We start from the raw sequence: 72,089 nt of genomic DNA on the forward strand, positions 1-72,089 counted from the left end.
CTGGTAATTTGGTTTTGTCTGCCCAGTTGAGCAAATGAAATTTTCTAGGTCAGCAATTTTATTCATAGCACCCTAGGCCAGATTCTTCAGTGCGTATAATTTGGCAGGAGTGTCCTTGAAATTATACTCATACATACAAACTAAGAACCTTCCCTGACGCCTCTAACATTTCTTTGCTATGTTTCAGGAGAACTCTGCCTTTGAGGGAGATGACAATACAGCCAGAAAAAAAAAGTGAGCACAAAGTAAAACTTGAATACAGACTAATTTGGGTGTTTTTATAAAGTCTTGCAGACTTCTCTCCACAAACCATTAAGTCTTAATTGCCACACTAATGTTATTTTATATTGTAAGTGCAGCTCCCGACTCCTGATATTATGGCACCCAGCAGAATTAAAACAGGCACTTAGCTTTACCACCTTCTCTGCTGTAACCTTTTCATTTCATGATTATTATTCTGTCAGCGCATGCTTGTTCATTGTTACTTAAAGGTGCCATCCCTTCCACCAGGACGACATGCTGCCTTGTAAATTAGGGCCATAACTAACCAGGTTCAGTGCTGAAGCAAGCGCCTTTCTTCTGGCAAGCTGTGAATTAAGAGCTTCTTTCCTCCCAGTGGAAGGAGCCTGCCTTCCTTCCTTCCTTGGGAAATGCTGAGGTGGATTTAAAAGGTTCTTTTCTGTCCTGTGATAATCTCCTGTAATCTGAAGACTAGGACCAAACTGAGCATTAGGGCTGGATTGCAAATCCACTCTTAGCCTGTTTTTATTATTTATTTCAAAGCTTCTTTAAATACAGTACCTTCCTTTTCCCTCCTGTAAAGGACATTAAGAAGATGCCTTTCCAACTAGGACTCAAATTTAATTAATTGCTGTTTGTTAATCCCAGTTTTGGTAATTGCATTCCTCCTTCAGGAATTTGACAACCCTGTTAGAAATTGTACAGTGTTGGGTTACAAACTGCATCTATGTTGGCCTCACAGCTCATTTTCTTCCTCTGACAGTATATGGAATAAATGCTATGCAGTTCAGGAAACTTCATTATTTCCATTTTAATTCACCATTAAAGCTCTTAGATTTATATTTTCTAAATAAATCACTGAATGAATTTGATTGGTTTGTTTTTGTTGTGGTTTCATTCATGAATTGATTCTGACCTATACCAATGTTAGCAAATCTTAGTCACATTTGCACATTTTATTACGGTATTTGTGATTATAGTGCTAATTTCAGCTGTTACACTCCCACTGTAGCTATTTGTGGTAGATCAAATGTTATTACTTCTAGTCCCTTGCCAGATGAGAATAACTTTTTCTATGGCCAAGTAATGAAGAAGACATGAACAGCAAATAAGGAATGGAGAGTACTTGTACTCATGTGGGAGTACTGTATGCTAATACAGGCAGTGGTAGAAGGACCATTCCCCATGCAGACATATGAATGAAACATAAGTGACATCAATATTTATGAGTTGAAGATAACATGGGAGAGACAAGGCCCACTGGAACCAAACACATTTTGAGTATGGCTGGGTTCATTGCCTCATCAGCTGCCTTGTACGAGGTAAAAAAATAACGGGGAGCAAAACTGTCAAGGGAACCTTTTACCAGTGCAAGAAAAGATTCTCCCCCAGCTGTTTTGGAAAGGAATGCTAAACAAAACTTGCTGGGAGTCCTGAGGATGACAGAAAAAGAAACAGAAATTTGTACCTGTAGAACTGCTATCATTTATATGGGTCTCTAGAACTGGATAGGTTATATTGGGGGTTATGAGGCAGGTTAAGGCCAGAAGAATGCAGATCCACCTCTGTTCAGCATATTTGAGGTTGAATCTTTGTGCAGAAAGCATACGTGAATATTTCTGTGCAGATTTATTTCATATTTAGCTCTAATTGCCCCACTCCAGGTTGTGCTTGGGTTATAAATTAAAAGTAAATCCAATCTTGAAAGACTGGAGATTTAACCTGCTGGATTTAGGACAATATTTGGCCTAATGTACAGGATTTAATTCTATCCCCACCACAAGCAGCACAGATAATGGGAACATACCACACTGCACTCTATATTTATCTGGATTAGGTTATACAGATAAAAAAAATAAATATATACAGTAATTAGCTCTTATTAAACAGAGCAGATTCTCAAAAACATCCAGGAGAGGACGAGGCCTCTGAAGGGTATGAGATCCTCACTAAAATGAGATCCAGGTCACCTGTCCTAAAGATTAATTCTGAAGCTCTTCACCAGGTGTAATCCATATTAATGCCAGATACAATTTAAACATAGTGGCATTAACAGTAAGTCTAACATACCTGACACAGTAATACCTTTTAGCTGTTTGAAAACTGGGTCATCAGTTTGATATTCCTAAAGTCTATCTCTTGCTGGAACAATGACAAACCAACGAGTCTGTTTAGTGAGAGTATTTGTGGTAAATTTGTTTGGTTTGTGGTTGTTCTGAAGAAATCATCTGGAAATGGCCACCCCCCAACCTGGTAATCAGGAGTGAAAAGGTAGCAAGGTCCTCAGTATTGCACTGTGTTCAGGACAACATTGAGGGATGACAGACGCCTCTTAGGAAATTCAGATCCTTGGTTTGTGAGTGATGAAGGATCTCAGTTCATCTGGCTGCCTTGTTACACTGAATAATTCAAACTGTAATTGTAGTCATCAGTCACTGTATTAAACAGCGAAGTTACAGCAGGGTAACTGAAAAAGGACTATGGCCGGAATAGTGCATTAGCCATACTCAATCTGCCCGTTCTCCTGTGGTGTGCGGTTACTTCATAGTACCAGCTCGGCTGAGATGTATGGGATATATAAAAAAATACTCTCTTGCCTAAAATTAAATGATAAATCAGTGAAGAAATGGAATAGAGGAGGTATGACACTTGGGGCAGGGGGAAGTAGAGAGATCTGGAAGGCCAATCTAGGGATGTACAGTGCTTCTCTCTCATATAAACTCAAGCTATCACAGGCTGATCTAGGTGGCAGAAACATGGTCAGAAATACAGTCCTCAAGGAGGGACAAGTTCCTCAACATCATTTAATATCATGCTTTGTGGAGGAAGTCCAACCCCGGTAACTCTGACCCTCAGATTCTGCATAGCCAAGGCCAGCAGCAGCACAGTGGGCATCCAGCAGCATGAAGACAACTGTAGCACAGAAGTTGCAGCCAAAACTGTATTGCTCTCATCTGTATTCACCACTTTTAAGCAATGCTAACCATTAGCCAGCACTCAGTGTATTATGGGCAGTTATATTTCAATCATTTGAGTCTATGTAGTCATTTTGGATGTGTTTGTGTAGCAACCCAACCGTATGGCAAGCTGAGCTCTCTGGCAGCTGTTAAAAGTGTTTGTACTAATGGCCCCAGGACTGTTTGCATTTTCATGTACCTACTGAGCTTTGTGCTGGTCTCACAATCCAACTTTAAAGGCCCATGATACCACTGGGGTTTCTTTAGTAGAAAGCTTATGGCTTCTATTAAACAGGAAGACAGATACCATCTTCTACTGACCTTAAATATAGGGACATTCGTTTCTTAGGATCAAATCTGTGTTTCCTGTCTCATCTCCAAATAATACTACACAACCTGGTACTGTGCAATGACCTTTTGGAAGTTAGGATCTTTTTTCTATACATATTTTGTATTATATTCATATCCAGAGGGGTATTTGGATGGAAGAGAGAATATCTGGCCTTTCGTTTCTCAAAACCATGTGAGAAAGGCACTTTTTGAGGTGATGCTGGGTTTCTTTGCATTATGGCACAGAGTTTCATATCTGATAATGTTGCTACTGGTTTTAATGTTGTTGCTGTACATATTGCTCCATGTTTAATGACAGAGACACACAGAAGGGGCCTTCTTGCAAATTAGTAATGTTCTCATCATCTCTGTAAATACTCACTTGTCCATTTCCAAGCTCCTCGGGCAACCCAGCCTCAGATGGCAAGGACTGTCTTTTTTTGTTGTCAGGCTCAGAGGCAGAAACTCCAAAACCAGATTCATTCAGAGCTTGTTCTTGTCACAGTTGTGGTTCTAAATTGTGTTTTAATTTTTGGGGTGTGAATTTGGAAAGAAAACCTGTGCTTATAGAGAGTAAGGTAAGGGCCTCCAGGCCGTCAGGCTTTGGGACAGAGCTCTCTGAAGTTTTCCTGAAGGTACTTTCTCTGAGGTAACTAGTGTTTAATTCTGTTGCAGGGCACTAGGATAGAAACGATTCATTGAAGCGGCCAGATCTATCAGGTTCCTACATTGCCATGTCTCCCGTCCATGCTCTGACTTGTACAGCAATACGATCCTGGGGATCCTGCTTTGCCAGGTCCAGCCTTTGTGTGTGATACCAGTTCCACCACTGACCAGCACACAGCACTGCTGTAAGAACACTTGGATCACGTCAGCCTGACGCGTGCCATTTTTTCTGTCTATGCTACATCAGATTTATGAGCCTAATTATTTCTCGTCTCTGAGTCATGCTCACAGGAAGGAGGATTTACATGTTCTCTCCCTGGATTTCTGTTTAAGCCTCATTACCACAGGGTAAAAAGCAGACATTTCACTGTGTGGAGCCCTGCCGATGCCTTCTCAGATCCTACATTTCATACGATGTACAAATAACGTCGGCAAAGAGGACCAACTTCCCTGAAATAAGAGAGTCTCTTTTTGTCCTGTGCAGACACCTGTCTTGTGATTTGACTCATAAATAGTACAGGTGGTAATTAACTGCTCAGTATTAAAATATTCCTGCATTGTTCAATGCAGGAGAGAGGATAGGAGTATTAATGCTTTTAAAATAAATTAGTGCCATAGAAGGAACCTGAAAAGTGTCACAAAAGACACCCATTCAGTTTCTCATTGTGTGAAAAATGGTATGGGCAAACATTGCTGAGCAACTTGAACAATAAGTTGATGCCCGCAGGTGACTAACAGAGCATTTACCTCTCCTACTTCCAAACTAAGATTTATGGATTTTTAAAGTCAAGATTTACTTTCGCCTTGTACAGGCCATCGGTTTTCAATGTTTCTGTTTCCCACCAGTTTCTCTAGCCTTGTTTCCAGGCTTCTCATATGAGTCAGTATAACACTGCCTTCTCCCAAAAAATGAAACCAACTAACTTTTAAACTAAATCACAACATTGTTGGCATATTTAAGAGCACAAGAGGGGCAGCAAATGCAGTAGCTCCCTATAGTTGCTTGCCTCCCTGAAAAACATAAGCCCTCATTGACAGGAGACTTATCTGAAGCATCTGGTGGGAAAATCAGGCAAATAAATGCCTAATATAGCAATTCAAAATTTGCTGTGGTCATATGAAACAAATGAATCTTTTCACCTCCAGTTAAAATTTCCTTTGGAACACTGAACTCTCCCAGCTGGGATGAGGTGCAGATTATCAATTTATCTGCTTCCTAGAAAGAGGAGGTTTCTGTTTTCTCTCTCTTTCTCCCATTAGTAGTTCATAAAAAATTACAAATGTTACTTTATTACCAAACTAGGAAATCAGTACATCACAAAATATGCAGTTAAAGAGCACAACATGTACACGTGTGCATGTGTTCACATGACCATGTATGCATGAATAAAAATGCAAGTGCTTGCTGATATATCTATATCTGGATATATATTTATATCTCTGGCATTTGCCATCTGTTGGGAGTGTAATACCGGGAATAAGCATCTGGCGCTCTTTCGCATAGTAGGGCCTTTTGACAGCTGATGCTTGGGAATGCTGTACCTTTGGGGATTAAGGCGTAATTAATTAGGACAAGGAAAACATACAGCAGAACATAAAATTCCTGTATTAAAAGCAAGGGTTTCAAGGTACTCTTTGATTTAGTGTTCATCTGGCCTACAGCCTAAAACCAAACCTAATTTAATGCTTTGGGCGGGACGCCCCCACCATCGTGTTTAGGGGAATTTAAAGGTGAAACATGTAAGATGTTAATAATGACACTTGTTAATTACATATCCAGAATTACCCAAATATTGAATACAAATATGTAACACAAAGGGGCGATTTGCTGAGAAAAGGTTCCAGAGAAATAGGCTGCAAGGGGTGGAAGGGGGTGTTGCATGCACCATATGGTGTGCTGTGGATTACCCACGGGTTAATGGGTACAAAGCATTGCAAACAGATGTGACATTCAAGCTATTCAAAGACTAAAATGTTTTCTTGGTTATCAGGTGGAATTATTCATTGGCCTCCAGGTTACAAAGTGCTTAAATCATTGCTGCATTTATTGCACTCACTCAGACACCTCTAAGGACTCTCTTTGGCCATCCATCTTTACAAGTCTTTTCTTGGTGAACAGCGAGAATGAAATAAGCCGAGTCTTTTGGAATATTATTTTCCTCTGATTCCAGAGCGAATCAATTCCACAGTGTGGAATTTAAAGAAGCATAGTGAAGGAAAAGCTGCCATCTTTTCAGTCTTGCATCATGCAAGGCAGAGGGACCTTTCATGGCTTTATTCTTATGCATTGCTTTATGAAGGAATTAATCCAAATTGTAAACCAACTACTGGGAGACATATAAAAGTTATCTTCCTCTAAGGATGAGGAAAAAGCAAATTGGCTGCTGTTCATTAGAGCTGGCAAACTCAGAAAAGACATTTGAAACCAGAGATACATTCCAAATTATGAAATTCATAAGGTATAAATTGTAAGCAAATAGTATGGCCTGCTTTACTACGCAGACACACATGCACGCACGCACACACATGCACGCTTTTGCTCTATTTTCATTGAATGCATCAATTTGGTTCCCTAGCAGACATCATATGAAATCCACATCATCACTAATTTCAGAAATTTCCATTTCACCATTACATTTAATAGTCTCCAGGATGGTATTTTTGGGATTTGGGTTGCTGCTTTTAAGCAGGACTCACTGTATGCAGACTTTCACAGTGGAATCTTATCCTGTTTTTTGAAGTAAATGGCATATATTTTTAGGGAAAAAAAAATCTTACTACACTATGATGAAACACAGCCAAAAAATTAACATACAGGGGTTACATATGCTTTGTGGTTGCCTTTAATTATTCCCACAGGCTTTGCTTTAGGTGCTCTACACCTTTAACTTCCCAGGCTTCTGTTTCAGAAGGCTGTTGTTGATTGTTGTTTTCCTCTTTATTACCTGCTGTACTTGACACTTGTATCTGAAGCACAGTTGGTGCAGCTGCATGTCACACTACCACACATAATTTATGAGGCAGCACTGTTACTTGAGGCTTGTATAAATTTACCAGTGAAGGGTTGTGAGACCAGGGGACTAGGCCGTTGGAGCTAGCTCAGTTCTTCAATGATGTATGAAAATATTTATTGCTCTCAGGTAAGTGGATATCTGTATATTATCTCACCAGCCAGTGATGCGCAGAAGCAGAGCAAGGAAGAATCCCTACCACACAGTGGCACTACAGAAAAATAATCACATCAGGAGATGCTGACTGAGGTGCATGCATGAAAATGGAAGCAAAACCAAGGCAAGGTAGAGGTTGGTCAGACTGTGTGTGGAGGATCCCAGGGTTACACTTCTTCATGGGCATGGATTCAGGATGCAACCCAAAAAGACCTGTCTTCAGCAGCTCTCAAAGTGGTATAGGGGAAGCCACAGGATAACTGCAGAGGTCTGCTTGGCTGGTTGTGTAGGCAGGGCAGTGGCTGGTGGCACCTGAAGGATGATTACAACCCAACAAGTGCCCAGGCATAGGCACCGCCATGCTGGGCTGGCTCCATCCTTCTCTCAGGGCTGACCACTTGCTGGCTTGCCATGGGGCTCCTCAACTCACCTACGAGTGAGTCCTCCCAAATGCTGTGAGCTCCAAAGATAATTACTGGACGTTCATTTCATTTTGCTTAGTATTTGCAAATTTGCTGATGTGGATTGAGCCTCATTCATTAAAGCTAAATGAATTAAGATCATGGTTAACAGTAATGAATGCAGCTGTTAGATTGTGGACTTTATTACCTGGGTTCTTTGGCAACTATCCATTATTTTAAAACAGCATCTGCTGGCTTACTACCTCTAATCTTGCATGAGAAAATGAGACATGTTTTCCTTTTTCATAAAGAAAATAGTATAGGATATTGCTTTTAAAAATTCACGGCTGCATATGCTGTTAATATAGATGATGAACTCAACAGCTAAATTAGAAAAGGACCCAGATGTCATGTTCAAAGCAAGACAGCAATATAATAAAAAAGTCCAGCCATGGCACAGTGTAACAAGAAAAAGGAAATAATTACATGAACGTCTTTAAGAGTCTTCAGTACAACATAAATGTAAATGTCACTAATGGCTAACATGAAGGTGCCATCTGGACAGTTGGATGATGTAGATTTTGGCACTAGAGGTGTCATTCCTCTTGGAAAGCATGAGAAAACCAGAGACTTTGAAAGCTGTTGCAAATAAAGTTTTGACTGGATTTCTTTTGAATATATTTATGTCAATGGTGAGCAATGATCTCTGAGCAAAACCCTATGAAAACAGGTCTTATTAAAAGGCTTCCTCTTATTTCTACAGATTTTGGATCAGGGTTTAATATACATTAGTGATACAAATCATCCGTATAAAACTAACCGCAGAAGAAGAGTTGAAATGCCTATTTACGAGATCTTTTCTCATGCCTTTTAAAAAGGTCTGTGTTTTTTGATTCCTACTTTATACCTAAAATCCTTCAGTCAAAGACAGTTTGAGGGAAAGAGAAAGCAAACATCTAAATTTTCAAGATAATTTAAAAATAATTACTGCTTCTCACTTAGGCTTCAAAGCAGACCACCGAACAGCAAATAAATGAAAGGCAAGTACTTTTTTTTTTCCCCAGGAATGTGTTTTACTGTACATTTTGTAGCAAAAAAAAAAAAAAGAAAAAAGAAAGAAAAATAATAACGGAAAAAATATTCTGTTCACAGGGATGTCATTTTCTAAAACTCCAAGTAGGAAACATGACGAATACAAGATCAAGTACACAGCCATGTCACAATATATCTCTGCACCTTTAAAAAAAATATACATAGAGGTTTTCTTTTTCCATATGTTATTTTCACTGTGCCTTGCACCCTTTCTCCACATCCTTTTACAAAATCATAGTAACAATGTGCAATTTCAGAACGGTTCCCAGCAGCTGTTCACAGGGAGCCAACAAATAAATAAATCAATGAAAGGAAAGTTGCACTAGCCACCAGAATGCTGGAAATCACAATAAAGTTGTCAAGGACAATGAAGTCAGTTGTGTGAGCCATGTGCATTTTCATAACCCCAGCAATGCTCCCCAAAACCAAATCTGAGAATCAGCTGACAAGCTCTAAAGAGCTCCTGGTCTTAGGTGGTACCTTAATGAGGGTGAGGGGTGGGGGTGGGGGTGGGGGTGGGGGGTGGGGGAGTGCGTGGGTGCAGGGGTACACTGGAGGTTGGGGAAGGGCTTTCTGTAATACAGGGGACATGTGAGAGACCCCCTGCACTGAGACACCCAAATTTTAGTTGGCTTCTTCTGCTAATTGCAAACACACCCAGCCCCCCGAAATATGCAAAAACTTGCATTTCCTGTGATGCTACTGATACAGCCAAGCCACGTCATGGCTGCTGTACAAAGAACTTTTGTCACAACAGGGTGAAAACCTGTGTTTTCTTTGTCAGTCAAAAGGAGTGACTTTTGTGTGTCCTGTGCCAGATTTGGCATTCATAATGTTGAGAGTTCATAGGACCCACTTTGGTTTTCCCTTTCTTTACCCTTTATTAGGAAATCTTAATTACTATTGTTCCCATCTTTGATAGCAACACCCCTACAAATATCAATAGCTTCTGCAATCTGCCTTGAGCACTGACAAGCAAAGACTATGAAGAAGATGGAAGAAAGAGGATTTTTTTAAAATTTATTAGCCCCTAGATTTAGTTTTTCCTAGGACACAAAGGGCTAGTATTGGAGGTGGGTTATACAGTCCATCAAAAATTTGACCTTTGTACACATCCTCCTTTCATCTGGGGGATTTGATGAGACTGAAACAAAAAACAGAAAGTGCATGGAAACATACTTTCTGCTGTGGGGGAAAAAAAGACAACTCAAAAGCTGCAACAAGGCAAAACAGAATACAAACCATTAAATCCCAACCAAAAACCCACACAACAACAAGTATTGTTTTCCAAGATGTCACAGTTAACACCATGAGATTATGCTGAACAATTTGCTCTGATCTGTCCCTGTGGATGCCCTGCCTGCACTTTTGAGAAAGTCACTTGCAATGACAACCAGGTATATCCTAGCACCAGTCTTAGATCCACAGAAGTGTATTTCTGTGGTTAAAAGAAAAGAAAGAGGTGCCTTTTAAATGAAAACAAAGCAAAAACAAAACAACAAAAAAAAGAAACTCTAAAATTAAATTTGTGCTGTGAAACCTCTTTTCATCCTCCTTGTTAAATCTTGTGTGACGATTCACCAAGAGTCTGAGCAACTTTTGGAAAGCAATGCTAAATACAACTAGTAAATTCCTCGAAACGTTCACGCATGGTTTAGTTGGGGCCAGACAAGAATGGTGCCACACGTGCCTATTCACATTTCATGACCTTCTTTCTCTATTAGTACACCTGTTACTTGTTTACCTCTCTTTTTGGCCAGTACAACTGAAAATGTTCCCTCCCCTCTCTATCCAAACACGTGGCTCTGCAGCAAACCACGCTTTAAAACATGAGGGGAGAAGAGGAGGAGAGAGGAGACACTGATATTTACACTGTGCTTTCCATTACCCACTCTGAACTGCCAAAAGTCCCTTTTGCCCCTGTTAGGTCATTGTCATCATACTGCAAAAGCATGCCGTTCACCGAGAGGCTCCTCTTTGTCCAAATGTTTGTTATCTTTTTTGGGTACGTGCAACACTGAGATGTGGCAAAGTCCCCCATGTCAAAAGAATGGCTACGTTTAGTTTTGCCCTCCAGTGGCAACATGAGGAGGCTGCGAAATTTGGACTCCGGCTGGCCCAGCAGTGGCTCTTTGTCCGAGTGACGGGCCACTGTGGAAGTTCTGGAGTCTGTCATCTCCTCCTTTTTCTGACATTTCAGTTCCAGGGAGGCAAAAGCTCCCATTAGCCGGTCAATATTGTGTTTTGACCTTGAAGGGGGCCTCCACTTACTGGACAATGTGCCCTGTTCACTTTGGAGGCTATAGTCGTCACAGTCGCGGCTATTTGCAGAGCTGGAGGAAGAGGAGATGCTGCTCCGTGCAGACTGACAGTTAAACTCCATCAGTTCATTTCTCACCACCACCTTGGGGTTGACCTGGGGCAAGACTCCATTTTGAACTGGTTGTGCTCCGTTTGTCTGCGAGTAGACATTGCTGACGTTAGACATCTTCCCCTGGGAATTGTTGCAGACCTTATAGCGGACCATGAGTATTACAATGAATACCAAAAGAGTTGCCACAATGATGCCTCCAATGATCAGAATCATGGTCCCACCCAGGAACTGGCTGTGCATCGACTGACACTGAGGGTAGTCTTCTTTGGTGAAGAACTGGGCGCATCCCACAATATTGGTGGCAGTAAGCGTCGTAGCCGTGTCATCCCACATTGCCAGGACACAGAGGTCATAGCCTGTTCCAGAAACAAGGTTGTTTACAACAAAGGCTTTGTTTGTAGCTGGAATCATCCTTAAAAAAAAAAAAAAAAAAAAAAAAAAAAAAAGAGAAAAAAAAGAGAGGGAAAAAAAATCGGTTACTCTCAACACTAAGGGAAAAGAGAACAGACATAAGAACAGTGTGGTGTTTACTATGCTGAATACTGGCAGAGAGTAGTCAGAGCCATAAAACTCAAGCAAGCATCCAAGCTTCCTAGCTCCTGTGAGTCCAACATCCCATCACTCAGTAACACACAAGTTTTGAGGGCCATCTCTCAAATGTGCAATGAAAGGAATAAGACAAAGCAGAGAAAATTAGGTTGTTTGGGTTTTATTTCTTCTCACTTGCTTCTGTTCTAATCTTAAATACATTCAGACCTGAACAGATAACTCAGAATAAAAATAGGTGCCTACAAAAGAGCAGTTCTTTTGAGTGTGCAAATGACCCCTGCACTGAGTCTGAACCTGGCAGTCATCATATCACTTCACAAGTGCCTGAACATTTACCCTGTAACATCAGCAGGTTGCTTACCTTGTCAAGACAAGGAGCTACATTTAGTTTTCTCATTCCCTGAGAATGCAAGGTAGGCTGCCACCACCTTCTCTTTCTTCACTCCCCCACCTACTTTCCCCATCCTCCTACTTCCCACTGTGGCAAATATCTCCTAGAAAGCCAGCTATCATCTTATTTGCCAGAAATATCTTCCCGCGACCACCTTCCTCTGTGTGAGTGAAAAGGAAATGATGGCATTGAAAGTATCTCTGTGGAAGTATGAAGAGAGGTTGGAAAATGTAGGGATACAAACAGGAAGGTTTCCTTAAAATAAAATAAAAAATACAAAATTATTTCCAAAACACAAATAGCTAGGTCCAAGATTTGGTCTAAGTTATGTCATTTATGGCTATTATTCTTTGCTGCCACAAAACTTAAGCAGTAGTTTGAACATCTGCAATGTATGAGCATCATTCACATTCAAAATCAGCAGATGAGAAAGAACATGATCTACTCCCACCCCCTTCAAACTAGTGAAAATTGCAGCATATTAGTGGAATACAGTGGAGAATCCCAGATTTGGTGCCTAGTGGGTAGCCAAGAATAAAACCAAAGAGATACCCCATGTATGTTTCTCTCCCTTCCACATGAGAGGCTTGAGAGAGAGAAAAAAGCTGAGACTGACTTAGAGCTGCAGGTGTTTAGCACCAGCAACAAGGGAGTCATACAGGCACTTGGAGCGAGCTGGTGTGTCTGTGATTGGGGCAGTAAGACCTGGCCAGAGGAAGAAGGTGTACTCTTTGTGGGAGCCAGCCTTTCTCAGGCTCAAACTGTCATCACAACTAGCATAAATCGCACATCCTCAGAGGCCTTTCTGTGAAGTGGGAAGGAACAGCCCTGCACAGAGAAGCAGCAACACGGAGGCACTGCAAAGAAGGGCTTTTGATCACCTTTGTGTTTACACATTCACACCACTTGTACAACCTTTCAGTCCGGCCACAGGCAAGGATTGTCTCCTTTTAAAAAAGTAAACAAACACACACTCAATTCTGTAAGGAGTAAAAATATCAGTGAGAGACACCTGGAATATAAACATCACCTGGCAGGTTTGCTCAACGTTGTATTTGAGATTCTTGGCCTCTTTATCATTGTAATGGAGATGTTCAGCACAGACACAGATGAGCTACTCAGAATGAGGTCATAAAACACCCCTCCTGGAAAACTCCAGATATGGTTGCTAAAATGGTTTCTAATACTCATTATCGTTGGTCTCATGTCATTTCTAATTGTTCTCTCCTTGTGGCTCTGAGAACAGCACAGCGCTGGCCACAGCAGCTGGGGCAATGCCCACACTCTGCTCAACTGCTCAAGCAATTTCATATGCACACACCAAGGATGATATATGGAATAACATAATACTATTAATCTTCAAACATACGTTCTTCAAACTCTTGAACAGTTTCACCAATTGTTTCATGACTCCTTGTATATCACCCAGTGCTATACTCCACTGCCACCATCACTCCCAGCCACCTGCTGAAAAAATGCTGTGGTGCATAAGTCCTTCAGAAATTATTTCAAGTGAAACCTTGTTAGAAATAAGTAGCACTGTTAGCAGAAAGAATAGTCCACTCTATAAACTGGGTCTGGGACTTGGGTTATATCTTTCAAAAAACAGAGGTATAGCATCATGTTTTCAAATAGTTTCTCTTGCTTTGCACTGATGAAACACAGAGACTCCTATATTCTCTTTAAGCCAACAACAAACACCTGGGTTTACATAGTATATAGCTTTGTACGTACCTTACACATATAGAAATACCACACAAACCCAATTAATATAGACTGAACACTGAAAACTTTAATTACTTGCAACATGTTTTCTTCAAATACGATTACACAAAAACTTGTAAGGAAGTGTAACTGCCTGGAATAGTTCAAGGACTGGCAGGTAGTGATAGTGGCGTGAAATGTAAAGCCAGTCCATTTTTAAATGTACATTAGTGAGGCCACCACCAGTCCTAAAGCTTGGCCAGGATAATTGTGTTGAAACTGGCCATACAAGCTCATCTTAGCCTTCAAAAGAAACTGAGTCATTTCTAATCTCAATCAGTCCTGGTAGCTACAGCTGTGATAATATTGGGACTAATAATAGCTTTGTAAAAGATCACAGTTGCAATCCCAATTATGGAAAAAAGCAATCAACTCTCCATATACATCTAAAATGAAGAAATTTGGATGCTTCCATAAATAAAATTTGAATGTTCTTGTAAAATATTCAAATTAATGTTATTGTAAAGAACAGCTGAGCATAGGAATAACTACTGAGTTCAAGAGTCATAGCAGTTAAGGAATTAATCTCAGACGTGGTTTTGTAGCTTGCAAGGAAGACGATCTTGTTTTCATGAAGTTGCCAAAATGTAAGATTATTTTGGCATTCCTCCATGCTTTAGCCCACCTTACCCACACATGCTGCCAGTCAGCTATGATGGATGACATCTCTTAATGTTCCCCACATCTAGAATCGATGCAGACACATTTTCACTCTGGGATATTGATGACTCTTTGATTGTCCTCAACATGGATAACTGCAAGATGCCACTCTAATCTTTGCTTTGCTGCCTAACAGGGGGAGTCTCTTTGTGGCTACTCTGTACATCTAGCACCATTAATCATGGACCACTGTGCCTTACCGTTGAGACTCAATAGCTAGGAGCTACTGCAAAACTGAAAGGGATGATTAGAACTGTGTCTAGGCAGAGATCCTGCAAGGCTTTGTTCAGTCAACTCATCAGCTGAACACAGAAAGTTGGTTTCAGGTAGCAAGAACCTGTAGCCCAGTTCACTGGTGACCAAAAACAGCTCTTGAAAGTTGTTAGCTTCTGGAACTCAGAACATCCTGGTGCTCATTTATTAGTCCTCAGATAGCAAACATACTTATTTTTATTTGCAGCAGCATCTTGAGTACAAGAAGCCTGGTATTGTCCACCTTCTCTTCAGGACAGTCAGATCTTATAGAGATGCTTCTTACCACAGAAGAGAAATAGAGACCTAAGTAAGATACTCACATTTCTTTAGGGGAAAATAGAGTTAAAAGTTAGCAAAGTGCAAGAGGAGATCAACTAGCAAAACACTTGCTTCTTTTTAAACTAATTATAGGTTGTGATAGGTTGTAATGCATACACTTTAAGAAGCCCAGCAACAATGAGGACTGGGAAAGCAAACAGATACTCAGATATGTTAACAATGTAAGTGTAAATGTAGTCCTAGCTAAGACAACAAGCAATCTGAAAAACTTACAGAAATTTCACTGTCTAGACATATGGCACAGTAATTTCTGTCCTTCTGCTCTGATTCATTTTCCTTGGGGTGGGAGAAGCAGGCAAATCTTCTCCACATGGATACCAAGGTTTTGTTACCTGATTCTTAAGCTAGTTTCTGAATCCTATCTGAAGATCAAAATACCTCAAAGAAAACTATTCGTACAAGAATATGGTTCTGACCTTTCTGAAAATCTTGCCTCTACAGAATGAAATGAACATACATAGGGGGTCTTACAATTGACCTTAATTTACACAAAAAGCCCTCTTCTTTCACCCTTTGGCAAAATAGCATCACTTATTGCAAGAGGAGGAGACCTATGGCCAGGATTGGGGCATGGCATAAGTGTCTGAAATAGAACAGCAGCAGGCAGATTCTTCTATGAGAGTTCTTCTATGTGGTGAAAGCTACGAAGCTGAGATGAAAGTTGGCAGGACTTTGCAAACAATACATTCCCTTCAGTCCATGGAGACTTATGTCTTATTTTGTGAAAGTTCAAAACAAAATCGTGAGACCCATTTTAGAAAAAGGAAGAATAGTGCTAGCACCACTCTTTGAAGTCAATCTTATTTTCTGCCATCACCACTAAAATGTCCTTGTTGTGTCCTTGTAGACACAACTTAGGGAAAGCAAGCAATTTTGTAATTACTCACTTCAATGTGTGGTGATATTAAGAAAATTAGAAAATAAATCACTTACTTAGAAATGCAGGAGAATAAGGTTTGCTGCAGACTTTACTCATAATCCCAGATGCAAGTGAGCACTGAAGCTTGCAGGGAGTGAACTGTGCTGAGAATTTGGGAGACTCGAGTTTTATTCTCTGCTTTATCAGTTACACTGATATCAGGCTCTACTTTATCAGTAACTCAGTTCCTGAGAAATCATTTTGCTGTACTGTAAGTCTCCTCATTTATAAAATGGGGATAATGCCAGCAATCTCCTTTCAAAAGAGGCCTGTAGTGTATGGGAGGAAATTAGTAGATGTTATGATTACACTGTAATATACAAATGGGTTCTTTTCTTCTTTGTAGCACTGGGGATTAGCAGGACTGAACTGCTGGTTAATACTGTGGTTATGCAAAACAGACAAATTAGAGAAAAGATAGATTAAGCTAATTGGCTAGGCAATTCTGTTCCTTTTCTCCATCTAGTGAGGTATGATACCATCTAGTTTTAGCCTGAAACTGCTTTAATCACAGAACTTGCAGGGAGCCGTCAAGGCAGTTCCTCTGGGAAGGCACTGGCAGCTCCCAAGATTTCATTTGATACTGACCTGCTAGACTGTTGCATTTCTCATTGTCTTTTTTAGCACCATCTAGGACTATATACTATCTATATTGCAATATGATTTCTCCTTTTGACGTTGAAGCTAGGAGTTTAAAGTCACACTGACTTATTAAATGCTTGTATCTGAGAAGGAAAAAAAAACCCAACAAACCCAAACATAATTGTTTGGATGTGCCTAAGCAGCTCTACCCAACATATGCCTGTAAGTTTCTATGTCTACATGCTGTGTTCCAGATCAAATACTTCACAAGAAATGGTCCATATCTTTCCTGATAAATTCTGTTTTCTTCCGGAGTGACTTCAGAAAGCCGTATAGCAAAAATAGCCCTTGGAATATCAGCTCCTGAACCATGCTGGAAAAAGCACACAAGGAACTGTAACACAATGTTAACAGTATTGATGATGGGTTTCTGGTGCATGGGGATGTTTCAGGACCCTCATTAATTTACCAGTGCAGTGTAGCTTATGTATCAATGTTGTGTTTTTACCCCAGCTGAGAGCTGAGATCCATGCAGCTGCCTGCTCTTTAAAGGAAAAAAGGAGGAAAAGTGTTTGGGGGTGGGGGGAGGGGGGTGGTAGGGAAGGGAAGGGAAAAGGAAGGGGAAAATAACAACCCAAAACCAAGAAACCAAAATCCCGTGGGTTGGGATAAGGATAGTTTACTAGAATAGCAGAAAGATAAAATATAACAATGCCAACAGGACTTTAGAGCAAAAAATATACGAAACTGTTGATACACAACGCAGTTTCTCACCGAACCCACAACTCAGGCCGTGCCACCCAGAGCCATCCTGGAACCTGACCGTCCACCAAAAACTGCGCGTCCTGGAGCCGCCTGCTCCTCCTCCCATCAGCCCCCCTTTATACTGAGCATGACGTAATTGGCATGGAATACCCCCTTTGGCCCGTTTGGGTCACCTGTCCTGTCTTCGTCCCCTCCTTTCTCATTAGTAGGGAAATATGAAGAACTGAAAAAGTCCTTGACTGCTTGACAACAACTAAAAACATCAGGGTGTTATCAGCACTGCTTTCATTTTAACACCCAAACACAGCATTCCATCCGCTGCTACAAAAGACGTTAACTCCATCCTGACCGAAACCAGGACAATTAACCATAACGTAACTGCTAAACAGTAGTGCTAAACATTGCCACTATGCACTACAGTTTGCAACGAAGAGGGCGAAAAGAAGAGGAAGAAGGGTGCCAGGGCAAAATAAATCTGTTCTTTAAAATCATATTCCAGTTTGTTAGCACACTAACTTTCCTGTAGAGTAATGCCTTAGTGTGAAAATATCGATCTCCCTGTACATTCCTGTTCTTAAACATCATCTTATACAAAGTTGAATAAGTGCAAAATATTACTCTGATTGCTCTCAGAACTAGAAATTGATCCATAAAATGTTAACACTGGTGTCTGAACAGTTTTTATTTTTCAGTAAAAATCTCAAGCCAAAAATGTTCATTTATCTCACCAATAAATTTGACCCCCTATTTTAGATTCATTTTGGTTTTTTTTTCCTTTGATCCAGTTTCACAGGTAATGGAAAAGAATGATAATTCCAGCTAATTTTCCTTTAAAGTATTGTAGAAGGGTCTGATAGAGTCCTACTTTTCAGGTGGAGTGTCTACCTTTACTGCCAGTGGATTAAAGTAGGATAGTAGAGAAAGGGAAGAGGGAAAGTATCAGTGGTGACATACCAGAGAAAAACTGGCTGAAGAGCACATAAAAAGAGTTAGTAATCAGATGATAGAGTTCATTGCCTGAAGAAGGACCACATAAAGTATCCTTTAAAATCTGGTGGATGTAGCTCAATGGCACACGGATCTTGCTTTTACCAGACAGACATAGTAATGAGGTGTTATTTCATCGGGGACGGGTAATGAAAGAAGGAGGAAGAGAAGGTCGAAGTGAAAGATAATGCAAGAAGAGAAGAGGATAATGAACATTCATTGCTCTGGCAGTGTCAGAGCAGCAGAAATGGTAGAAAGATAAACAGGTTCAAAGAATCCATCGGTAGGGCACTATCAGGCATGTGGCTACCATCAAAATGATGGAAGAAGTCCAGGTGTCCACTGAATGGGGACCCAGATCACAAAAACAGCTCAATATATGGTTGAGTGCAATCAAACATAGGTGAAGATCTTTCAGCAAAAACAAGACAATTAGAAAGATAGTGAAGTGAATCAAGGCAGCGGAAAGAGTTTGGATGGTGGACAGATATTAAGAAGGCTGGAGAAAAGGGCAAAAAAAGATCAGAGGAAGACTAGAATGATCTAAATTGCAGTGAAAATGTCACACATGATGTATTGCCTGGGAGCAAGAGCAAGTAATTGACAAATTTGGACTGCACAGTTGGCATTCTTCTCTGCTGCCAACTTTTGTAATTTCCTTGAAAGTTTTATGGTGTATACTGTTGTCATTTTGTGGGGTTTTTTATTCCAGAAAGCCCCAGTTTCTGCAGTCATGGAATGACAGTCTAAAATGTTATTAAAAATTAAGTAAGCTAACAATGGAGATTAATTTCTGACCCTTCAATTTTCAAAAAAAGCCACTGAATATATATCTTCAGATCATCCTAAAGCCTTGGGAATCAGAAAAACAAACACAAAGTACCAAGTATATCACTGTGCGAGATCTCAGAGTCTTTTAGAGCCTGGTTCAAAATTTTTTTAATCTAGGAACCTGAGAAAGACAGAGCCCTACTGTGAACTGCATCTCGAAAAAATGACAGTTGTATTTTTGGTGTTCTGGGAAAAAAGATACTTGTTAGTATTAGCAACAAGGCGTAATTCCTCTGTCAGTCATGTCAACATAAGGAAATGTCAGATAATACCAGGAGGTAGCCAGACTTGATCAGTAAACACTAACTCAACTCAGCATGAATAATTTCCTGCATTTTTTATTTTATTAATTTTTGGGGGGTTTATGACATGCAGTCATAATTTTGCCTTCAGATGGAACATTTATTATTAAACACAAATCCCTTCCTGCTTTTCTGAATCTTGTCTCCTCATCACTCATGCATCCAGCTGCCCTTCAGAGAATCTGTCTTGTCAAATGAAACACATAGTACATATCGTTTCATTATTATTTCCTCATTTGCTTATGCTCTTTTCTGCTCATTTGGAAAAGCAAGGTGGGAAAGAGATGACAGTGTCAAAAGCAATGGATATGTCTGTCACAAGATGGTGAACCAGGGAGATACTGATAATATATCCTTTGTGCTACAGGGGAAAAAAATCCAAACAACAAACAACTCCTAACATTAAACTACTAGCTCAGAGAATATAATTTTCTGGTGATACCTCACAGGTTGCTTGAACAGTGTCCCCTGGGGATGCATTTGAATCATTCAGTAGATGACAGAACAAAGCATAGTAGGCTTCTACAGTACATTACTGCACAAAGCTGAGAAAGGAGAACTGCTGTGGTACAAGGTATTCTGCTCCCATCCATTAGCCATTACTCTAACCGGAAACACTCTTCTCTCTGTTATTCCCAGCCAGATTCTTGCAAACAATAGGGAAGCACAACAGGCAGGATTGGTGAGGTGCTTCTAGATGAACGAAGACCACCAGAACCATCCTGTGCTCACTACAGATGGCCAGGTGCAAGCTACTGCCTTGGAACAACCTCATTTTGGTTAATGTTGGTATGATAACACAAAATTAGACTTCCAAGCTCCCTGATCTATGCTATCATTTCTTTCATGTGGACCTGACAACAGCGGGCATATACTGCCCTGATCATTAAATGTTATCTTTAAAAGAATGCAGACATACCCTAGGAACATTTGACAGTACAAAAGATAAATCCAGTCATACCTGAGCTATTCAGCTACACACAGAACACCTTTCACCTCAATATATCTGAGATACTAACTGCCTCAGAAAAAATATCTCACGCTAATTCAAATCCAACTAAAACATATTTAAGCTCATTAGCAGAGTAATCGAAAGCCCACACAATATTTCTGGTAGCAAATGCAAAGCTGAAGTATTTATGGAAACAATGCATAGCTGTACTAATAAATTCACTCGTGTTAACGTGGAGTTAGAAAGCTATCATAACTCACAGCAATGTTTCAAAAAGCCAGACGGTGAATTTGAGATTAATCAAAAAATATCTGAAGTCAGTAAGTTATTCCACTGAGAGTTGCAACACCACAGCTACCTCAGTTCTAAAGATGGGAAGAGATAAAAGTTATCCATGAAAGGTGTGCTCAAGATATCAAGCAGAGTATGGGACCTGGGACACTCTTCTCTCAGTTTTTCATAGACAAATGGTCCATCCACTTGGCTGAAGTATCATGCTTATTCTCTCTGACTCAAGTAATTTCGAACTCTTTTATTCAGTTGGATGGTGACACCAGAAAAGGTCATCCTTCCATTCCAAGAGGTTTCAAGAAGAGAAGCAACATTAGAAGTAATGAGCATGTTTAGGAGCTCAGAGGAAATGCATTTGCAAGAGAGATTCTGCTATTTTTCCTGGCAGAGCACAGCTGTGAGAGTCAGCTATATGCTGTCCTTTCTAGAGAGCTACAAGTGGGGCTTTCCACTTATTTCCAGGCAGTGAAGTCTGTGCAAATTATAATGATAGGATCAAAGGGAGCTGACTGGGATCCTGCGGTAGCTGAGAGCTGCCGATCCCTTCTTCTGTAAGAGCGTGTGTGAGCTCATGTGAAAAGGAGGATCTTTGAGACTTTCTGGCAATTTCATTCATATTTACTATGCAGAGTACTTATGCCAGGTTGCACCTTGTATGTCCTGCAGAAACTCTGTGTCCTACCACAGAGGCTAATTTTATCCCCACAAGGTTGCGCTGAAGTGACAAAGCTCCAGGCACTGCTTGAGGTTATATTTGCCTGTATTTTTTAATTCATTGGCCAAACAAACTCCAACATGGTGTTTCAGACTCTTCTGTCACAAAAATCTTTGTCCACTAGTGGGACAAGTGTGTTGCTTCTAACAGTTGACAGGACTGGTCTGCCTATTCCAGTCAAAAAAGTGTTACTGAGCGAATCGGTGGTATCACTACCCATAAAAACCGCATATGTGCTGATATATCAGTCAGTATAAAGAAGTGTTTCGACATCACTTTAAGACACAATTTATTAAAATTATTTTTAAAATGTAATCACATACCATGTAGGTGTTCCCCCACCTCAGTGACTATCTTGTGGATAGTCTCAAGAGATCAGGAATGGGTAGCTGCCAGAATCTCAAGCATCTGTCTCATTATAAGTTGAAAAATTGAGTTTAATTAACAGTAGAGAAAAAGAGAGAACCACATTTCCCAATTCCCTCAAAATGAGCTAAAGAAATATCAAGTCACCACAGATACAGCTAGAGTATACCTATATTCAGAGAAGAACATATCTGAGATTTAGAAACATCAAAAAGTGTTTACTTGGAGAGATTTTTACCATCAAAGGCAGGTTGAAAAGGAAGCAGAAAACTGCAAGGTTGAGGACCCAACCCTCTAGCCTTACAGCAAACATTGGAAATACCTTTTACTATCTAAAATGGATACAGTAGAATTGCCTGCTTCTTGTAAATTAACAAAACTTATTGAAAAAACAGTAAGCGAAAGTTTGCATGACAAAATTTTAGCCATCAAGCTGCTAATCCCCAAGTTAGAAGAGGGGGAAAATATTTTGCAACAAAAATCTCTGTGAAATGCACAAAGTAAAGAGAACCAGAATAATTCAGGGTGCCTCACTATAACATTGCAGGGGAAAAAATGGTTTCTTTCAATTGCAGAGTGATAACATGGGGTGCAAATATCACTAACGGTCAGAAGCATTTTCTCCTGGGGGGGCGGGGGAAAAGCAGAGGTAAAAAAAAAAAAGGCAAGTAGCATAGATATGTGATAAAGTCATTTCCTAAAGCAGTGGTTTGATGTTTTGCCACATTCTGGGTCTTGCATACAAAACAAAGGAAAAGGAAGGCTAGAAGGACTAGATAGGCTAGAAAGACATGGAGTTGTTGAGTTTCAGAATGCTCTACAAAAGGCCAGAACACGGTTACATCCTTTCAGTTTGTGATACCAAAATTAGATAAAAGCATTTCTCAGCAACCAGAGACACCCTGCTTCTTTCAAAGCTGAGCCTGGACTGAAATCATGCTGTGTGAAAAGTGACAAATACATTACTGAAAAGGAAAGTAAAACCTATCCAGTAAGAAAACAAGTTTTAATTCATAATGACCCTAGGAGGAAGAAAAGGAGAAATCAGTGACAGATTCCAATAGTAGCATGGTATTATCGCCTGAAAATATGTTTCTCTGCTAAAGGGTCTTAGGCAAGTGCCACAGACTTGTAGTACATGAACAAAATGTACTAAAAAGCAGTATACTAGTTCCTTACATGCTTCCCAGAAAGCTGACAGAATTTGGCATGGGTCATTGGGTAGGCTAACGGCATGACCCAAAAAACTGAGTATAAGCAATCCAGGATACCAGGCTGTGCATTCCAATAGTAAATCCTTTGTAAAGAGGAAAGAATGAACACTGTTTATTGAATTTTCTTCTATAGGGTTCTAGCCAAATACTTTGCAAATATGTGTTTGGCCCTCTTCATGTTACTTTACACTTATGGAAAGTAAACAGAATGTTTGGAAGTACTTGGAAAGAAAATAAATCATACTTTTAAGCAAGGTTATCTATTAAACAAGTTTACAAATATGACCGCTCAATTTGTTGTCTCCCTTTAATTTCAGAGAACCACAACTGATCTGTTTAGGATTGATGGTGTAACATTAAGAAGAGACCAGAATTTCTTCTCATGTTTCAACTTCCCTGACTAAGATTTTACCTGGCTTCTGAGATTTACCCACTTACAGCTTAAATTGCACCGTTTTTCTGAAGATGGTTTTAGGATTAAATAGACTCAGACAATGAGCAGCTGATCAGCAAGTTAATAAGATTTCACACAGAAACCAGCTACAAGAAATGCCGGGTATGCTATCATTCTCTTGATATAGCTACATCCAGATTTGCTAGGCTTTTTACTTCTTCACCATGTTTAATTATTAGTCATTGTGCTAGAAAGTTTTTGCAGTTGTGGATATTACATTGTCCACCTGTAAAACAAAAGCCTCTGCACGTTATAGGCATCCATATGAGGCCATTACAGATAATGGAAAACAGCTTGTGAATGATTTTGTTGAAAAAAATCTATAAATACTGTGGAAATAAACATATGTGTAAGAGCACCCTGTACTGTTGAAAGTTAAAGAATGTATTTCTATTTATCTCTTCTTGAAAAACTTTCAAAGCAGTCAGTAATGAAAGAAGAGACTGGCAGATTGCTCTGCTCTGCAGAGTTTCAAGTGTAAAGCCTGCAAGACTCTTCTTCACGCATCTTCTCTATGCTTTCCTGCTGTAACTCCAGATAGTGTAAGTAGGACATACAAAAATCACCCTTAGAGGTAAAAAAGGAAAGTATGGAATAAAATGCAAATCAATGATACTAAACCCACAATTTTTTGCCGCTTAGATAATGCAGAATCACAGAATGGCAGGGGTTGGAAAGGACCTCTGGAGATCACCTAGTCCAACCCCGCTGCTAAAGCAGGATCACCTAAGGCAACTTGCACAGGACTTCATCCAGGTGGGTCTTGAATATGTCCGAAGAGGGAGACTCCACAACCTCTCCGTGAAGACTGTGCCAGTGCTCTGTCACTGTCAGATTAAAGAAGTTTTTTCCTCCTATGAAGATGAAACTTCCTGTGGTCCTGTTTGCACCTGCCTCCCCTAGTCCTGTTGTTGCAGACTACTGAAAAAAGTCTGGCTCCATCCTCTTGGTACTCACCCTTTAGACATTTGCAAGCATTTATAAGATCCCTTCTCAGTCTTCTCCAGACTAAAAAGCCCTGGCTCTTTCAGTCTCTTGTCATATGAGAGATGCTCCAGTCCCCTAGTCATCCTCATAGACCTCCACTGGACTCTCTCCAGTAGTTTGCTGTCTTTCTTGAACTGGGGAGCCCAGAACTGAACACACTACTCCAGGTGTGGCCTCACTGGAGCAAAGGAGAATAACGTTCCTTGACCCACTGGCCACAGTCTTCTTAATACACCCCAGGATCCCACTGTCCTTCTTAGCCATGAGGACACACTGCTGGCTCATGGAGAGCTTCTTGTCCAGCAGGACTCCCAGGTCATCCTCCACAGCACCGTCTCCTAGCAGGTCAACCCCTAACCTGTTCTAGTGCCTGGGGTTATTCCTCCCTGTGTGCAGGACCTTACACTTGCCCTTATTGAATTTCATTTGTTTCCTCTCCACCCAATTTTCTAGTCTGACAAGTCCTCACTTGATGGCAGCACACCATTCTGCTATGTTGGTCACTCCTCCCAGTTTTGTATCATCAGTGAATTTGCTGTACCCTCATCCAGGAGTTTGATGAATACTTGAATAAGACCGGTTCAAGAACAGATCCCTGGGCCACACCACTGGCTACAGGCCTCCAACTAGACTCTGTGCTGTTTATCACAACCCTGTCATTCAGCCAGTTCTCAAACCACCTCACTATCGACTCAACCAAACCACACTTCCTAAGCTTGCTTATGAGGATGTTATGAGAGATGGTGCAAAAAGCCCTGCAGAAGTCAAGGCAGACAACATCTGCTGCTCTACCTTCATCCACCCAGCCAGTCATACCATTATAGCAGGCTATGAGACTGGTCAGGTGTGATTTCCTCCTGGTGAATCCATGTAGACCACTCCTTATAACCTTCAACCTTCTCCACGTGCTTATTGAATCCTTTGTCATCTCTGCTATCAGACAAGGGAATGCAGTCCTCATCGTGTCAAAATGAGCAACAGCATAAGTTTACTAAATGTTCATTGATATTTAACAGTAAAACAGATGAGCTGAATGTTTGATTCATACCATCAAAACCTCAGTGTGACTCCGTCCAGAAAGACTAAGGAATAAAAAGCCAGACCCTACTGTTCCTAGAAAGGAGGGTAAAATAAATACTCTAAATAATTCATTACATAGGTTATCCATTACAAGGTTCCATGCTTCTTGGAGAACACAGCCAGCACTACATCCTAGGGTATGTTAGTTCTACGACTGTTTTCCGATGCATCCCTTTATCAATATAGTACGCTTATCAATAAAGGTATTTCTCTCAACATTTCTAATAGCAAATGTAATCCTTCAGAGGAAACTTGACATGCCCCTCCTTAACCACTATATGGGCTGTGAGAATCCCTTACTTCTGCAGTCAGGAAAGAACAAAATCTGTTGCCCTCAGTAAAGCTTTTTCCCTTCTTTTCTCAATAAATGATCATCCCAGAAGTACTGGAGTGCAGCTTAGAGCGTATAAGCAAGGAAATAAAGTAGAACAAGAACTTAACTCCATTATGAAGTTCTGCCAAATTGTGTTCCACGAGCAGTTCTGCTAGTGGTCTGAGTTAGGAGGAATCCTAAACTTGCCTCTGCACCACTGGAAACACTGCTGTTGAGCAACAAGGTCCATTCTCTAAATGGTGATTTTTTTCCCTTTCTAGGTTGCCAAGACAGTGCTGTCTATGTGACATGTTGAATTTAGGTAGGCACCACTAGCAGTCTGTGGCAGGACTTCAGCAAGGCACTGTGTCTGTCTTTTTGCTTGAGGAGAGAATGAGGACCAGATTTGAGCATCTAGAGTGATGAGATGACCTTTCCTACCTTCTTGCTGGGGAAGTCACCCAACTTTGGAGAGAAGGGATTTTGATTTTTTCTTTTTTTGTTTGGTTTAATTTCCTTCCTTTTTTTTCTCTGCTTCACCAAAAGGACCAGAGGGATAGTCACCAGCAGAAGAAACGAAGCTGCAAACCTGCAGAACAGCAACTCTGACTAAACAAGAGGGGAAGATGTGTCCTGTACCCAGTTGTCTGTAAAAGGAGTGCCCACGTTTTCACCAGAAGATGCAAAATGGGAATGGTTTAATAAGAGTTGTCTTTTGTCTTCAAAGTCTGCTTGGGAGTTGCCTTTGTTTGCCATGGTCCCTGGAGGCATCTCAAGCAGAACACACCCTGTTTTCTTCTTTATGTCTTTCCCTGCAGATGATAACGGTAAGAAAAGTCCTGTGTCAAAGCACCTCAAGGGCTTTTTATCCACTTTAAGGTTCAGGATTGCTTTCAGAAGAGACATTTAGGGTGCAGTCCTCTCCTGGCCACGTACACACTGTCTTTGCAGGTGTTTATTTGTACTATACCCCTAAAATCTCTTTCCTAGACTTGACTTCAGAAATATTTGCCTTACTGTGATGGTGCCACAAATCATTATTTGGTGGTTGGAAAATGCTACATTCAGAGATTAAGTGGAGATAGCTGCAGCACTGCAGAAAACTTCTATGAGCTGCTGCTTTTTACATAACTTGGAGAAGTTACTATCTAATGTGCCTTGTAGGCAGATTAAAATTAACTTATCTCAGCCAACAGAAGCTACAGACAGAGCCAAATGATTCCCCACAATGCATGTGTTCCTCTCTTCCATATTAGCCTGACAAGTCAAAGATGAGTCTGGTCCTAAATTCATGTGGCTATGCACTTAATGAAGGTATAACTCTGGTTCAGGGTGATTAAATTTCAATGAAATATTGAAGAATGCTTAATTGGTTTTAACACCTCAGCAGTAGAAAAGAATTTATTCTGTCAGACTAAACTTTATAACTATGTTTCAGAAAATTAGTTGGCTTTTAATGACCACGCTGGCAACTTTTTGCAGTGCCATGGAAAAGGTGAATGGACAGAAATGTTTTTGCAACCACCAGTGCAATTTCTCTCTCTGTATTGTAAATATATGGTGGCCTGCCACAGGTTTTGCCTAGGTCTTATTTTTCTCGTGTGCAGTGTGGGACTGTCTGCAGATACTGTACTCTTTATTCTCTGTAGTGTCTCAGAACCTTCCTAGACATATTTCTGAATCCAGTACTCTGTGGATTATTTTATTTTTCTTACCTTGCTATGGAATGAATCACTCCACCCTCTCTCCAGCACGAAGACAAATGTGATTGCTGCTCCTGAACATATGGTACAGACTAAAAAAGGGTTATCTTGTAGGAGGGTATCTGTATGGATCACTTATCACACATTCCTCAACAGAGGATTTAGGAGATAATATTTCTTTTGCTTTCTCAAACTGCTCATGTTCAGCATTTCTCTGTCTACTGCTTTCCAATATGCTCATGGTTCCTCGAGAGAGAAAAGCCCACTCCCATTACAACTGGCCTTATCTATTGCTCAGCAAACTTGGATCCACTCTACTGCCAGACTAGTTACAAAATTTATCCTTCTTGTCATGTCAGTCATCCTAGGTTTGTCTAGATTTATTCCCTATAAGAACGCAGTTCAGATTTTGGAGCATTTGGTGACGTTATGCCACAATTTTTTGCCCCAAAGTAATCTTCTCAGATTACAAGGTTTGTCTCCTTCAAGAGCCTATAACCTAAGATCCATGGGATGAACACGAAGGTTCGTTATTTCACAGGAATTGACTACAATTCTAGACAAATACTTTGAGGACTTCAGAATGCTTTAGCCAATACCCAAAAGTATCTAACTAGAATAGTTAGGTTAGAGAAACCCTTTATAAAATTCAAGAAAGCTACCCTGAATTAAAGGAACACCTGGCTCTATTCTTGGCTATAGGACAACCCTATACAGGTGGAGTTTGCTCCTCCAGTGTTTCTGTGTATTGGCTAAAATAGACTTAACTTTTGGTAGAGAAATTGCTACTGTGGTTGCCCACACAAAATTTACTAAGGCATGATAAAAGCAGATCTAGATAGGAAACCTGCCTGAAACACCAACCCCTTCTTATACAGAAATTGTAAGTTTGATGATGGCTGGTATCAGGAGTGCATACTTTAAAGGATGGGAGGAAGAAACGTTTACCACTGATGCAGGATGACTCAGAGAAAGGTGAATTGGAAGTATATAGGACAGTATGGCCATAAAAGATGATATAGCAAAAATGTAAATATATATCTTGGTTTAAATCAAAACAGAGTTGTGGGGATGAGCACAGTGGTCCTAGGAAGTCTTTTGGTACTGAGGCTGTTCACCCAGTTACCAACACACTACACCTTAATCTTTCCTTCAGTATTAGCAGAAGTGTTTTACAGCTGTGCTTGTGCTCACTAAACATGCCCAAAGCTGCACCACTGGACTGAGTCTGTGACTGTTTCTTAAGAGAAACCTGATACTGCAATCTCTCAATTGCAGATCTGCTGGAACTGCAGTTCTTGAGGCATTGACACAGGCGTATCAATAACACCAGCAGAAGCAGCAAAGAGGAAGACACTGACGAATTACTCCGGTGACTACTAACCACCTCAGACAACAATACACCTAATAAGACAGATCTAGCCCAAACCTGTTCCACAATGACTAACAGCACAGAAGACTGGCTGAAAGGCAGAGATATGTGTCTGCAGTACTCAAAAGCTCCTTGCACACAACTGTCCAAAGAATTGGTTACCAAAGACCATCCCTAAAGTCAAGCAAGATACATTTTCATAGTATACATTTTCACATTTTTCCTTCTCGGTTGCAGCCCAATGCAAAGTACCATAATGCCCTCTTCTCAGTTTACTTACAAGTATAAATCTTCCTGAGAAAAAATCCATTGGAAAGATTCTGGAGGAACAGGATAGGAGCAACTTAGTGGATCGTAGTTTCATAGCTTACCCAGGGAATGAGCAACAATAGAGACTTTGATCCTGCCATGTGCTTTCTACACTTGTGGACATTGTTTAAGGTTTGGTAGGATCTTTTCTACCGGAATTGTAGCCCAGGAGTCTCTGAATGATCAGTACTTTTTGTTCCCATCAGCCTTGGGAGGGGTGGTACTTGGAGATAATCACTGACCTAGAACCTTGCAGTCTTCTATCATGTTAGTTAAAAAGGCTCTTAGTCCTCAGGGAAGGTGAGTCCCATTTTTGATATAGTCTAAGAGCCACTCAACATACAACTGCTGTGACATGACTGCCAGTTAAAGTGTCCACATTCACAAAAGTTGAGGTGCATGCAATCGTACTATTGCCGTGCACAGAGATGTTTGGTTTTATTGAACCAGCTGACTTTACCAGAAGACTTTTATTGATAGCTTGACTGCTTTTACATTCTTGCTTTTGTAGGTGGCTGTTCCCAAATGTTAAGAACGATATGGATAGTCATGATCATCTAAGTCTGGCCTTCTAGACAGCCAAATTCAGCATAGGCTGAGGAGTTTATCCAGGGATTCTTCCAGTGAACCCCAGCACAGCAATTTACTGGACATTCGGTTTTAAGGATTTCCCAAGGGATAAGTTGGTGACTTCACCTTCTCCTACTGTTTCATACCACAAGGTTAAAATGTCACAGTTTGTTCCAATTTGAATGTATAGGTCCTCACTTCAGCCTGAGAAACATAAAGGATATTTTACACATTTGCATATAAGAACAAATATACAAACAACAGATTTTGAAGCAGGATGGAGACAAAGTCAACCTATTTAAAACATTGTGAATTATTAAAGTTGTGATTTTTTATTTCGGATGAGTCAGAGGATGGTATGAACTTCTATTCTTAGGGGACTATAAAGAGCAATGCCATGGATGATGGATGGTCTGTTATTGCCTAAGATGACTGGAGAAACAGTCAATGGCTCCTCATAAAATGGTTGAGTGATAGGCTTAAGAAAGCCCACGTGGCAACAGGGAATCTACTCAAGGCCATGAAAAGCATGAAGACAAGTATCCAGAGTTTATTTATAGGAAAAGACCTAGGACAACTGGCAGAAATTGAAGGGGATGCAAAGACACCATGCAAAAAAGAAGACTATTATATTTCATGTGTGAAAGGAAAAAGGAAGGTAGTCCCAGTGTCCAGAGGTAGATCATTTGTTTTGTATCCAGCCACTTCCACTTGAAACACGTCTGTGATTGTGAGGTAATTCTGTGTGTCATTATGACTATTAAAAGAGACATAGAAAAAATTCCCCAAACACTTCGAAGCTTTTTCTGAAGGTCAAAGGACCGCAAGACTGCAGAAGAATGTTAAAACTGATGTATTTTCAGCTTAGCATCTTAGTTAAAGTTTCTACAGTACTACTCAGTTCTGAAGTGATTCTACTAATACTTTGATAATCAGAAAGTTCTGCAGTGGAAACCAGTATTCAGACCAAAGGTTCTGTGCAGTAGATCTTTAATGCTTTCATGACAAGCCATTTTCAAAATTTTTGCTGGGTAGATGAAATAAAGATGACCTTTATCCTTTACTTTTCTGTATTCAAGGTCAATACCAGTTCTATGATCTACTGACAATGGCACATAATGCCCATGGAGGATATCCCATTGCTGCCAATGATTAATAGTTGCATTTCACTGTCTTCAGGGCCATAACTCATTCAAAGTTTCAGCATGTGAGAACAATGGAACATCCTTGGAACAGATAAATCTTTCAAGCCAACAAAACATTGCAAGTTCTCTAGGAGTTTCTTCATAAGTCAGGTTATAGTTTTCAGATCAATATGTGCATGTAATACAAGAGAATGAAACCCAGGTCACCAACATGAGAAGTCAGACAAGTAATTTAAGGCTGGTTATTGTCACCTCCTATACCCTGTTTTCTGTTCACTTTGCAGGAAGACAATGTCAGACAGGCAGTCATCACTTACTGTCCACAGTACCTGCGCCTATGGCAGTTATTTCATTTGCAGTTGTGCTGGGAAGTGCATTCTAATGCAGCACACAATTTATCCCAAAAAGCAGATGCTTAATAAACCAGCCTACACAAGGACTGCTTGTGGGCGTAGTGTATTGTCCTGGTTTTGGTCAGGATGGAGTTAACTTCATTTGTAGCAGCAGATGGAATGCTGTGTTTGGGAGTTCAAATGAAAGCAGTGCTGATAACACCCTGATGTTTCTAGTTGCTGTCAGACAGTCAAGGACTTTCTCAGTTCTTCATGAGAAAGGAGGGGCGAAGCCAGGACAGGTGACCCGAACTGGCCAAAGAGAGTATTCCACACCAATTACGTCCTGCCCAGGATATCGGGGGGGCGGACAGGAGGAAGGCCTAGGGCGGCTCCGGGACGCGCGGTTCTTGGGGGATGGTCGGGTTCTGGAACGGCTCTGGGTGGCACGGCCTGAGTTGTAGGTTCAGTGAGAAACTGCATTGTGTATCAACAGCTTCATATATTTTTTTTTGCTTTTAAAGTCCTGTTAGCATTGTTATATTTTATCTTTCTGTTATCTTAGTAAACTATCCTTATCCCAACCCACGGGCCTCTTAGTTTCTTGGTTTTGGGGTTATTTGCCCCTTCCTTTTCCCTTCCCTTGCCTCTCTCACACACACACACACACACACACACACACACACACACCCCTTCCCTCTTCCCCTGCTCTTTTCCTTTAAGGAGCAGGCAGCTGTGTGGATCTCGGCTCTCAGTCGGGGTAAAACCATGACAGTCTTTTTGGCTCCCAACGTGGGGCCCGAAAGGTTGGGATAATGGTAGATCTGACCCTGACCCGATTGTAATTAAGACAAAGTTGTGATAAGCACTTTGGTTTAAGCAGTCTCTGGTCACGATGCTCTGGTATTTAGTGATATTAATGATCGTGAACTTGTGCTGGTACTTGTATGAGATTTTTGCTGCCCTGTCTATTCTTTGGACAGGGAAGGGTTAATAATGGCAGCTGGTATGGTGGGAGTACAGAAAGAAATATCTACGCTGCTTTCTTTTCCTTTGGGCTAAATACAACAGCTCTGGTAACAGTTTTTGAAAATTTGCAGTATCCCTGGGATATTCAAACTAGCATTTTGCTGTTTTTAGGTTTGGTGCAAATGGTTCAGCTTTTGTTAAATATTAAGCAAAGGTTTATGAATACCACTCAAGAGTTTTCTGCGAGGCCAGATAATCACGAGTGGCAGGGTATGTGGCAGAGCATGGGCAACTACCTAGGCACTTTCTCACACCTGATGTTTTGGAGTTTCACCCCTGAACAGTTACAGGACCCTGATAAAGTGACTGCATATCTGAAAAGAAATTGCTGTAAGTTTCCCAGAGATGCACACCTTACTGCACTGTGATGGGCTCTGGCCACTATTTACCAAACACTGCTTGATAGCAGGCAGCACTGTCAGTACTGTCAGAGGGAAAGGAAGGAAAACAGACCAGCAGAGACTGTAGCTGCTGCAACCCCTATGACTGGCACTGCAATTACTGTAACCACTGTGACTAGCACTGAGGCCACTGTAACTTCTGTGACTAGCACTGTGGCTACTGCAACCCCTGTGACAGGAAATGTGGCTGTTGCAACCTGTCCAACCGATGCTGCAGCTACTGCTATCCCTACAGCAGATACTGCCGATAAAACAAAAATTCAACCCACACCAGCGTCTGTTGCTCCTGTACGAAAGAGGAAACTCACAAAGCAAGCTGTTCCTGTAGTGAAGGAGGATGAGGATGAAGATGAATCGGGGCCATCAGAAGAATGTCAGGATGAGGCGGGGCCATCTCAACCATCTCAGGATGAGGTTGTTGTCACACAATTCCTGACCCTGAGTCAGCTGTGTGGATCTCGGCTCTCAGCCGGGGTAAAACCACGACATGTATCTGTCATGTCATTTGGAGGTACATCTGCAGATTTTAGCTACTAAAAGTTTTTATTTCTGTTAGACCTGTAGAACAAATTCATGTACCAGAGAGTGAGGGACTATCTTTAAGCTAGCACATCGTCCGCAAATGGCTCAGCTGCTAAAATCTTCACCTTCCTGGCTGGCCAAGAGCTCGAAACCTACCACTTTGGAGAGACAAGAGTTTACCCCCATCCTGGCAACATGGGGTGCTAGCCCTGCTGTCTGTGACTGTGGTGAGTCCAGCTCTCAGGTCTACCTGAGACACGAGCCCCAGGGAAAGGGAGAGCAGTTGTCACTCCTCTCTGTGGAGCTGGGAAGAGGAGGAAGGACAGTCCTCCTTGAGCTGCCTCTGCAATCACTGTCTAAACTAGACAAGCTGGAGCTTGGGGGTACAGAAAGCTCTCCTGGGGAGCCAGACAGTCTGTTTGTGTAGGTTGTCAACTATACTCAACTTTTTCGTAAACAGAAGGTATGCGAGATTGCCAAAACACTAACTGTAGGAACTCTCAGCTGCACACCGTAAAATTCTGCTTTGAAGTTCAACAGAGCTTTTCTGGACTCACAACAGAAAAGTCTCCTGTAGCTCTTAGAAGCTGTGGTTTGTTTAGTAAAAGTAAAAATATTAAAATGAAGTAATTCTATTTGCATCTTTTATTTTTAATAAGAGTGTTCACAGGTTCGAGAAAAAAATAGCCTTTTCAGTTATCCATTATTAAAAGCAGAACTTAGGAAGCTTTTCTTCACTGCTTGTTTTTCAGTTAAAACCTTCAAAATTTACTGGAATGGAATATTATTTCCTACATATTTTTCTTACATGTATAATTTCACTTTACATTTTTGGAGAAAAGAGATCTAAAATCTTCTGAGCTCTTCTACCTATAGATATTTAGAATTAGAAATGGCTTAATTAAGAAAAGCTTGAATATTTATTTTAATAGTCAGTCTCTGCAAAGTTTTGGTGCTTATCCAAATCTGACTGAACAGCAGTGAAATTTCCATAGCTTCTGAGGATACAAAATAGGACTGGAACCCACAGAAAAGGCTGTTCTGCTTCCATTCTTGGCCTGCTCTACAGCAAAAGAAAGCACCTCATGTTACCCCTGTGCTGGAGAACAGAAAAAGCCAAATAGAGAACTGTGTCTGTTAACCCATCTTTGAAAATAATACTGCACTTCTTATCTCTGAGGCCTCATGGCAGGCTGCTTCTACCTCTGGTTATCTTAAGTGTAGCTTCCATTACGTATATGATAGAGACATGTATCAGGAACATTCCACGTTGATTGACAAAACCACTTCATAAGTAGACATTAATCTATGTATGCTTGGTAAAATAATCGTTATTATAGAAGGCATTTCAAAATAGTGGGGTGAGAAGAGAGAGCACAAGGATAAACAGGTCAGAACATAAATCAGAGTCCAGAACTATTTATCTAACAGAAACATTTCAACAAAAAAAATCTCTGCACAGAGAAGTCAAGAGTCATAGCTCTCATACTTAAGCTAATTAGCAAAAAGTCTCACAAAACCTCCGGCTTGATAATTCTGAATAGAAAATAAAGCTGTAGAAATCTCAGTCCGGTCATGGATGGAATTACAAGGGGAAAAAGCAAATCCCGTCCTGACAAGCGGTCTGTTGTGCCTTACTATCTTAGCTGTAGTCAGCTCTTGATTTGTAGCAAAATCCAAGACAGAACAAAATTAAAAGAAACAGGGTTTGCCTTAAGCGAAGTTACATCTAATTCATATTTGGGAAGGGAGAGGGGGAGGAAAAATAAATAATTATTTTCTCAAAATCAATCCATCTGCCTTCATGCACCTTTTTATGTGCTCACATATGTCATCCTTTTCATACTGCACGTTCCATCTTCATTCCTCCTCCTTTCAGTGGTCTGTGGAGACAGGACAAGGGGCAATGGCTGCAAGTTGGAGCACAGGAAGTTCCGCACCAACATGCGGAAGAACTTTTTCCCAGTGAGGGTGACAGAGCCCTGGGACAGGCTGCCCAGGGTGGTGGTGGAGTCTCCATCTCTGGAGATATTCAAGACCCGTCTGGACGCCTATCTGAGTGATGTGTCCTAGGGAGCTGCTTTGGCAGGGGGGTTGGACCCGATGATCTCTCGAGGTCCCTTCCAACCCCTACAATTCTGTGATTTACCTAAATGTTGTGTAGCTCTCTGCCTTTTTGAACTGTCATTAAAGCAACATGTAAAGAGACAGCAATGCAGATGAGCAGCCACGCATGTCACCTAGTAAGTTATGCTGCCACTGCGAAGGAAAAAAACAAAACATCATGTGCTCAAAAATTGAGCAAAACATGTTTGACTTACAGTTCTGCCAAAGCACAAACCTTTGCGGGGAGGGTGCAGCTGGGATGAGACAAGTGTGATATCTATCGCTAGTGTCAGAGAATGACTGAAAAACCTGACGGCTCCCAGGACGGGAGCTGCAGCTGGAGGTTTTCAGCTCCTGCAGCTGTAGCTGAGTAAGGCAGAGCTGTTCGGATTCTGTCTGGCAGAGGGGTTCATTACTCAGGCCAAATCTTTCCCTCCCTGAGGGACCTTGTGCAAAGTGCACAAGTATTTTGCATTAGTTGGATTTCTTTGGACCACGCATTCAAAGTGCTTACCGGCACTAGCACTAGATGCATCTAGAAAACCCTTAGTATTCTGACAGCAAAGCTGTCCAGATACCTCAAACAAAGCACATTTGTTTTGATAAAATAGAAGGTTCTGCTAGATCCATTTTTCTTGCCTCTCGTCGGGAAAATTAAAATGAAAGCTAAACCTGTGAGGAGCGTTCCTCTTCTCCCTGACACTTGAGAGGGATGCTCTGTTTCCAGCCCTTGCTGTGCTCCCCAATATGTCCTCAGCTCCTTTCCTATAGCCACCCCTTCTCCTTGTATGCCCCAACCATGCCTTTGCCCCTACAGGGGCTGAAACTAAGGACAACATGTGGGGAAGGAAAACCTCTGTGGTGAGGGGAGAGCAAAATGAATGCAATGAATCTGGGGGATTTTGCTTCCAGGAGAAGAATAGGTCCCCAAGGGGCATGATGTATGGTGGGGATGGGACTGTCAGTCCCAAAGCTGTAACATCCACAAAGAGATTGATAGCAACATTTCCACTTTTCCAAATGAAATACTTTTAAAGTTTTCTTTCCATAAGCAAACAAAGCAACTATTATGGAGAATTTTCAGCCTGATTCTTGACAGAAACAGATGTTGCAATATTGGAACTTCCCATGAGACAGATATTCCAGGGTTTGTTCCATTTTAAACAGGGCTAGAAAATAAAACTGAATTGATATATGGCTTGCTTCTTCATAGCCATTGCAGATGCAGGTGGTTAGAGGGTGTGTTAGACAGATGTTGCACGCTGTTGCAATGAGTCTGAGACTAGTGTGGATTATTTTGTTTTAATTAGTTTTTTAATCTGCTCCTAGTTGAATGCAAGGAGCAATCAATTACTTTGTCGTTCTGTCCCATTATATGGCAGATTAAGGTTTGCTTTGGGTAAACCGAGGCACTAGCTTCAAAATTTCCCCAAGATAACATCTCTTGTTTGGGAACTGACCTGGTTTCAAAAGCAACCTGCAACTCTTGTAAGTATATACCCCCCTGTCATCAACAAGCTTAACCATGGCTAAGCAGAAGAGAAGAAAATGGAAGAAGCCAGGAAAACACTTGGAGACTACGTCCTCAGGGACTTTTTCTAAATGAGAGGAAGGACTTTAGTCCTAAGTCTTTTTCTGGACTCCTTTTGCTACCCTAAAAATATGGAAAGCTTACGGACTGAACTCTCACAAAGAGGGGTAGAAAACATGTTTTAACGTAGTGAAGACGTATACAGTTTCTCCAACTGATAGACATGAAGCTCAAGAAGCCAGTCTTAACTGGGGAAGTATGGGGACCAACAAACTGTCAGGAGGCGGAGCCCCATGACTAACAAAGCTGGGAACTTCTCAGCACCATGCATCTGGAAGGTGATCCTGACTAAGCTCATAGTACATGCAAGTTCCCAAATGCTTCATCAAAGCACTGGCCTTGTTGCCATGACTGGCCATGTCCAGGGGGTGCCCAGAAAGATGAAAACTGTCTCCACCACAACCCCACACATGCACAGTGAGAGCAGTGATACAGTAAAAGCCCTTACTGAGACTTCGCTTAATACCACTGTCCATAGTTGAGCAACATTAATCACACAAAAATGGATAGCCATGAAATAGGAAGGAATGGAAAAGTATGATTTGCTATCACCACTATGAAATTATATGGATTTGGACAGAAAGTTGTAGGACTTTGCTGGAATTAGTCATCACAGGAAAAAAATACACATAAATATTTCCACATTGCAACAACATAAATCTTACCAATCTGTATGCTAATCAGTCCAAGGAGCAGTTCTCCTTGCCTGCTTCTCTGTGCTACTCCTTGTCTTCTCTGGGTTTTTCAAGAAAAAAAAGATATCTAAACATAACTTTGATTCCATTCCCCTGTAACCTCTAGTTCAGCAACTCAATGAGCACCTAAATCTTTTCCCACAATACAGCCAGCAAAAGGAACAAGATTTATACACTGACAAACTAACCCTGCTAAGGAAAAGGGAATTGTTTCTTTCATTCTTTCTTTGGAGATGCAAAGGCCAAATTCAAAAAGCCTTACCCTTGCTAGATAAAATGTGTCCTTTAAAGATGTTAATATGAAGGTTAAAATAACATTTTTTTTAAAAAAAGTAAAGCTGTAATATTGTTGTTATTTTCTATACAAAAGCCAAAATATCAACTAAATTTTGCAGGAAGGTTTCTGTCAGTGTCCTACTCACAGGAATACACCACCTCTGCCCTCCAGAATGCTATTCCTTTCACTTCACTTGGACACCCAGCATGTTCATAAACCTCAACAAAACCAGTTATAAACACCTGTGCTGCCACAGAAGGAAATAAAAAGAAAATTCTAGGAGAAAACCCAATGGAAGCTGCTTAAGAACAAATAAATAAAAGGATTACTCTGAAAAATACTCCAGCTCTGGCATAATTAGCTAATTAAACCACAGCCAATATAATTATCTACTATGACAGAGCCTGGATGGGGAAAACAAAGAGAAAAGGTGAAACAAACAACAATATTATGTTTTAGTGGAGGAAAAAATCCAACCCTGTACAAGCTAAAACCTTGAATGATTCCATTAGGCAGAGTTTGTACAGTACAAGGTCTCACCACCTCTCCATCCCATTCAAACCTGGAGCTGAACAAAGGTGCAGTATTGAGCCCTGAAATGGAACTGTTACTGTCCCTCAGGCTTTTGTTAACATGCATGAATCCTTCCCCCACCATTTATTTCATCCTTCCCCCTGCAAACAGTCCTTCACCTCATAAGGCCCTAGTGTTCCCAGAGAAAGTAAATAGAATTTAAACTGCTAGCCATACATACTGCCTTCTGTCCTCCATTTGGCTACTCTCCCTAAGCAAACCATACAAGTGCCAAGTGTCTGACAGAGATACTCCTGCACTGCTTCTCCAGCAGACAGACTGCAGTTTCACTAGCACCACTGAGGGCACAAGAGGCTTGTCTGATCCTACCCAAGGAAGATGGTGCTGTCACTGCTTTCTGCTCAGCCAGTTGCCTGTGGCAACAGCCACCCTGGGTGGTACAAGGCCCTGGACAGGAGTCAGGATCTGAAGGTGACTCCTTCTATGGTGGCCATTCAGTTCACGAGAGCATGCAGCAATAGGACAAGGGGTAATGGTTTTAAACTAGAAAAGGGTAGATTTAAGTTGGATATTAGGAAAAAGTTCTTCAATATGAGGGTGGTAGATCACTGGAATAGGTTGCCCAGAGAGGTAGTAGGGGCCCCATCCCTGGAGATATTAGAGGTCATGATTGATGGGCCTGTGAGCAACCTGATCTAGTGAAGATGTCACTGCTTACTGCAGGGGGTTTGGACTAGATGACTTTTAAAGGTTCCTTCCAACCTAATACATTCTATGATTCTATGATCCTCCTGCTGCTTGCTCAGAGACCAAGCAACTGTCACATCACTGCCTGAAACAGCAACCAGAGGAGCTGCAAGGGGGAGCAAAGCAGGGGTCCTCTGGGCTCTACTGCCTACTCAGATTAGGTTAACATCTAGCTGCCTTTTAGGAATGCTAGGGAAGAGGCACAGAGAGACAGGACAGTGTCAAGCCAACCACCTTCATTCCTCCTCCTCTCTTCCACTGCCCAACCTTGGCAGTGCTGTCAAATGTCTCCCCATGTCACTCCCAAGCCATGAACCTCTGCATACAGCAGAATCACAAGTGTGCACCAAGCTCTGGAGTAACCAAGATGAAATTCTGCCTCTCCATACTCAAATCAGCAAGAGTCAAATTCACTTAGATGTCACCATCCCAGCTCTACAGTACAACACGCGGGGACGCTCAGTGATCACTGCCATGTATCTTTCTCATTCTGCAGCAGCTTTCTGGAGAGGAGGCACAGGCATCCCCCACCCCCCCAGCACTGGCAGAAGGACTGATTCATCAAGCCTGACTCTCTGAGGCAATCTGCCAGACGACAGAGCTGCTGGTGGGGTGCCTTGATGCTGTCAGCTGCCCATATGTCTATCGGGCAGCTACTGCCTGTGCAATCCCCACTCTGAAAAGAATTCAGAGCACGGTTTGGGTTATCTACATAAAAACCAATTCCACAATCCAAGTTGATTAAATAAAGAAATAAGTAATTTAAAAAAAAAGTAAAAAAGTTTTAGGTTGAACAAACAGGCCTTTAAAAAAAAATAACCAAGTAAATTATGATGCAATAAATATATTAAAAAATTTAATCCTAGGCAAATTCAAAATGATGCAAGGGACAGATGGGTAAATTCGGCACAAATTCACACCTAGTGCTGGCTGTCTCAAATTGCTCATCTCTGCAAATAAACTAATCTGCAAATCACGAGCAGCCAAACAGAAGGGGGTTACGGTACAGCCTTACCTTGCCATCTACAGGGGGCTTTCAGCCACCCAAAAGCATGGCAGTAGCCTCTGGTGGATGAGCCCTTTCCCATCCGAGGGTGCCAAGCTACGCATCTCTATCTCCCACCCAGCACCAGCACAGCTTTCTCCATTGCTGTGGCACACAGGTGGTTTTTGCTTCCACTCCACATCTCTCTCTGACTAATGCTGAAGCCAGCTGCTGTTTCCATCCTAGGCAGTGTCACTTTGCAGGATCCTTCTCAAATGCTCAGGGACCTCATATGATCACGCTGTGAGTCTGAGATGCAGGGAGGGCCGTAGCAACACGGCCTGGGCTGATTTTTTACTCTACTATGAAAATTGGAACATTTCAGTTTAAACATAATTCCTCATTTGCATTATATTTTCAAGGTTTTCAAGTACTAGACTGCTACCTTCATCTAGGACTGGATTACCTTTGTTCTTAGCCCTAGCAGAGATTGTTATGGATTACATGTCCATGCTGTCCTCAGAGTGTAAAACAAGATGTGGGGGGAAAGGGTAATACAGCAATGGAATAATCCATATCATGTTTCTGAAGATATCTATTACCTTGCATTTTCTTTTTCTACCACTGAAAATTTGAGCTGCATTGCTTCTGTGCCCTTTTACAAACAACAACAACAAAAACCCCAAACCCCAACAAATTACTTTTTTGTAGTACAAATCTTCACTGTAAACGCACAAAAACTTACATAGATTATGAATCTGACTTCTGCCTCACGTTTTAAGTTCCTCAGCTTGTCTGAAATCCTCCTCTTTCATCCTTCCCTGACCAGAGCATTAACATAAACATTATTTATGATTTAAAGCCTCAGAATAGGTTTAAATGAGAAACAAATGTTGCATTCACCTTGAATTGGATGACCTGAAAATAATTATTTTTCCTCATTCTGCAGATATTTTGCTCAGAAATTCTATTATAGGCAAATCAAAAAATAACCAGGCTTGTAAGAGCTAAAGATAATGAGGGCTTACTATACAATTTATTTAATCTTGTATATTGTCCTTTTTTAATACTTTTTTACCCAGTGCTGCATCTTTTTCAGTTCTATATTTTTCAAATGATGACCCTTAAGTTTCTTCTTTAAGGAAACAAGCTGTGTTACTGCTGTTATATGTTAGGGTTAAGCACTGCAATCATTGTACAAAAAGCCCACGGTTTTTCTGAAAAGAACCTGAGCATACAAGTAGAAGACCTGGTGTGAAAGAGAGAGGGGATAATAGGAAATTTAGAAGAAGCAATTAGATAGATGAGTTTGCAGCTACCACAGAGAAATAGTATTCGTAACTTTGAATTATTCTGCCATCACATCCTCCTTGTCCTGCCTCATGGATTTGATAGGTAAAATAGTCCTACATAAAAAATTAAACATGATTTCTTGCATGAACCCCAAAACAATGCCTGCAGGCAGAACTCAACCACTCAGCACTGGAGAGACAAATTGTACCAGGACAAGCAAGTGCCTTCCTACAAGTCCCTCCTACCACAAATCTCAACTAAATGAGTAAAAAGGCTTTCTATGACTTCAGAGGGGAGCTGTAGGGGGTAGGGTGTCAGATGGCTGGGGAGGCAGGAGCTGTCAAGGCACCTTCTCACACCTACCCACAGCCCAGAGCCTGCGCGTGAGCACGTGGGAGCTAAGTTAAGCAGAGTGCTATTAAACTGGCAAGGCAAATTTTAGGAACTCGATATGTTTTAGGAATACAATATGCTTTCAAGCTTTCCTTTTGTATTTATCACTCTCTTGTAAAACACCTGTGGATAAAAATAAATCATCCTCTCCTTCAAGCAAGTAGTTTTCAGCCACTATTTTACTATAAAGTAAACCTCTCGAAGGAGGTTTCTGAGTAGTCTGAAGATTACCTGGATTGCCGGTGTCCCAGTTAAAATGAAGGATGAAGTGAAGGGAGGGAACAAGTCCTCAGTTACATAAAGGCTAGGAACAATTGTCACACTCTGTGGTCACTGATTTCCCCTAAATATTTTCCACATCTCCTAAAAGGACCCAGATGTCAGTAGCTATTAACCAAAGGGAGGGAGGGAATAGAATGGGTCTCTGACATCACCTGGAACTCAATGGATCAGCACTGGAGAGACAAAGAATGTTGGGAACCTGCTGCAGGTACCACCTAAAGAAATGAAAATTCAGGCATCAAGTGGAAAATCTTGGGTGCTTGAATGGGCATTACACATACAAACTGCAGAGGAAATCAAGCCTTGATGGAGACAACACATCTCCATTGTATAGGTGCATGATTGCAATGAAGTCCTGATCTGAGTTCGATACTATTTAAGATGCCTTTTGGAAGCTGAACAGATTTATAACCTACACATAACAACAGTAACAACACCAAAAGTGCTGTGTTTTCTCCACAGATCATGATATTACAAGGGGGAATTACCAAATTTGAAATGTATGAATGACCTGAGAGGTTGTTACTGTTAAGCAGTCAGCAAACGGCAACGGTGTTTTTTGCAGGGAGCAGCACATGACCTGCAGTAAGCCTGCCCTAGATTTAAACCATGAAAGACAGCAGTGACTGTGCAGCTGCGTGCTGGCTTCTTAATATTCAGGACTGGTATGAAACTGAATGTGTTAAAAATTTTCCTTTAGACGCCAAATTGTTGACGCACCTAAAGCTTAATCAAAATCTTATTTCAATAGTTCATTTTGGCATCAGATGCTCGTAATTGCAATGATGGGTGAGGAAAGCTCCTGGCATTTGTGTTCAGAGCAGCTAAAAGGGGTTGTGGCAGATGTTATGGGCAAGCATTAGCTCATCCCAAATTCCCCTCAAGTGAAAAAGCTGAGCCTATGATGAGCTAAATAAATAATTAGCAGCAGAGATAAAAAAGGGAGTGCTGCTGCCTTTTGCTGAAAACCAGTTCTGATTTCCTTTCCATCCTGTGCAACACACCTGGTTTTGGTGGGGTTACTTTCCAGCAGTGCAACAGGGGCTGAGAATCAGGCTCTTTGCCTTTGTATTCAGCTCCCGAGGCAGAGCTTGGAGGGAAAGCTGTAAGATACAACCTCTACATGTACCTCACTAAATGTTACTTGACAGTTGTTAAATTTTGAAGGAAACGTGAATGCCTCCAAGCCAGAGAAAGGTGGCTGGTTATCAAGTGAGAAAATGCTTGTCTGGGTAGTGTTTGCATGGTCTGCCTGTGCTCACAATGAACTGGGCTGGCCCTGACCAGTGAATGTCTCATTAGTTTCTGCACAAGCACCAGGTGGATGAGAGTTTATCACAACAATCTAGGACAACTTTAGCGGCAATACTAAGATGTAAAACTACTTTTCTTTAATTTTTGTTTCTTTTTAATATTGTTATATTTATTTTTTAATTTCTGAATTTGTATTACTCTTTTCTACCTCATTATCTGGCAATACATGTATTTTTTGTCATTTTCACCGCATTTTCTTTCTTTTTTTTTAAAAAAAAATCATATTGCAAAGAAAAAAAAAGAAACTAAACACAAGCAAACAGAAATCAACCCTAAAATATCATTTGTCCCTGTACTTTTCTGTCCCTGAACTAAAAAAAAATATAATTCATCTAGCCCTTTCTTCTTGTCTTAATGCTTCCATTAAGAAAGAAAAAATAAAAAGAAAAGTCTAATTGAAAAATTTTTCAGCAGACGCAAATAAGACCCCACAGTCCCATAATAAATATTTTGTGAAGCATCTTCTTCATTATGTCTGATCCTTTTCAGCAAGCCTGCACTTGCTGAGGGTCCTCGAGAAGTCTACTTCTGCACACTACTGCTGAAAACCGCTCTCAGATGAGATGACCTGAAGTACCAAATGTTCATGTCAAAATTTCCCCTGCTCTGCTTATATAAATTTTGCTTCCCTTTGGGAACTGTGACTTCAGGTTTTTATTTTTATGCAGTTGCTGGCTCAACCTGTCAAATACAAATGATGAATACACGATGATTAATGTCTTCATGTGATGTCCTTCCTCCCAATGGTTGTTTTATTCAGTGTTTAAATATATAAATGCTCTGACCAAATCAAGGTTTTTATGCTGGATAGAATGCAACCAGAATATCTCAGCTTGCATGTTGAGGGTGACGAGGGCTTTTTGCTTCAGCTGTGAGCCATGGAGGAAGGTCATTGCCTAGCCAGGTTGAGGACAAGAGTGGAACGGACAAAGGGATACAAGAGTGGTAGTCATTTACCCATGAGTCTTCATCTGTATCAACCCACTGTCCCACCCATGAGTAAGGATAGATGTTTGGGCCTCTCTGAATAAATTAATCCCCCGCCTTTTCTAAAATTACCAGAAATACGTATTTCGAACTTTCCTCAGAGAGAAAACAACACAATCACCCTTTACTCCGACATCAGGATGCAGAGATTATTTGCCCCAACAGCAACAGAGCAGGTCTTCCTCTGTTGTCATGTTTTAGCTGGTAGACCTCCATACAACAGCGGCATCCCCTCTGATGCATGCCACTGTGTTCAGTGTGGCACTCCTGTTTGAGGAACATCCTTATGGAACGTAGTTATTTCTGAAGTTTGCATTTTCTTATTGGCATGCAGTTAGTTAGAAGAGTGCACGGGTATATTTATCCTACTATGCTGTGGCAAATTAAATTAATTACTTGCTATCTAGGTTAAAGTATCAGTAAGTGCAAATGCTGAAGGAATTTTTTTGATCATAAAATGGAGTTGCACTTTCACCTGACTGCCAAACTGCAGCTAATATTTAACTGCGAGGTGACGGGATAGCCGTGGTTGGTGCAGCGATTTCTGCTCAGCCAGTCCGTAAAGCACTTGCAGTAAAGGGAGCTGTGTAAATATAAATCATTATTATATTGTTTAAGTAATCAAATCCATGGTACCATTGTTTAAATAGACTGGAGACGTGGAGCTTTTTATTCGTATCTTAATGTTTAGACTGCCTGCTACATAAAATATATATGGAAAAAATAAGCTTTCAGAGATATATAAAATACTTTCTTTTTTTTCCAGAGCTGAATTTATAAGCTAGGGAGATTATAGTGCTACAGTAATTCTTAATTTGTACAGTTGTTTTTATCACTCTTAGTATGAAATACCACAAAATAAAATAGACCTAAATCTCTCATAAATCTAATGGCAGTGTCGCACTTCAGATGTACATTTTTAAGTGGCTGCATTGATGTTTTAATTCAAAACACAGCCAGCAGGCTCAGGATGACCTGGGAAGTTCTAAAAAAACACTTGCAGATTTATTCATCTTTGCAAATAGCGGTGAAGTTATATATTACACCAATGCCCGATGGCCAAAACTGAGGTTTGGTCCCACATCATGTAGGGTGCTCTACACATGAAAAAAGACACAGTCTCTATCCCCAGATGCTTAACTTGGATTCAAGTGTTCCAGTTACATAACTCTCCATCTTAATCATTCATGACTATCCTTGTTGCTGCAGACCACACTATGACTTCAAAGCAACAGTCCCCCTATTCTTTCATGTGGGCTCCTGGTTCCACAGCATTTTCTAATGTGTTTATCATCATGAGGCAAGGTAGTGCTGTCACCCCTGGTTACAGGTGGGAAACTGAGGCCCAAAGATACTATTTTCCAGATTTTTATATCTCAATTCAATCCCTTATTCAAAATTAATTAAGTATGCTAGTGCCTAATCATAAGTCTCATGCTCTTAAATGCCGTTGAGAGTCTAGACCAGGAAAAATGCACTAGTAACTTTCCCAGGAACAGGTAGGATTTTTATGTTTGCTCCTTTAACCCCAAGTCTGACATTGCTTTGCAGATCTCTGGTGTTTTTCCATTCCTTTCTTTGTTGGACATTGGTTACTCTTCCTGCACGTTTTTCCTTGAGTAAGTGATTTTCAGTTGTGTGTTTTGCCACAAAGTTCTGGTCTTGGCTAAAAGTGATGGGTACAATACTTGTTTACTGCCATTGGTGTGTGCTTAGGAGTGATTTATATTACAGGAAAGGATGAAAGAGTGGAAAAGCTGCTGCATTAATACCCACATAACTGTCTAAGAGTATGTAAATTCACCGGGCCTACCATTTGCAAACTGTATTATACTCTTCTGGAGGAATAGTTACAAATACCTTTTACTCAGTGATTAGCTCAGTGTCAAAGGAAGCGCTCACCTGAGTGGCACTTAGGATTACAGAATTGCAGAATGGTTGAATAAGAAACCTTTGAAGGTCAGCTTGTCCAACCCCCACTTCTCAAGTAGGACCCCCTAGACCCAGTTTCCCAGGACCATGTCTAGATGGCTTTTGAGTATCTCCAGCTCCTCCTAGGGCCACCTGTGCTCAGTCACCATCACCGTAAAAAATTATTTCCTGATGTTCAGATGGAACTTCCTGTGCACCTTCAGATGGTACCTCTTGTCCCAGCACTGGGAACTACTGGAAAACAGCCTGACTGCATCTCCTTATACCCTCCTTTAAGGTATTTGTAGGCACTGATGAGTTTCCTGAGATTTCTCTTCTCCAGGCATAAGTCACAGGTCTTTCAGTTTTTCATTATTATGTGAGGTGTTTCAGGTGCTTAAACATCTTAGTGGCTCTTTGCTGGACTCCAGTATTTCCATGCCTCTCTTGTGCTGAGGAGTCAGAACTATACACAGCACTCCAGATGAGCCTCACCAGTGATGAGTGTAGGGGAAGGATCAGCTCCCTCAACCTACTGGCCTCACTCCTCATGCAGCCCAGGATACCAATAGCTTTCTCTATGGCAAGGGCACACTGCTGGTTCATGTTCAATTGTGTACCCATCAGGATCCCCAGGTCCTTTTCTGAAAGATGCTTTCTAACCAGGTGGACACAGCATATCTGGTACATCCTTTCTCAGGGGCAGGACTTGGGATTTCCATTTGTTCCATATCATGGGGTTTCTTTCAACCTGTTTCACCAGCTTGTTCCTCTGGATGACAGAATGACACTGGTCTATCAGCCACTCCTTATAGTTTTGTGTCATCACCAAAATTGCTGAGGGTACACTCTGTGCCATCATACAGGTCATTAATGAAGATATTAAATAGGATCAGATGTTAAATAGGTTGCAGACCAGTATCGACTCTTGGGTTATATAGCTATACTGCTAGTTACTGGTCTCCAACTAGACTTTGTGCTTCTGATCACAACCCTCCTGGCTCAACTCTTTGTCTAGTTTAATGTCCATCTCACTGCTCATCCAGTCTGTATTTCATCTGCTTCTCCACAAGGATCTTGTGAGACAATCTTGAAAGCCTTACTAAAGCCAAGGTAGCCATCTACTACCTTGTCTACCAACCTAGTTATTTCACTGTAAAAGATTATCAGGTTTGTCCAGCATGACTTTGCGAATCCCTGCTGATGACTCCCAATCACCTCTTTTCCATCACGTTCCTGGAAATGGTTCACAGGACTAGTTTGTCCATCACATTCCGAGGGGAGTGAGGCTGACTGCCCTGCAGTTCGTTGAGTCCTCCTTCTTGCCAATTTGGAAGATCAGAGTGACATTTGCTTTCCTCCAGTCCTCAGGTATTTTTCCCAGTTGCCATGATTATTCAAAGTTAATGGCCTCACACTGGCATCAAGTGAGATCCCTCAGCACTCATGGGTGCATCCCATCAGTGCCCATGTATACCCAGTTTTCTGGATTGGAGCAGAATGAACCATGGCTACATGTGCCAGCCAAGGGACCTTATTATGTGACAGCAGTTTGAAAAATTTACTTCCGATTCTTAGTGAAATTTTAATTTCCACTTTATAAGGGCCTGCTCTTATAACCTGTGTACCTGAACAGAAGAAAGAGATAGCAACCTATTATCTTCTCTCCGTGGCACCTGCTGGCCATGATGTGGTTTTATAACACTGCCTACAATTTCCATTTTCTCCATCTAGGGTAGCATTGGTTAGAATGCCACTAAGATGAATAGGACAGTTAAGGAGAGTGAAAAGGAAAAAAAAATAGAACAAAAGCAACATAAATCAGAAAAGGGAAAAAATACAAAATGAGAAAAAAACCCAAAACAATAAAAAAGTAGAAAAGGAAGTAAAAAAAAAAAAAAAAGCAAAACAAGCTTTTCTCTCTGCCTAGAAAGACAGGAATCCTAGTCCTGTTCCAGGAGAAACAATGTCATTACCTTGACAGCAGGATTACTAAAAATAGTGCAAGGACAGGCCAGAGAGAGAAAAATAGCTAAATGGAAGCACACGTAGATCTGTAAAACAGCGGTGGTTGACTGTGTGTAACACAAACTCCAGCACAGGCCCCCCGTGGCACCTGGATCTTTTTCAGTATGGCACAGGTCAAGGCACAGAAAGGAAGCTCTGAGATATCACCAAAAGTTAAGCATATGCTCCATTAAAGAGGAAATGTTCCCTTCTGCCAATGAAGAGGAAAAGATAATACTGTATGTCACCTCTAAGCAGCATCAGGTTATTGATTTGGTGCCAGTGTGAGGGCCAGCCACTGTCTTTGCGAGTTGACATTGACCAAGCTGCCTCTTTGAGACATTTACACAAGCTATCACTCCCTTCCCTTCAGTTTCTCCTTCTCACTCTGGGAAGCCATATGGAACAGAGTGCTGATCCAGGACGGTGCTCATTAGATCAGTATCAGAAATATGCATCCTGAATCCACTGAAAGAGATAAAAACCTGCTGCTAGCTTCAGCGATGGCAAATACAAGGGAAGGTCAGATAGGGGAAGCAGACAAACAGTGGTCCTCCTGCTAGTCCTCATTATACTGGCATTGGTGTGTCCAGAGCCGGAGTTCACAGTCTGATACCATTTCAGCTCGGTGAAATCAGGAGGAGCAACAGAAAACACTTGCTATAGTTTCCCACACCTTTGAATTTTCATAGGGTTATTGCATTCCATCACAGTCCCCTCCGCACTATCTGCAGCTCCTGCAAATAGAAGACCACAGCTAGGATGGAAGCAGAAATGGGAATGGAGTTCTGGGCAAAGACCCAGGGAGATGTTGAGGGAAGAACTTCCGCTTTCACTCTTTCACTGTGAATGCAACATTCATGAAAAACCCTCAGCAGAGAATGCAGCAAACATTTGTCTTTTGCGTGCATATTTCTTACTTGAGGCAGGATCCCTTCAAGCTGACCACAGCCAGTGTGGCTCAGTCCTGACATTCTGACATATATTAACATACATTAAGTGCCCATCATTTTAGCAGCTAAGCAGTATCACATCCCATTTAGCCCATACACAGCATTTTATGGAGCAGAGCATTGTACAAATCCTTTTCCCTTAGGTTTTTCTACACGCTCATGGCAGTGACATGTATCTGACCAATTAAAGCAAAACAGCTTTAGTTAATTAACTCTAAGGGACTGAGTGGTTCCCTGGCTGAAAGTCATAAAAGCTGGTTTTGATATTATGAGTGCCACTGATTAACTCTCAGGCGCTGGACAATTCACTTCATCTTTCTATGCTTCATTTTTTCCCTAGTGCAAAATGTAGAGAAATAAAATTTGTTTTCTTTGGTGAAGTGCTTTTGAGAGCTTGTAAATTAAAAGAGCAATGCATCATCAATGAATACTCAAAAAGTCCCGATGGGAGATTTATGGAAATAGCATGGTCCTCACAGTGTTTCTGAAAAACTGAGACACAACCAAGTAAAGCAACAAAGGGCCAAAACCTCACTGAGAGGCAGCACTGGGGACAGGATAAGCTTCTGCCTTGTTTGTTTTATTTACTGTGGACATCCTTTGCCTCAGCAAATCAACATATGCAATCACTTCCAATGCCTGACAACCTCTGCTAACATCTCTTTCTGGTTGCAGGGATATTCCTGTTCACTGGGGCAACTTCACATTACAATGTGTGTATACACATCCTTCAGAGTATTTTTTCAGCCTTCCACTGGGCTCAGGATCTTAAATACTGTTGAGTTTTTGCCAACAGCTTTGCCTCAGGAAAAACTGACACTAGCATGTTTTCTTTCATTCTGTTCCTATTACTTTATCATTACTTAGTTTTATCTTATCCTTTCATTCTACTTAACTCCATGTTGTTTCAAGTCCCGAAATCTGTAGTGTTCCACACTACATCAGCCAAAGCAAGGCAAATAATTTGCACCTCCTAATTGATCTGATTATTTCAAAGTGGTTTTAAAATTGAGGAATGGAAGTGAACAGAACTGAATTTCCTCATATTTTTTCAGTATTTGAATAAATATCCTTTTAAAATAATGTTCTTTGGGCCTGATGGTGACTATTTCAGCTTTCGGCAAAAAGTAACTAAGTTTTGAGTAGTTAAATCAATCACTTTGTTATTTCTGTTCTACAGCTGAGAGAAAAAGTATTTTTGACACAAAATTTTGTCCATGTCAACTAAATATTCAGTTCTGAAATGAAACCCTATAAAATAAGAATTCATTGTAGGAGAAGAATGAGTGGAAAATGTCACATGAGTATTTGCTACTTCTCATTTTTACTTTCTCAGGTTGAAGGTCTGTTCTAGGATCTGGAGGCTGAGTACCATGACTTGACTGGTGCCTTAGTTCTCACTGCAGGTCACATTAGTCTACAGGCCAAAAAACAACCCCAAGCCTACTGAGGAAATCGATGGCTTTGATTATGTTTTGGCCAGAGTTTGTCCTTAAATTAGACTCAAAACCCAAATCCCATTCATTATTCTTCTACCAGATCCAGTTTCTCTCCACTGGCCTCAGGATGCTTGTAAAGTTATAGGAGTTTATGTGTTTGGTTCTGCTTCGCCCTGAGAGTCTGTCTTCTGCTGGTAGCTCACAGACAGACTTCAGCTCAATACAGCTGATACTGTTGCCTCTACAATAAAAAATCTAGAAAGCGTGGTTTCTAGGGATTCATCATTAGCATGAACATACTACATCAATCATTCTTCCAAGACAGAAGCAAAAGGGAGTAACTCTCTTTTCCTGTACTGTTAAGAACTTTCCTACCCATTTTCAATTCCTAACATTTATAGCTTCTTTCTTTTTTTTTTTTTTTTCACAGTTAGGTTCACTGCGACTCTTGCTTTACATCATTAAAAGTCGGAGGAGTTGTAGAACTGGAGGAGCATAATGAACATTCAGAGCTTGCTTTTGAAATTGTCTCTATCTGTTCTTGCATTTAATACAGTATTAAACACTAAATACTCTAAAGTTTTCAGCCATTACAGTCATGTAAAACAGATGTTGGGGAAGTAAGAAGCAAGCTTTTTCATATAGGTGAAAAATGCCTTGCTAACAACCCCGACTCTGGAACCACAGAATAATTAGAGCCTGTGTTATGGGTAGACAGCACAAACTTCCTCCCACGTCTCTTCCTCTCTCAGTAGTATGTTTCAATCCCACCTACAGGAGGTGGAAAAAGAAACTTCTGACTTCAACCCTGTCAAGTTTTTCTTTCTCTCTTAAGCCTAGTAAGGAGGCTACCAACTGCAGCACTATTTTTTTCCTAAATTGGAAATTTTACTGAAAACAGCTGTTGTTAGAGAATGAATACTATTGAGATTGTAATGGATGACTTAGAAAAGTGATGAACAAACCAACAAATAAATTGACAGACACAACACAAATTTATCAAGCACTGTTAATAGCTACCATTGGCAGAGACAGTGCTACCTCAGTTCAATGTCAAATCAGTGACCTAGGAGACTTCATATCCTGCTTTCCTCCCCCTGACATCATCAGAGGACAAAACAGCAATTGCATTTACCTGTAGATCAGGACTTCATCATCCGAGCAATTATACTGCAGCTGATACATTTTTACCCGAGGGGCCGATTTGCTCACTGTCCATTTGACCAGAGCTGAGGTAGTGGTCACTTCCGACACTAGGACAGCCCTTTCTGGTGGGCCTTTTGTTTCTCCGCGATTAGACTTGCTGGAGCTGGTGATGTCCGAGAGCCTGGATTTCGGTGGGGCTGCTCGGCCTGTGCCATTGCTCAGATGGGGGAGCTGAACAATTGAGAGTTCAATTGTTGCAGTGGACTCTCCAGCAGCATTGGCTGCTATGCATGTGAAAGTCCCATAATCCTTGGAGGTGGTGATGAGGATATCTAAGGTGCCATTGTCATAGACAGCTGTCCTTGATGAGTTCCCAATGAGACGGTCATCAGGGGCCACCCAATGAATAATGGGGGTGGGATCCCCGATGGCTTTACATTTCAGTGTGGCCGTTTGCCCTTCTAAAACGAGCAACTTGTGAGTATGTTGTGTAATAAGAGGAGGCTCACATACAAATTCTTCCTCCCGTACATACCAGAAGTACCTTCCTTTTAGACCTGGAGGAGAAGCACAAGTTTCCATATCGTCATCTCTGTCAAGTCGCCTTAACCACAGTAGCTCACAGTTGCAATGCAGTGGGTTGCCACCAAAGCTGAGAGACAAAGGTGGAGAAAATGGGGTAACAGCTAATGGAATTACTTGAGATCTGGCAAATATAGGGTCAGGGGGGAGCTTCTGAAGTCTATTGGATGTTAGATCCAATCTGGCCAATTTCTGGAGATCTGCAAACGTCCCCTCTGTAATATAATCTATCAGGTTATGATCCAAACTGAGCTGGTGCAAATTTATCATCTTCCTTATAGATTCCCAGGGAATACTTCGGAGGTTATTATAGGAAAGGTCTAAGTCTTCCAGTGTCAGCAAAAAATCCTCAAAGGCTTCATCAGATATGCTGCTTAGCTGGTTGTTGTTTAAAATCAAATGCTGAAGGTTAATTAAGCCTCTCAAAATATCCTCTCCAATGTCAGGCAGCCTGTTGCTGTCCAGATGTAAAGATCGAAGGCTCTCCAAGTCAGTGAAAGAGTAGGGCTGTATGTAACTGATGGTGTTTCTGGACAAAGTAAGGTCAACAAGTCCAGACATGTTGGCAAAATCCTGTCGGCTGATATTAATAATAAAGTTGCCCCCAAGTCGGAGTTCAACAGTCCTTCGATCTATGTCTAGTGGTACAAACAGGAGACCCTTGGAGGGACACAAAGTCCCCAAAGACTCAGACAGGTTCTGACAGACACAATATTTAGGACAAGCGTTGACCATGACAGCCATTCCAAACACCAGGATGCTGCAGAGCAATTTTTCCATTGTAAATCACACAACAGTACCTGCAAGAAATGAGAAGAGTTACAAGAAACATCAGCAGTTATGGTAGAGCTACTTTTCCTCTTACATTTTACCTATGACCTACTTCCAGAGAGACTTCGGAGTGCCCCCTCTCAGGAGTCAAACCAAAAGTGATCAGCACTCTGGGATGGGAAGTTAAGTGTTATAGCAACATGTTTCTCTACATAATGCATTTCTTCGTTGAAAAAAATTAAGTGGGTTTGGTTCCATATCTGAATGGCATATGAATTTCTAGCACTTATGTTTGGTAAAAGGGTCTTGTGACTACTTATCTTCTAGTTACCATTTTATAATTTTTATTGGGTAGCTGGTAGAGGACAAATCCTGCCATCAGGTTGCATGACTTACTTAAAACCCTGAAAGATTTCATTTGGAATAGTGCCTGCTTCTTTGAGGGTAGGAGCTGTCTTACAGTAATTACATACTGCTGCATAATAATGTGGAATTAGTCTTAGGGTTGAAAGAGCTGATTTTATGGATAAAAATAACTGTATATTTACCCTTCAGTAATGTGGTTAGTAATGACCATGTAATTACCTGTCCAGTCCTGGGGCGAGCCTGTTCACTTGCCCACCCATAATAAAATTCATGATAGGCAGCATAGGAAGCAGAAATCATTTACATAATCATCACCTGGATTCACCCTGCACTTAGCCAACCTATGGGAAGGATGACATTGCCTAGCTCCAAAGAGCTGTGCTACCTTAGGCTCTTGGCAAGCTTTCTGATGCCCTCATGTTCTCATGCTGCAATTCTTTCTATCGCAGTAACTGCGGAGTCCTTGCCTGTGTCCATAGCCCTCTATTGCATGATGTCCATTTGTTTTTGCCAGAGGGGCAATTGTAGCTGGGAGAAGTTGCAGCCCTGCTTCAGGTTTGGGAATATCTTCTTACATAGGTCCACTGACCTTCTTCCCACACGAGTGGGATGTAGGTAAACTTGTTTTCTTTCTATGTCTCCCTTGCCCAGACCCTGCTAGCAAGGAGGGCTAAGGAATGGGCAGATCATTAACTTTTAACCCCCATTTTTCTGCTGAGGAAACAGACCAATATTTTTTGCAAAGGATCTCCCAGGATTTTTTGCCAAGATGGAGAGTTCTAGTCTCCAAGCCCCTCACTTGTAGCAGTAGCTACAGACACAGTTCAGGCTACAATTTCCAATGTGGCCATTTTGCCTCGATTTAACCTACATTACTCCACCATGTAACTTTGCATGGCTGTCTTCAGTGCTTGGTACTCGCCATACCCCTGTCTCAATTGTGCAGGTGCTCATATGCTTAGCAGTTTCTGGCACTTGTGTTTCAAGAGCAGCCATGGCAAAATAAAAGATGAGACACCCTCGTGCTTCATCAGTTGCCCCTGCAGTGCCTAAGCAGTGGATGGAAGATAGTCACCTGTGCCTGTGCTGGTTCTCTTACTGCTGTGCACATGATGGGACAATGCGCAGTGTCTCATCACAACTCCAATAATAAGGACTATGAGGCCTCTCAAACCTTGGCAAATGTATGATGCAAAACCCACATTTCACAAAAAAAGTCACATAGCAATTATTTACACTTCATCACACTGCTGAAATGACAGTTATGTAGATGTCTTATAGTAACAAAAAGAAACTGTAAAGGTTATTAATCCCACAGTAACACACACCAAACACGAACCAAACCCTGTCGCTTCCGTGTTTTTTCTTAGTACTTTAAACAGGTCTTGCTTCACCTCCCTGTGAAAGGAACAAAAACTTGGGCCCTATGTTTGGGGGGGTCTGCACAAAGGTGGCTGGTTCCTCTCACGGGTAATGAAGTTTGGTTTCTCCTCTATAGAATATGCAAGATGACTCAGAAAGAATGAGCTGTATGAAATACAAGATGCTATGAGTGCTGAACTATGTATAGCATGTTCTTTATAGCAAGGTTTTCTGCATGGTGTTATGCTAGTAATTATATACCGTTATTACTGTTTCATAGGAGAGGAAAGGGCTGAAGCATCTGTGTTTGCTGAACTCTGCAAACAAGATGAAAACAAAATACTTTTAGAAAGTATGGCTTGAGAATAATCTTACCTTCAATAGTAAATAAAAGGCTACTGAATAAAATGTTTGGAGATTAGCAACTATGTTATTGATGCAAATCTGTGGCATGCTTAGCAAAGAGCTATAAATATCCCTTACATTATTATCAATTGGTAGTTTACTAACAGGCAATTGGCTTTTTGAATCTTAATTATAATTGTGTTCTGCAGCTTTAATTTGGTGTATTACCCTACCAGCTGAAATGATAAACAAAAAGCAGTTTTAAAGGGGGAGAAATAGATACAGTTAATTAGTAATAAGCCCTTTCATAGCTTCTCCCTCATCTACATTCCCACCCTCTGAATATCTATTCAAAAATGTGAATGCACACTTACGAGAGCAGTGTCTCCTTTAAGTGTCCCAATTCTCTAACCACATTTTTTCCGGATGCTGTTAAATATCACAGTGCTTTGGGGAGACGGTTGACTCTAAGCATCAGAGTGAAAAGCGTTTGTAAAAAAAAATAAAAAATAGGGGGAGGAACAGAAGTTAATTACAGAAAATAGGGACTGCAACACTGAGAGGAGGCTGTGAAGCAGGAGATCTAAATGGCAAAGTAAACCCTGATGGGGAAACCATCTGTGGATGGCTTGAAAGCTCATCATCTGCCTGTGTGTGCTTGCATGTGTGCATGGAAGACACAGAGCGCGCAGTATGTGCTTTTACCAGCAGGAGGGCGAATCAGTAACAACTGCACTAGGATGGAAATATCACGGCTGCTGTCATCCCAGTTATTGAATGCATTTGAAGGTGTTAATGTAAATATTGATGGTCTGCAGAGGAAATTTCTAGCCTTTGAGATCTGTTGCCAGCATCAGTATTCCAAGCTTCTGAACCTTGGGTTGCTCTACGCAGTAGCCCTCAAGTGACCAGTTCACAACACAGCAAAGATGGTACAAACCCAAAGGGGTACGTATAGGGCATCACAGAGATGGACAGGTCTGCTTAAGGAGAACATCTGAGGTTTTAACAGGGCAGCTGGTTTTCCCTTTTCTCTCCAGACAGGCAAAGCACCTGCCCACAGATGAGGTAATAATTCAGCAGTCTGCACAGTTATAATAGTATCTTCTAAAATCTAGACTCTCCCACAAAGTCATGGTAATTGCTAGTTGCCAAGGGGATGGATGTAGAATAAAAAAAATATTTTGATTTGATTTCAGTTCTGGTAACTTTCATGTAAGACGGAAAATAGTGTCAAATTTAGGGTCTTTTTTTGCTGACCAGTTTGCTCACTTTGTTTCCAAAATCTTTCGTGACCTGCAACACCAAGCATTTTATGGGCTACTAATGGTAGCCTTGTGATAAACACATCTTTCTGATTTACATTTTAAAGGTGTCTATCAGCCAGATAAAGTAGATTTCGCGCAGCAAGTCAGTAAATCTGGCAGAGTTCCTGTCTCAGACTAAGAGAAAAAATAGCCCCTTTAGTCCTCTTATAGCATGGATTGGTATGAATTAATATGTGCAAGAGTCATAAACTTCGGTGTTTTGTATTCAAATTTTCCTCATAAAGATACAACTTCTGAGATTTGGCATCTCATTTCAAGAATGTCTCTAAGGCATTTTTTAATTCTATATTCATTGAGCTTTGCATATAAATTCCAATAACCTTTACGTACCATAGCACCAAGTACAAGGTAACTGTCAGACAAATAAGCTATAGCTGCAGTGCACAGATGGGGGAGGAAGAAAGGAAAAAAGGAGATGTGAATGGATAGCAGTTCTGATTCCACTGTCTTCAAGTGCCCTGGGACCCAGCTTCCAGGGATTGTATGGGTAAGTTCACATGCTTTACTTTGGCTTTGTAGGTGCTGTGGGGGAATTTGATTTTCTTTTCTGGGAGCTGCCCTTCTCCTTTTTCCTAGCCTTCTCTTATCTCCATTTTCAGTGAACCTCTGTGACTAGGAAATCTGCCCCCGGCTACAAAGCTCAAAGGACTGCAGCAACAGATGAAGTTTCATGCATATTCTCTGAAGCAGTTCGATCTACAATACATAAAACGGGATGGGGCCACGTCAGGACAAAAATTACTCCTTAATCCCTTGCATTCCAAAAAACTGTGTGGGAAAGGTAGATCTTGTGTGGTTCCTGATCTGTGCAGGTAGTTTATGCCTAATTGACCAAGGGATAACTGTGGCAGTAAGGAGCGTAAGCTTCTCTGCATCTGAGTCTGTCCTCAGTACTTACCTACACTGAATCCAGGGTTGGGTGTGAAGTCACTGCTAGCCTCGTGAACATCTGTGTGACAGTTCAGGTGTTTAAAATAAGTTGCATAACTAAGTGCTTGCAAGTTCAAATTCAGGGTAACTAACAGTCCTTTTGCTTAGCTTTTGCCTTTCATGTTTGCCTAGGTTGCTGCACACCTTGTGGGTAAATTGGTTTATCACCGTTACCTATGTACAGTGCGACTTAGATTTTGGCTAAGCCTTTTAGGAGCTAGTTTTACTGAAAAGAATTGATAGCTCTAACATGTGAAGTGCTTGCTTTCTCTAGCCACCTTACATTTTATAAATCACAGAGCAAACACAATAGCTTCCACAGTAATAGAAAAAAAAAAAAAAGGAACTCTGGATGAATTGTAACATATTTACTGCCCTTTCTGTAATTCTTGAATACTGCAGCCATAGCAAGATTGCAACCAAAAATATTTTGCTACCCTAGTACCATTGTGAGGCTCATTTATGCAGTCTGCTTCATTTGAGTGTTGTTCTCTTGTTTTCACCTTTCCAAGCAGCTGGGGTTCTGTCCTACCCGCTCTGGGCTCCCCAGCCCTGGACACGGTTCTAGTCTAGTAGTATTTAGGAAGAACTATGGTAATGAGGTGTATACCTAGAAATTAAATTGACCCATGGGATGGTCTTAAATGTAAGGACATTTCTGTTGTGGTTGTAGTCTTCAAAAACTGTTTGTAACTGGATCCAGAACAGAGGTAAGGATAATCCATAAAAGGCAACTGTCAAGAGGGCTCACATTGTGAAGGCTGATTTAATCCATCCAACAGATCCTCAAGGAAATAACCCAATATTTTCTTAGGCAGGGCTATCTTACACAGGAAGATCTTTGTCTCTTTCAGTGGAAAAACTCAAGTCTATTTGTGTGCATTTTTCAACAGCTTTTCTTTATTTTTTAAAATTCTTCCCTGATCTTTCCATGCCACTAGTCATGTAATTTCTTTTTTTGAGTACTAACGTTACCCAATTCATTTACCATTCCCAAGACAGAAGCAGTGCATTTATCCAAAGCCCACATTCTCAGTGTAGCTAGTCAGGGACAGAGATAGATCACTTACAACTAGATCCATGCATCACCAGGCTATGAATGCAGTGGAACATTGCTTTACACATCTCGAACCTCTATTCACCCTACCCTACTTGGTAGGGAAAGCTCTTACCTCACAGTAGTTTATCAGCTGAAAAACAGGGCTATAACACTGATGGTGTCTGGCTTGGGAGCCTCACAGCTTTAATGCAGATAAATGTTTTAATTCTTTCACATCTCATAGTTTACTAAGGCATCTCATTTCTTCCATTAAAAGCAGTACTTTCAATACACCCTAAAAGAGCAAATCCATATGCTAATGTTCCAGCACAGTTAAGCCCTGCAATTAGTCAGCTCTTTGCCTTTAATTTTACTTTGGTCACAAAAAAGAACCTTGGACACTTCTGTGAAGGTTTAACATCTGTAATACTTGAGAGACAATAGCAACCCTAAATGTTATCAGACAAATTCCAGTCAGTCAAAAATATTAGCACCTTATTCCTGTTTGTGCTGCTTAGGTGACCTCTTCACATACACAGTACAAACTTCCTTCCTAAAGTCACTTTCACTCTATAGACAGCACCTGGAAAAGTCATTTTTGAGCTTTAATGGAAAAGTGTATGTGCTCACATATGTGTGTACATGAGGATTTTAATTTTTCACATTGGTTTTCATCCAAGAGAAACACATTTGTAGCTTCTCTGGCAAGGGCATGGACCCCTGGTTGCTGGGCAGTATGTGTGTCTAATAGCCTTAGTGACCTTGAAGCACTTACATCCTAGGATGTACTCACATCCTAGTTCATATGAAATGCAGCAAGTGATCGTGGGTCACAAGAAAACCTGGTGTAAGTCTGTTAGATTCTATCCCACTTTTACTAATGCTTTGCTGAAATTAAGCCATCGTTGTAAGCCATTGGGGCTTAAGAAATGTGCAAAAATAATCAAGCTTTTGAGATTTTTTTTGTAAGAAAATAAAACTTAGTGAACACATTCTGTGTACTTCTGAGCATCTGCCCGTCTGGCACTTCCCCACAATACATTTGGGACATTTTCATCACTTCAGATAAAATCTGAAGTGCAAAATCCTCAGAAATATTTACTACTTCAACATTTCAAGAATATAGAGTAAGTTTCATGAAAGCAGAGGAGAGAAACTTCATTAGCTTTATTAGACTTCTGCAAAGGAAATAAAGCATCATGAGTCCGCCTTTTGTTGGGCATCAGAGAATCTGCATAAAAGACAGATATTAATATCCTGTCTGCTGAAAAGGCTTTAACCTGAGTTCAGCCTTTTTAGACAAAAGGCAGTCCACTCTGCTATTAAGGTGGTCAGAGCTCCACAGGTTCGTGGTGTTTAATAAGCATAAGCTTGCTCTGCAGTCGTAATATAATTCAGGAGTAGGTCAGTCAGGGACAGACATCCTTTGGATCCCAGACATTCCACTAGTTTCAACAGAAAAAGTGCATTCCCAAGAGCTCAGGGACATAAATGGCAATGAGGATGCAGACCTGAAAACTATTGAGAGAACCTGGAAGCCCCATTCCAGTTCACTTCAACAGGTCTTGACAGTCCATGTTTCTGTGATGTTTTTTAAAGAGTTGGCACTAGATAGTAACACCATTCTGTGAAAATAACTACACTGCTGTTATAGTGGGGGCAGCTGTTTCTGCAAACACTGCACATCAACCTGAGTATTGTTTAGTAATCTAGTTAACAAAATAAGAGAGTTTCCACCCAAAGGGAACAGGTGCCACTACTTCATTATAACTAATCTCTAGGCCTTGTCTGATCTGGCATCGTGCCACCTAGAGCTTGGGCTGAAAAGCCTTCATGTGCACACAGAGAACAAAGAAACATGGGCTTAAACTTCCACTTAGCAATTAGCTCTTTGTGCTGCAGAAGATGGAAATTTTTATTCTAGAATGATGTTTACCTTCAGTGTCAAGGTCAGTTTCATTTGTATCTGTCCTGAAGTTTATGGTTCGATTTTTAATTCCTGAATGCTGATTGTAGCAACTAAATTAATTCGGTCCTGTAGCATGAATCCAATAGGCATGTTTGATTTAATCCCTCATTAAAAATCATGCTACTTTAGGCAAATGCCTACACAAAGCACATCACTTAAAAATTAAAACATTACATCTCAGAAACACTAGAAACAAATGAATGCTTCATTTAATACCTTTCCTAAAGTTGTTTCATAAAACCTGAACAATGTCACAAACAGGATTCTCAATGTGGACTGATCTCAGGTATTAGTGGGTAAAACTTCTGGCCAAAATAGAAAAAATTAGCTAGCTGCAGCCAGAACTTGTGAGTGTCACATTATAACCTTAACAATCATAGCCACTTTTTTTTATGTAGGTACAACTTGTGAATATAGCTACATTTTCATTATTCTGCCTTTACTGGCTGGAAAGCACTGGCATTAACTGACCGATTTGTCGGGACACAAAACTGCCTAGCTACCTGCCTGCTTTCTGAATACACACAAAATTTAAACATGCAGACACTTACTGGTAAGCATACATAAACAAACTGAAGAGAAAGAGGCAATTTAGGAAATCCAAGTATGGGCATTTGGTTAAACAAACCAACTTAGGTTAAACAAACCAACTTAGTTTAAACACCACTTGGTATGTGCATGGGCATCTGTCTGCATTTACTTCAGCTACATGCAATGTCGCTTTTCTTCAGGGACAAGACACTGTCCCTGAATTGCCTGAGCCAGCAGATGAGAAGCTGCAGGTGGGGGGTAAGAGAAGCCCCAAAGCCACGGAGCAGTTACTTGGTGGCTCCTGTCTAGGGGAAAAAATAATCCATTTCCCAGGCATTGGGGTGTGTTGCATCAACGGTGTGTCTATTTGACCTTTTTCTTAGCCCTTTTCAGTGCAGACACATTAGTGGAGGATGGTGATTCTCTAATGTAAGACACGCAGGAAATGAGAACAGCATTTTCAAGGGCACTAATTAGAAATGTCTTTGGGTTGGGTTGGGTTTTTTTCCCATAGACCGTTCATTTTGTTTGTTCATTTAATGCCCCCTGACATTGACCTTTGCCTCTGATTTTCAGACTGTGTACCAGACTCCATCAGATTTCATTTACAAACTCATGAGTCAGCTAAGCTGAGCCCCTTTTGCTATTTTTAGCCATCCAGTTCATTTATTTATCTGATTCTTTAAGCAATTCTGCATTTTGCTTTATCAGCATGATACAGAAGTTATCACTTATTCCCCTTACTCATTTTGAACACATAGGGAGGCTGCACCAGTACTCAGGAGCAGCTCTCTCAGGGATATTGCCTACGGTGTGAAACATAAATGCCCATCAACAGACCCTATTGCTTTCTGGAAAGAGAACTGAAGGCCTGTGCTCACCATCTGAATCCAAATTCCCCTCATCTCTGAGCTGTAACAGCAGGCTCTCAGGTAGCTCTTATCCCTAGCTTACCCTAATTCTTATAAAAGCCTTTATGTGTACTTATTTCCTTCCACATCAAAGGAAAAGGGGGATAATTAAAATTAGGATTCTCTTATTCATCTAGTATTGCCACTTTTTTTCTTTTAATAGACACTTGATCTAGCCCTAGAGACAAACTCTGTCCAATATCCCTTAGGAAGTGTTTTTTATTTCCAATATGGACTGCGGTTTTCCTTTCTTGTACAACTCAAAGAGGCATAAGTAGGAAAAACAAGGCATATATATATTAAAAGATTTTTTTTTTTTATATTTCTCATAAAATAATTTGGCACAGAAAGTCACTTGCAAAGAATTGGAGATGCGATGAAGCATGGGCATTCTGTAGCAGAGGTCCCCAGTACAGGGAATGCAACCCCAGCGCTTTGTTGTTGTGGCTAGCATGTGGTTGGGTGAGAATTCAGCAGAGGTCTGAAGGAAATGTGTGACCCCTCCATGATACAACAGATGGTCTCCATGGCCTCTGTGTTCTTTCTTCAGCCTGGCAAACTTTTTACTGTAATTTCTTGTTTTTCACTTAATTTGGACTTAAATAGATTTTTCAATTAAATCTTCTCTTTCTAGTTACTCTCAATTTCTGATTCCCATGCAGAGAAATCATTCGTTGTTTCTCTGGAGGACTTGGCATTCCCATTATTTCTGCTGTGTGAATATCGGGCTTTTAAAGTTGTAGAGAATGTCACACAGCTGGTTATACAGCTATGTATTTCCAAATTGCCATGTCACTAGACAGAAAAGAGAAAGGAAGCATGGACTTTTGGTATTATTACCTGTTCTTTCCTACCAAGTTCTTAATGCAGCTTACAGAAAAGACCCCTACTACTACCTCTATTTTTAGAGGTATGAAGAGGGACGGTCTGGCTGAAATATCTTGCCCGAGGTTACTCATCATGTCCCTCCCGGAAAAAAACATCTCTCTTGACTCTCACACCTTCTCTTTGCACAGTGCTGTTTCCACAGATAAAAACCATGTAACCATACAATTTGTTAATACTGTGGACTGTGTTTGCATGATTACATTTGAAAGGAGAGACTGCGAAGCTGCGCCTATGAGAAAGCAATCCAGCCTTAATACTAACTCTTGGGTTACTTTACCACTGTCTTGATAGGGGACTTGGATGAATTTCACTTAACTTCTCTTTCTCCCCTGTAAGATAAAGATAAATATACCTATTGACTTCTACTAATCAGTTGTTTGCAAGGTACTTGGAGAGTCTGCCCGTGTGTAAAGACAGTTTATGGGAAGATCTGTTGTCACTTTACAGAAAAGGGAGATTGCAGATAAGAGACATCTTTGACAGCCTTTTCTCTAGCTCAGTCACTGGTTCATTATCATCCTAAGGCCGGCAGCCAAAGAAGTCAGAGGCAGTGGATGCCTGTGCACAGTGAAATGACTCCAGTCCCAGGTGCCCTGTCTGCTGCTTCAGGAACCTGAAAGAAGCTTCGTCTTCCTTCCTGACATTGCATATCCTTCTACTTTGAGGACTCAGGCAGAGCTCTGGGCCTCAGCTTTCACCAGTCCTTAGTTCATATACAGCCGAGAACGTTTCTGACTCTCCTGGCTGCGGAGAAAACTTGACTAGTGAAAATGAGTACACAGGGACATATCACCGTGACATTGGAAGGTAAACAGAAAGCACCCCAAGTCTATTACTTTACAAATAACAACAGTACAAGCGCATCATGACTTTTCAGTCATGCTGATGAGGCTGAAGGTTTTGACTGTGAAACCATACAAGATATTACTATTTGTCTGTCAGACATTGGCTGATCTGCAGAGACCTTGTCCCAGGGAAGATGGAAAGTCTTCCAGGTGAGGCTAGAGAAAGGTGAGTGGAAGGCAAGATGATAGGATAGCTGCTTTTCTGCTACACTGCTATGTTTATTTATGAGGAAACAAAAGCCTTCAATCCCCAGGGCTCTCCAAAGAGCACCTTGCACTGGCACTATGTCAGCAAAAAAAGAACAAGTCTCTTAAAATTAAAATGAAGGGAAAACATGTGATGAAATAAAAAATATAAGCCCCAAATATTTCAAATATATATTCTGCTTCACTTCGCAGTTTCTGCTCACCAACTACTCACTGAATGACAGTCTAATCAGATAAGAGTGGCTAGCTGCTATACGCTGCATTTAAATTTATATTGCAAACAACAGGCTCCATTACCCAAGGATTTTCTCGCTGCATTCCCAATATTGTCTTTCTGCATGCTTTATTGTTCCTCATTTCCTTACATGCTCTTTGCTTTCTTGCGTGTGCCAACACATCCTGGTGTTTGTTTCAAATATTTTTTCTTTTTTTTTTTTTTAAAGTTAATCTGCCTTTGACTAAATTTCAGGTTTTTATGCCTCTAAACACTCTCAGCTTCTCAAACACTATCTCTAAAGCTGCTGGCTCATATACTATTTGCTGTTCCTTTCTCCCTCTCTGCTGCCCTCCCTCTTCCTTCATCCCCTAATCATTTGATCACTGCATTTCTTTGATGTGTGAGTCTTCCAGTTCAGGCCCAATTTAATTATGTTTTTCAGAAGACTGACCTCTGTGGTCCCAATTTGTTCAAGACATTTCCTTCATTGATCCAGGGCCAGATCCCCATACTCCCTGTTCTAAACTAGATTCCTGATATTAGAAGCAGTCATGTATTAGCTCTCAAGGTCAGTTTGCATATATCAGCAGTTAATTGCACTGATTTATTTGCAGTGGATACAATACACTCTTCCCTGCCCTTAGTTCTAGATGCATTAACACAAAATTGAGGGGAAACAATTAGATGTTGTCATACTACAACAGACACACTTGCATTACTATTTACAAGCATCCTCAAGGAATAGACTGCGCTTTTCAGTAAATTGCAACACATTCCAAAGGTCTGTGTATTTAATTTCTGTTGGGCTATTATGAAACCAACATCCAACACTATTGGACTTTCTTAAATTCTTTCCCTGTCACCCACCGTTCAGGAAATAATCAGAAAGATGTTTTAAGCTTTCAGGTAGAAAGGCAGATGTGTGGTTTCAAGAAAGAACAAGAGTACTGTAGAACATTTACAAAGTAAAACATGCTATGTTGATGGCACCCAGAGCGGGGAGAAGTTATCTCCATTTATAAAATACCTATCTGATATATGTGAAGAACTCCCCAGAATAAGCAAACAAGCAGCCGCACTCTTCAGTATGAGCTTCTTATCTACAGCAGAAAAAGTTATGGAAAAATCAAACACTTTTTTTTTAATCCCAGGGAGAAAAAACTGCAATAGTCCAGTGAAGAAAAGGGGAAAAAATGTCCACGGTGATTGCTGCCATTCATTGTTTCTATCGTGTCTGCCGTTAGTGGAGACCCAGAAGGACACAGAGCCCAGTGATAAAGGCACTGTGCCACTGAGCTGTGTGTGCTCAGTGAGCACGAGGTGTGGCAAAGGCCTTTCTGAATTAGATTGAGCTAATTAAATACAGCTCTGTGCTTGACAGGATCTAGAGATGCCTCAATCCACTTTGTCCAGTTCTACCCAAGGATGATGTCAAATCTAAGTAGACCATCAAGAACACGCTATCCTTGCCTGCTGCCAGAAGCTAACAGGCTGAATAAGATCAGCACAACTGTTAGGTTTGACCCTGACTGAAAAGTGTCAGGGAAACTGAGCCTCTGGATAAAACCAGAGCTGCTTCAGGACCACTGCATCCATTTGCCAAAGCAGAAGGCTAAAACTGGGATGACATATCTGCTACCATGACAGAAAAGTTGCTGGCCTCCTAGACTTTTAATACAAGTGCTGAAATCCAAAGAGGACTTGACAGTTTCTCCTTCCTCACCATAATGGTCACAAGATGTTGCCTTTCATGTTGATGGTAGATTTTTTTCACCTGGGTTGAGTTTTTCATTTTAAATATAGAAGAAAAATATTCTCACATCCTTTATGCTATCTGTAGACTTACAACCACATGGTGTGAGAAATCACAGAAATTCTTCCCAGGAGATGGATGTTCATATAAAAGACTAAAACAATTAGATAATCATAATTGAGAAATAAATTAAAAAATAACTGCTAGATTATCTGTCCTACAACTTCACAGTTCCCACTGATTTCCCCTTATATGCTTAAATGACCCAAGAAGCACATCTCTTACCTCAACTAAGTAACTTCCGTGACAACCCCTTTCAGTCTCAAAAGTATCTTATGATATCCCAGCCCAGTCTGGCTTCCTGATGAAACTTACCTGCCCAACACATGCCCAACTCATTCCCCCACTCTGAGTTCACTCACAGGAAGGTCTACGAACACACACATCCCACATTCTTCTAACGACTACTCAAAATGGGAAATGGGGAGGTCTGTTCTGCAAGAATCAGTTCCTGCTTGGTATTTTCCCACTCACGCTGCCTCATGCCCATTATCTGATGGAGGATGTTCTGTCTGTCTGAATTCTGGAGATTGATCTGTTGCCTCCAGGAGTAAGTTCTCAAGTCTCCATTCTCAAAATCTGTGGGAGGGTTGCCCAAGTGAAACATGAGTACATATTTCAAGACATGGACTTCTGACTCTCAGAATCATGGAATTGTAGGGGTTGGAAGGGATCTCAAGGGGTCATCAAGTCCAACCACCCTGGCAAAGCAGGTTCCCTAGGACAGGTCACACAGGTAGGCATCCACACGGGTCTTGAATATTTCCAGAGCAGACTCCACAGCCCCCCTAGGCAGTCTGTGACAGTGCTCCATTACCCTCACTGTGAAAACGTTCTTCCACACATTGAAAGAACCACAGGCTCCTTGATAAAGGCACAAAAAAATGACCAAAAAAAACCCTGTCCAGAATAAACCATCATGTTAACTGGGAGTTGTGTCACAAAGACATCCCGGGTCAGAGGGACTCTGTGGTGTCTGCTGACTTTAATATTAGGGAAGGTCAATACAGCATCTGTGGCAGGCCCTCTGCAGGGTGTCACTGCCAGGACATCAGTGAGTATTTACTACTTACTTGCCCAAAGAATCATCATGATCACGTCAGTGCAACCTCCTCTGAAGACATTTTTTTAATTTCATTCAAATAATCTTGTTTACTTTCTTCCCTTTCAATAGCCTCTTTTTTTCTTGGATCTCTGACATGCAGTGGAGTATATTCCTGCTCCTTTTCCTATTCATTAATAGTAAGGATGCACTGTGGGTGTGCTAGATGCCAAGGAGTCTCTCATTTCCTTGGTAACAGCAAACAGTTACTAAACAGGAGCAAATAAAAGGGAAACATTCTGCAGACACCAAGGTAAGGGTTAGGGCGCTTGATCCCCCTTGCTGATAATTTAGTTTGTAATTTCTGTTTGGCTCTTATGTCCCTCCATGCTTTATTTTCCTCAACAACTGAAGAGGCAAATTATGTTGCCTACTATACAGTACGGCACCTGCAGAAATAACACTCAATGTAAGGAATTAATAGTGCTTTGTTGATGACACATAGGGACGCAGAACAAAGGCACCACAAAAGGAAGTGTTAAATGCACATCAGCATCCACATGGTTAAGTCATCTGCAAGCCATGTTTTTGCTGGTGTGCCCCACAAGCGCAGTGAACAGAAGCCAGCAGCAGACACAGCACTTAGCAAAACTAGAAATTTCGTTGAGTGCTCTGCAATCCTGGTGACACATGGCAGGGGACAGTCCACAGAATGCTATGGAGCAACTGTCCCTAGTACATTAGAGACCTCATGTCAGGCCAAGCTCCCAAGGGAGGATCCAGCTCTGCACATCTGGGTCTGCAGATGTGCCTGGGACCTCATGATGGGACTGAGGATAAATGACCTCTTCGCTCACACGTGTACACAGTGACAGGTTGACATCACCAAGTAATGGAGCTGTGGAAGAAAGTCAGCAGACTGCATAGCACCAGAAATTATGAGAACGAGATCAATTGTATCTTCTCCAAGACTCTGAGGCACAACAATCTGAACGCACAGTGATGCTGGTGGAGGCCCAACCACCTGGAAAACAACTTTGCAGAAAAGGACCTGGGAGTCCTGGTAGAAACCAAGCTGGACATGAATCTGAAATGTGCCTTTGGGGCAAAAAACACCAAGCACCTCCTGGGCTGTATTAGGTAGAGTGCTGCCAGCAGGTCAAGGGAGGCATTCCTTCCCTGCTACTCAACCCTGGTGAGATAATTCTGGAGTGCTGAGTCCAGTCCTGGGCTCCTCAGGGCAAAAGACACACGGACATACTGGACTGGGTTCAGAGAAGGGACATGAAGATCGTTAAGGCACAGAAGCATCTGTCCTATAAGGAAAGGGTGAGATATCTGGGACTGTTCAGCCTGGAGAAGAGAAGGCTCGGGGGGAAATTATCAATGTGCACAAATACCTGATGAGGGGGAATAAAGAAGATGGAGTCAATCTTCTCAGTGGTACCGAGTGACAAGGTGAGAGGAAATAAGCATAAATTGAAAGACAGTAAATTTCACTTAGACATAAGAAAAAAGGGTAGTTGAACACCAGAATGGATTTCCCAAAGAAGCTGGGAAGTCTCCATCCTAGGATATGTCCCAAACCTGACTGGACACAGTCCCAGCCAACCTGTTCTATCTGACCCTGCTTTGAGCAGGCAGGTAGACCAAATGGTGTCCAAAGGTGCCTTCCAAACTCAGCTATTCTGTGGCGTAAAATGTTTGCATGTTTTTCTTCTACTTATCTAAATCACATTCCTGATTTCAGTGCAGAGCCAGAAGAGCTTCTGCCCTTGTGCTGCCTGCGACATCACCTCTCTCACACACACAACTTTGAACATAATGGAGACAAGTAACTAGACCAGTGAATTATGCAGTAACGAGCTCTATTCATAAGGAAATTAATTTCTAGTGAAGATGATTCTGTCAAACTGGCTCTTATTAGAGCAAATTCCTCTCTCCAGAACACAAGGTAACAATTTCCCCCATCTATCACACTTTGTAGTCCTGGCTCAGGTATCAGGCAGAGCTGAGAAGAGCCAACTTTCACGGATCAATATTCCAGACACAAAGGGCGGGGTGTCAGATTGCACTGGTTGATAAATTATGGTAAAGCCATTGCTAGAAATCAATCCTTGGTTAAAATGACTGAGAATTTTTGCAGTCAAATGATGCTCAGGGAAGCAACAGTCCTAGACACCCTCTTTCAAGATTATTGCCTATTTTGGAAATCAAATAACACAGTTAAAAAAAAAAAAAAGAAGGTTTTGGGGTTTTTTTCACAGTTTAGATAAATTATAGTAGCAAATAAAGTCATCATCTTACTTTTCCTAAGCCTATCATAGGAGTGGAAATGCAAGAGGGAGTGGGTATTTAGAGAGGGAGGAGGAAAGGTAACTTGTGCTCATTACTCTAAGGAGGCAAATGAGAACAATGATAAAATAGGCTTTGTTATGGCACAGAAATGAATGGAGGGTAGGCAGGTCAGCCTCTCTGGCTTGTTCTGACTTTGTGTCTTTCCTGGCTTGATGGTTCAGTGCATGTGGTTCGTTGTAGCAATGCGAGTTGCCGGAATATGAACATTTTCTCTGGCTAAAGGTGAAGAGTAAACATCATCTGGAATATTGCTTAATATAAAATGTATGTAAACACAAGGAATTCCAACATTTGAAGAAAAGCTCCATCTCCAGAGATACAAATGTATCTGGCACAATGTAAGGAGCCACAGAACACAAGGTTGGCACAAACATGGTCAAAACCCAGACTGAACCTAACCAGGTATCTGGAAATATTTCCCTCAAGCACCATATCTTCCATTTGACCACAGCTGTAGAACAGTCAGACACTGCAAATGTGAAAAATTACAGAGGAGAGCTGCAGGGGGAACCTGCAAACTGAAAGGAGCACCCTAAATCAGCAACTGAGCTTGTCAGAATACCTGTGAATTCCTTTACTGCTCTCCAGCACACCAGGCCCTGAGAACAAAACAAGTTTCGTTGCTGCCTCTGAAAGTGGGTACATCATCGCTGCAGTGACATACAAGCCCGAAGTATTTACAGCATGTTTCATCTCAAATACAGAAAGCTTACATCTCTCTGTCAAAGCCATCTTACAGTCAAAATAATTCCTCTGTCAAACTGTTTGTAACCTGACAGCCACAGCTGTTTTATTGAGGCATGAAAGAAATCTACCTTTTCTTAACAAAGTGTCAATTGCTCAGGAGCCTTCGCTTTCTAGGAATTTACTTCTTTACCAATATGAGTCAGGAAGCATCTGGAAACTGCTTCCCATATGATGCAATATACTGAAACAATACAAGCATTTCAAGGTTCAGATGCACTTGCACTGTGCAGCTGCTTATCAAAATGCAAGCACACACTTAAAGCACAAAGAGCTAGGAGAAAACACAAGAGGTCCCATCTCATTTCAGGTGCCTAATTCACTGTTTTCCAGCATATCCAGACCACCACATCTGTATTGGCTGCCTGTAAGAAGTCTTTTCTGCAAGAGATGTTGGGATAAGGAGAATATTCTTTAATGACAGGGCTGATTTTACCAACCTGCCTTCCCTTCTCTTTGTACAGAAATAAACTGCATGAGAGGTATGACAGAGCAAACATAGAAATAAAAATGCAAAGACCTGGGGATTCCTTGACTCTATTTATAGCTCAGCTGCAGGTGTGCTATAACTTGAATCAGTCTGTCTTCAACATTTAACCCCTTATTCATCATTCTACATTTAAAATAACCAGTAAAAAAATAAGGTGTACTGGTTCTGCCAGTTTGTTAACAAAGTTTAGTCATCAGAATTAAGGTCAGATGAGATTCCCCATCTGAGTCTCCCAACAATATATAACATTTTGAACAGTTTTTTATTCCTGTAGTGCAAAAAAGAGGTGAAAGTTCACTATGGGTCCTTAAGAGGGTGATCTGAAGTGGTCACACATTGATGAAACATAGAAGAATTATACCAGATTTCTTATTTTTCCTGTGAGGTTTCTTTCACCCTCTCATAATAGTTATTGTTCAAAATTCTATTACTTCCATAATAATTTCAGGAGATTCCTGATATTAGGAATACGGGAGTCCATGAGCTAAGTGTTTGACTTTTCATAGCCTTCCTTTTGTAAGGTTTTCATGGAAATTTCCATGGCTGGAAACAGAAAGAAAGGCAGGTTAGTGGGGACTGCTGCCAGTGGCACGGCTGCATGCCTGGAGCCTCACCTTGCCATTGTGTCCCACCCTGCCTGCCGAGAACTGCAGTCAGAGCACATTTCATGAAGGAGACAGACCCTCAGTGGTACATAGTCTTTAAATGTTTTACAGGGTTAATTTCACAGATGGGATGTTTTAACAGAACTTTTTGTTTGAATTTTTTTTTTTTTTTTTAGGAGGACAGATTGGAATAAAAAAAACAAATCAAAAATGCAATATATATAGCAATGACTAACTGTCTACAAATAGTTGAAACATCTGACTGTTAAAGATGAAAAAGAATTGTTTAACACATTGCAGAGGTATATAAATCACCAAAATTTAGTATGAATAAACAGTTGAAGATGAAAAGGAAAGATGATCCTGTCATGCACAGGGACTTAATTCCACTGCTTCGTCAGAGGCCGCTGGCATTTGTCCTTTGGAAAGTCTCTTAATATTCTTCTATGTGAGTTTTCTCTCCTTACAATGAAAGCAAAGACTTTCACCCCTCGTTGTTTTTCTGTCTTGTCAACACACTAGAAAGCAGCTCAGGCTGAAATTGTTTCTATGCATTCACATAGTATGTGCAAATTATAAACCCAATTGCTCTGGGGGACTCTCAGCACTGCCCTAATTAAATAATTATACTAGTACAAAAACCGCCTTATAAATGTTAAATGTCATATTCTACCTATTCTAATTATATTATGTACCTAGTGCTATAATGTATAATAAATTACTGTTTTCAAAGGACAATTTAATGTGAATATCAGCAGAC

The 72,089-nt window shown here is 41.0% G+C and overlaps 1 protein-coding gene across 1 annotated transcript; it reads right to left on the reverse strand.

Annotated features, from left to right (window-relative positions):
- Positions 1-10,720: 10,720 nt before the first annotated feature.
- LRFN2 (leucine rich repeat and fibronectin type III domain containing 2) lies at positions 10,721-53,348 on the reverse strand (the record flags this gene model as incomplete). Its single annotated transcript, XM_084262363.1, has 2 exons — positions 10,721-11,639; positions 51,976-53,348. The coding sequence occupies 2 exons, from the start codon at positions 53,346-53,348 to the stop codon at positions 10,721-10,723; spliced, it is 2,292 nt and encodes a 763-aa protein (XP_084118489.1).
- Between the last annotated feature and the right edge of the window lie 18,741 nt (positions 53,349-72,089).

The sequence above is a fragment of the Gallinula chloropus genome (genome assembly GCF_964237585.1).
Source record: "Gallinula chloropus genome assembly, chromosome: 3".
In the NCBI taxonomy this organism is placed as follows: Eukaryota; Metazoa; Chordata; class Aves; order Gruiformes; family Rallidae; genus Gallinula; species Gallinula chloropus.